The sequence below is a fragment of the Drosophila albomicans genome, chromosome 2R (assembly GCF_009650485.2).
Source record: "Drosophila albomicans strain 15112-1751.03 chromosome 2R, ASM965048v2, whole genome shotgun sequence".
Taxonomy (NCBI): Eukaryota; Metazoa; Arthropoda; class Insecta; order Diptera; family Drosophilidae; genus Drosophila; species Drosophila albomicans.
Window position 1 is genome coordinate 3,548,500 of NC_047631.2, and position 72,089 is coordinate 3,620,588.

Here is a 72,089-nt window from a genome sequence, read left to right on the forward strand (position 1 = left end):
GAAAAAAGTAGTTAATGTAATATATTTATTAAAGTTATGTTTATATATGTTAAAAATCCAATTTTTGTTAGTTAAATGTTAGATGTATAATAATTGTTTAGTGTTAGTATAAACTTGGAGGATATATGTATGTATTTTGTTAGGAATGTGGCAACTCTGTCATCCACCTATTGCCCATATGCTGGCAACACCAATCGATTAGTGGGACAATCGATAATCGAATAGTTCGCAGCCAACTTCATGGCGAACTCACTTGAATTTGCACTTCCAATTTGACTAGACACATTTAGAGAATCAATAAAGTTAAGTTAAATACATCGGCGTCTTCATTCAATCAACCACTCCAATGAAGACACCAAAGGAAAAATTAATTAGCGCCATCTGTGTGTGTGGCTTAGCAACATTGCAGAAAGATTTTAGCGATAGATGCATCTTAAGGCAGTGAATGTCAAAGAATGGGAAGATAAGAATACATAAAAGTTTAATGTCCGTTTGACAAAGCTTAGATTTTTGATTCGTGCTGGTCATTCCTTCTCGCAAGTCACCTGGTCATGTTGTCGTGGCAATTCTCCCAAAGTAGAGAAAAAAGGAATATATGGTATATATCGCCAACTCCAACACAAAAGTGACATAAGTAAATAAATATTGAATAGTGCGAGAAAAGAAATTGTGTGTAATCAATTATTATTACCACGGATTTTGTATACATATGTGCTAGTGACCGTACGACCACCTGCAAAAGTGTCTTCGTACCACCCAGAGAGTTGGCGCAGCTGATGTCAGCGCCTATAGATGTTTTTTTTTTGTTATTTAATGTTATTTCTTTTGGGCCTTCTGCCATTTAATTGTTGCTTTTTTTAATTCTAAATTGTCCCATTATTGTATTGTTAGCGTACAGATATATGTTGAATGAAAAACTGTGTTGCGAATTGACATATGATTACGTGGTATATTATACTATGTAACCGTTGTAAATAAACTTCATTAGTTAATATAAAAGCATCCTACATATATCTTGTCCGTCAATACTTATGTTTTCTGTCAAGATTTTCAATTTTAAAATTTAATTTATATTTGTTTCCAAAACAATGGAACATCTGGCATAAAAGCTCAGATCACCATTTGAACAGAAAGCTTTTGGTCAGGGCTTTAAACTTTTGCTCCACAGCTCAAAAACAACACACACACACATATCACCGGCTGAGAAAGATCTTTAGTCGCTGGAGAATGATGTAAGTGAGCTTTTTTTTATACATATCTTATTCTTATTCTCATACGCAACAGAGCTTTTTTGCATTGAATCTGTTGAATGTCAAACTTTATAGTCCGAAAGAAGTTTTTTTTTGTTTTGCTGGTAGCGTAATTTCGTTGTACCTGAGAAACCTTATGTTTCTTAGCGCTGAGCATTGTGTCAAAGTCTCCATTGCCATACTATGAAATGGATTCTTAATTAAATAGTTTTATATCGTAGAAAAAAATTATCAGAAAATTAGCGATCCACCTATCAAAATTGCAAGATGAAATATTGGCTATTTATTCCTATTATTCATATTTATTCTATTTATCTATTTATTTAGTTTTTAAGTATTTACGAAATAGTTATAATTTAGCTATAATATTTCCACATATGTATTTCTGTTGTTTTTCCGTTAATGTTTTCTTTGATTGATTTATTTGCCGTTTTTTTATGTATTTTATTTTAATTAAATTGTTTATAATGTTTATTATGTGCTAGTTGCGTTTTCTAATTTGGAACCATGCAGCGTTTGTATGAGGAGAGTTGAGTGATGAGGAGCTTCTCTGAGGGATCCTGTTATTTAAATTGATTTTTACGATGCCTTTGCAGGATCATGGTAGGGTGGGCGTCTGTGCCAATGAGTGCACCGTTAAGGCGAAATGCTCCAAGTCGAAGGTAGATCCCTAACTTGTCTTTTCTCTAGTTTTCTTCCTACTCTTTTGTTGACTGTCCTTGTATGTCCTTTTTTTTCCCCCCCTCCTACTTAACTACGCGATTTTTTTAATAATATAGTTAATCCATGGAAGCACGTAGCGGAAAGGATAAATTTTTTTGCCCACACCCATCCGACCAGACAACAGCCGTAGCGATCGCGTACGCCTTTCATGGCGCTACATTTACACCAGCTTCCTTCAGCGCTACACGTCTTTGTTGTCTCTATTACCGACACCGACTCAAGACGATGTCTAAAAATAGAATATTGTTTGTGTAAATCACAACTTGAACACTGATTAGATCGAACTTTTGACGAGCGCGACACAACCATCAGCTTTGAAAGCATGTACAACACTCATAATTGGTTTTCAAAAAGCAATCGGATTACAATTCGCCTCAAAAGAGTCATTCGACTGACAAAGACTCACACACGTTGAGGTCAAGGGAGGTAGAGCCAGATTTCGGTCTAGAGAGTATGACCGACGCCACCCCATGCAGACGGGCCCTCCCGCGAGTTTGCAATCCTCTAATGAGTGTGCTGCAGTTCAACCTCCACAAATCTAAAACGGCTTCGGCGGAGCTTCACCTCGCACTAGAGGAATGGTCCGCCTACACGGCTTTGGTCCAGGAACCGTGGATAGCGTCGGGCAACTTGGTCGCAGGGCTGAAGTCGCCAAACTACAATCTTTACGTCCCAACAGTGGTAAGTAGATCGAGAACTGCCATCCTGGATCAAATGCTCATCTACTACCTAATTTTAGCACTGACGATCTAACCGTGGACATGGTCTGCTCCTCCAACAAGCAACTCAGGACCTAGAAACATCTGTTAATGTTCTCTCAGAAGTGCTACTGTCTGCGCTCCGCAAATCCTGTAGGCTCTCCATACCGACGAGGAGATCGAAGCCACCCTGGTGGAATCCAGATCTCTCATCGCTTCGTGGTGAGCTTACTAGCATGTTTCAACTTGCTAAGAAGGCGGACAACGTCTATGTCTGGGACGAGTACAAGTCTATCCTGAAGTCCTACAAAAAGATAATCCGCTCATCTAAAAAGTCCTCATGGAGAGTAGTGTTGTGTGCTCTTTTAGGTGAACATGTTTACTTGTTCTATTTTTTCAAAAGAGTCAACTCACTTATACTCGTATTGCTCACTTGCTCACTTGCTCACTGTTCATTGCTCAGTTGCTCATTGCTTGGATGTTCAGTTGCTCACTGGTGTTCAGTGCATTACCCAGCCAATGAGCACTGCATCTCAACGACTTTTCAAAAATAGATTATATGTTACACATTTAATTTTCAAACTTACCGATATCTCTGCATTTTAATTTGTGGCAACACTTTTGCTCCCTTCATTGGGCATTTAAAAATAGTTAAATAAAATCCTTCATGGATGATTGAATTTTCAAAAAATATATAATATGCTACAAGCAATAAAATCATTATTATTATTAAAATTTAACATGTTTAATTTTCAACCTTACCGATATCTTGAGCTTCCGAGGGACATTTACCAGGCTTCAATATCATTGAGATGCCAGCGTGTTTACATTTGTTTGGAAAATGGCTGATTAGCAAAATGGAATTGAAGATGAGTATTATGTATAATACTCCTTTTTGCGGCAGCAATTTAATTAGCTTGTTGTCTATTCTGTCCTCCCCAGGTGATTTGCGCAAATCAAGTCCGTCAATTTCCAGTTTGAGTTCATTTAACGTAATTAGTCGTATAGAATGCTGTTCAGTATTTGTGAGTTGGAGCTGCTACTGCAATAATTGTTTCCACCCGACCCGTATGTCAGTTCTTTCGCTGTCCGAGGTGTGCAGAGTAGTCTGGAATCTGTCTTCGAGATGTTTGGCAAGAAATTCCGCCTTCTCAAGAGTGGTTTTTGACCAAGAGATTCTACTGGCGCCGCTGTCAGGAGCTGCATGATGTGTCTTAAGCGGACAATTTGCCTGCGGCTGAATTTTAAGTTTGTTTGTGTATTTCCATAGATTTCGCATCATGTATCGATCATGAGTGTCAATGCCTTCGAAATGTTTATTAATGTTTTCCTCTTTCAGTTTCAGATGTGCTTTTTTGAGAGAGTTTTGCGCGGCTCTACATTTTCGTTTTGCGTCCGGAGTGCGTGTTGTCACCAGTACTCGTTTACATTATTGTTTGTAAGCAAGTAGTCGTCTAGTGGGTTCATCCAGTTCAATGTCGTGATGAGAGTTGTTTCGCCTCCATGGATGTTGGCCGCTTGAGCGATTACAGGCCGCAGTAGCCGCTTCTTTAATGTTTCTCATGAGGATATCACGAGCGTCTTCAATGTTAAGGCTTGTGTTTATTTCCGTATTGAGGTGAATGTTCCGCTCAAGAGTGGATTTAAATGTTGTAATGGGGGCGCGAGTGAAGAGCATGGATTATTGTTCTGCCTCTCAAACATGTACGAGGGTTGCCCCACCAGGAATGTTTTGCGTTCCAGTCCTCACAGAGGAGAAAGTTGCAGATTGTTCTGTCAGATATGCAGTCAAAATGCTAAATACGGGCGGGCAATAAATAGGCGCAATTACAATGAAATCTTTTTTAATGTAGTTCGCAGGTAATAGGTCAATCGGAGCTGACTATAGAAACGTTTCGTTGATTGACTGGAGTGCTGAGTGTTTGACATCCGCACATAAAAGGATGGCAACGCCACCTTTTGAACTGATTCTGTTCGACTGGTGATGTTTGAATTTTTTGTACAATTTTATTGTCTTTGTGCATTGTGATGAAATTGAACATAACATTGAACAGATTATCTATTATTTTTTCCATGTTTCTGAAGATCATTGTATTTTGTTCAATGATTTTTGTAAGAGAGCTGTTTGTGAAATCCATTTTCTTCATTTCTGGCGGGTTGGCAACGGTGGCAGGTGCTGTTGGATGTGGTGTTGATGCACTGGAGATTGCTGTTGCTCGAGGCGCCACTTTTGTTGAAACTTTCTCAAGTGCCTTTGTGCAGGATTTCGTGCTTTTCCATAGCCAGACTTACGAGATGAGCGTCCGCGCGCAATTTTGTAAGTGACTGATGAAGCTTTTATAGTGCTGCCGTCTGTTGTGCTTTGGTGTTTTTGCTGCCTCGTGCTGTGGCCCGATGGATGTGCCTGCTGCTGGTGCTGTATTGAAGGTGATTTCTGCTACTGTTGAAGTTGTTGTTGCTTTTCTCTGAGTTGTTTATGGGCGTTTGGCGTAAGTGTATATCAGCTGTAATCTGAGTATGGAAATTGCTGCTGCTGCCACGTACTACTTCACTGAAAGTTTTATTTTTTTCCAGTGAAAATTTATTTGAATTGGTGTGTTGACTTGGCGCCTTGGAGGCAGTTTATGCTGGATTTGTGGGCGTGGTTGGACATCCTGCAAAATTGGATGCTGTTTCTGCTGTGTGTTGCCTCGATTGGCCGTCAATTTTTGCTGTGCTTCCTTTGTAGCTGCTGATGTGTGCTCCATCACAGTTGGCGCATTTTGGAGCTGTTTAGTGAGGCTGTGGTGGCGTGCACGCCTGCACATTTCATGCACTTAAAAGGGCGTCGGCAGTAGTACTTAGTGTGTCCATAGGCCTGGCAACGGTGGCACTGTACTTGGTCGCGGGGCTTAGCTTGCTTCTTGACGACTATTGCTTGGTTACCCAGTTCTTTCATATCTAGGATTTGCTCATGGCTGCCGTACGCAGCGGTGTCAATCTCCACCTCAAACATATTTAGTGGATTTTCCGAGATGCGGTGTTTAATTACTCGCATATATCGAGTATTGAAGCCAGCTTGGTTGTCAGCCAGTCACACGGATGGCTGTGGTGTAGTTTGGGACAACTGGAAAAGCGTTGAGCTCTTGTTGTTGTTGTTTCTCGTCACATTGTGTTTGTGCGTGTACAGCTCACTGTCATGTTGGTTGACTTGCTGCATGCTTGCTTGATGAATTCTTTTTACGAAATAGCTTTTAAAAATTGGTGTTTTGATTTGTGAGAAATCCATGTTATCGTCAGAGTCGTATTCCATGTCAGTGTTTTTTCTCTTATAAAGAGATTGTTGTCCATTGGCTGGGTTATTTCCAGTTTTGACTGGGACTGGCATTTCGTGGGGGAGCAGAGGGGGGACGCTGGAGAGCCAATTCTTTACAATACTCGTATTGTGGGGGTTGCTTTTCGCAGGTGACGGAGTCAGCTTAAAGGTTGCAATCGAAAAGGGGCGGGGCATTGCATTATTTTCCAGAGCTGCAGTGGCTCAGCAGAACTGATTGTCATTGCTTCGTTACTGCTGTCTTGCTGATTTGTGCGTTGCTGCTTAGCAGCATTGCATTCGTCAAAGTCGTCTGCGCATATGTTGGTGTGTTTAGAATTTCTCTTTGCTATTGCCATTTTCTCTATGCGCGCTGTAGCGAGAGACAGAGACAGCGAGCGCTTTCTGTCCTTGCTGTCGTTCGGCAATTCAGTTATTGTATTGGCTGCTTCGTTAACGGTGGAAAGGAAAATTTTTCTTTGTGTGTGTTCGTGAGTGTTTGTGTTTGTCGGCTGTTGGTAAGTTCGCAGTAGTGTGAGTGTGATCAGTTTGTCAGTGTTTGTTTTTGCTTTTATTGCTGCTGCAGCCTTGCTGCGAAGGAGTGGCGGGGAAATATGCACTGTTAAGTTCTCTTTTCTTGCATATTCCCTGATTTTTGGTGCCTGATGGTGTGCGTAGGTGCCGTTTTTTTTAATCAGCGTCAAGATTTTCAGAAGTTGGTGCTGCTGTTGCTATGCCAGAAAAGTGCGCCCTTTTTGTGCTGGCGATCCTTTTATGGGCATGCGCTGAGGAAAGCGGCAGCGCATGCTTGCCACTTTTTGGAGAAGATGTCGTAATTGGTATATGTGGGTTTACCTTATTGACCGTCGTCAGTGTCTTATCTGGTTTGGAGTTTGCTTGGAGGGGGGGGACGTCTTTTGCGTTAATCTTTGGTTTTGGAGGCTCATCATCCCTCGGCATGGTTGTGTCTTCTTTAAATATAGTCATCTTGTTGTTGGCGGGGCGTGGTTTAGGTGGCAGAAGATGCTTGTTGACTTCGTTGTCTGTGGGGCCCGATTCGCCAGATATAGCACAGGTTATGGCTGTATTCGGATCCGGTTGAGGGGGGAGATCCATTGAAGGTGTTGGCGCATTTGAGTAATATTAGTTAAGAGCATGAAGTACCATGAAGTTGTTAGAATTAGGGCGAAGCGAGAGCGCAATAAAGCTTTCGTTTGTTGCTCTCTGAGCGAATTCGCCTCGCTTCGCCACTCTAGTTAAGTTAGGCTTAATGTAACTTAGCATAGAATCGTAAAAGCAGTTGAAGTCAAGAACTTATCAGCGCGTCATCACTCGTTATCTTTTCGTTTTCGTTGTACCAACAACAATTAGGCCTACTCTTTGTGTTCGCGAATAAAGCGGAATATTAATAATCATAAAAACTCTTGTGATTTTTCATGGCGCCCCCGGGTGGACTCTAATTGTTGTTGAACGCGAGTGATTGATTGAAAAATAGAAAACAAAAACAAAACAAATTCGCGCCAGTCGTTTATAAAATATAAATAAACTATTGACTGTGCCAGTGCTGTGATTCTACTTGTGTTGTGTTGTCATCGCTGGATTCTTCGCATCATCGCTCAGCGCGCTGGAAGATACCCTCAACTGCAGAAAACACACAGAGGAAAGTGGCTGGGATCATTACAGATCGCCAATTCCAGGTACTGTGCGAAAAATTGAAAGTAAACACCTGAATTGGTTGCCAAGTTGCAAAATTCTAGTGACGCTTTCAATTCTTGGCACATACGTAATAGTAAAGCATTTGCTTTTAAATTTTATATTTTTAAATTAAAAAAGTGAACCGCTTAGGCAGAACATTTGTTTTTGTTTTCTAAGTGAAAGTGAATAGGGGATATTTTTTTTCCATTGCATCTTCTTCTCCTAGTTCGTTGCAATTTTCGCTTTCGTCGCCCACTTTGTCACCAGATTCGTAGCCGCTGTAAGTTGTGTGCTGTTGCTAAGCGCACATACGTATATACATATGTACATACATATACATATACCAGCAAGCCAACACTGCACCGGTGCATTTCGGCTCCGTGTTGTTGTTGCTTGCATTTTCGTTTTCGTTTCGCGCGCTTAGAAACAGCGCACATACACACATACATACGTTAGCAAGCCAGCATCTGCACAGTGCATTGCGCTCTGTAGTTTGTGTTGTTGCTTGCACTTTTCGTTGTCGCGCGCAATTCAAAAATAATAATAATATAAAAAAAAAAAATTAATAATTCAAAATAATAATTCAAAAAAAAAAAAATAATAATAATAAACTTTTTTTAATTTTCTTTTTCGTTGTTGTTGTTGGAAGCAACAAGATTTATTTTGTATTTTATTTTTTTTTTTTTTGTCGTCTCCTCTATAACCTATATAAAAAATGAATTCGAAAGAAACTCTTGAAGGCTCTAGAAAGAAACTTGATATTTGCGTGAAGAGCATTAGCAGAATTAATGATCAAATTCTCGATGACACTATCGGTCGAGATTTGACAGAGCTAGAGTGCAGATGTTGTCGTCGCATATTGAAAATGCTCTCAAATATCAAAGCAGAATTGAGACATTTGACGAATACCGGTGCGAGTTAGAAGAGATTTGCATTACTGCAAAGGCAAGGCTGAAGGCGATGGTGAAATCGTTGACCGATACTTCATCCGCCAATATATCGATTCAGCCGATTGCCGCTCCTCGTACCCGTCTGCCTAAACTCTCATTGCCAAAGTTCAGCGGAAAGTATTCCGAATTTAAAAATTTCATAAGTTTGTTTGAGACTCTTGTTGACAATGACCATTCAATTCCGCGCATTGAGAAATTCAATCATCTCATTTCTTGTCTCTCTGGTGAGGAACGGTGAGAGCGTTTCAAGTCACTGAGGACAACTATGAGAAAGCAATGGCGAGTTTGAAAAGAGTATATGACAATGATTGTCTGATATTTAATGAAAATATCACTGCTCTTTTCAATTTGCCAAAGATTTCGCAGCCCTCCGCTTCAGCGTTGCGAAACTTGATTGACACTGTCTCTGCGATATACGGATCTTTGTTGTCGATAGGTGATGATAAGAAGATTGCAAATGCAATCCTTATTCACCTGGTCATGAACAAAGTTGATGCAATGACAAAGAAGAAGTGGGATGAGCAGCTAGATTACACGAAAATTCCATTATGGAAAGAGAAAGAAAACTCCAAAAATGTCTCGAAAATACAAAAAAACAAAGAGAGAAAGAGAGAGAAAGTGAGAGAGAATAAGAGAGAGAGAGAGAGAGAGAGAGAGAAAGAGAGAGCGAGAATTGAGGTAGGTCATCACAGCTGTTAAGTGATGAAGTCCTCTCCCAACCTAAGATCACTGCATCAGAGCATGGCTCTGGTGATCCCTTCGACCCCTACGTCAGTGGAGTCAACGGCTTGTTTCGGCTAAATAAGGACAGAATTATTCCATGGTTAATACAATTTAATTAATAATAAAAGATAAGTAGTAATGCATTATAACAAGAAAATAAATTGTATACAATCAATAATAATATTATTTGAGGACAGTTGCAATATTATAATAATTTGTTTTTAAATCTATATATGTGTTTTAATTTCAGTGCTTCGTTTTATCTAATGTAAAGATTTGTTTTTCTTTTATAAATTCTATTTAAAATTTTTTTTTTTTTTTTAATACTTAATAATTTGATTTTTTCGTATGCTCTTTTAAATTATATTTCGTGGTGATACATAGCGAATGAAGGTGAAAGTGATAATATGTGTTTTCGAAATAAACAAACTCACCAACAGAACTCCTGCGGCAGCGATCGATCTCCGGCGAAGTTGTGCTGGAACCGAGCTAAATATAAATAAAAAAATAAAATTTTCACCAAAACACTTGTTGTACATTCGCGATATAATTGCATACGTTTTAATTTGTGTTTGTTGTTTTTTTTTTTTTTTTTTTTTAAATTGGCACTGATTTTAAATTCCTATCATTCATTGTTTTAACTTAATATAATGTAATTTATTGAACAACATTTCTTTTAATGTTTACTTGTAAACTTGTTCACGATTATGCTTTAACTCAACTATTTAAGTCATTTTAATTCTTGAAAACAGTATTATAAAATACTTTACTTTTAATTTTTAAATAATTCTAAAATTATACAATTTAGCTGCGCTTTGCTTTTTATCCTGTTGCAAATTTTAAACTGTTACCATTTACTTTTGCTTTTTTAATTTGTTGTTTTTGTTGTTTTTATTTGTTACGGACTGGTTGTCTTCCCTGGGGCCGCGCCGGCTGGCTCATCGGTACTCAGGTGGAGTTCCATCCCTGGCCCGCAGTCCGCACAATCGATAATTTCACCGATATTAACAGCTGTTTATAAGAGAAGAAACGCATCACTAACAAGAAAACAAAACAGCTGCCGCGCAATTGAAAATTGCGCAAAAACAAAAGGAAATCCAAAACAAACTATTGACGACGGTAAGTACGAAGAAAATAACAATAATATACAACTCACTGATCCATTTGTGTTTGAATAGGGCCACAGCTGGACCCCGGCGTACCCACCCTGCCTGAGATGGCCACATCGGCGCCATCTCCCTTGCGTTGGCCACCATCAGTGGCCGCTCCTCATCCGGCGTAGTGCTGTGGAATTCCCCTCCCCTCCATGCTGAGAAACTTACACAACCATGTTCATCGTAATTACTATTGTATAATTCATGAGTCTTTCTTAATAACTAACATTTAATTTATTTATTTTTATTTACAGATAACATACAAATATTTGGACTTTAAAACGGCAAAGGAACAAGATTCATAAACCACGCAGTACGACGAGCGAAACCAACATGTAGCCGCAACGGCGTAAAGGACAACTTTTATTATATGTAACACCTTCAGGAGATGGGTATGTTTGCATTTATCAATTTACATACACATGTTCGTATGCTTTAATATAAATATCTTTAATTACGTCGCTTAAACATCTACCTTGACCTACCTAAGAGCTCTTGGGATTGGTAAAGGGGGCGATATGAGTGATGATTGAAAAAAATATGTGTATATATATATATAAATTAGTAAACATTAACACATAATCCCGCAGCAAGTAGATTTTAAGAATGTATGTTTGTATGTATGAAGGTGTTTGTCGTCCCTACTCTGTGATTTATTACAAGAAAATAAATTGGAATTTACTTTAGTTTGTACTCTACTGTAATTTATGTTTTTATTTAATTGACTTTGGAATTTTAATTTACTTCATAAGATTTACGATTTAATGATTAATAAATGAGCATATCAGCAGAAAATTACAGGCAGCAAATCTCGAGAGAACAAATTGATTGCTGTTTCCGCTTACGTAGCGGGATGACGGTCGCGAGTATTGGGACACACCGCACTGGCGGTCGGAAATGGGGCTGGCTTGGAACTGACTCACCGTAGGCGGCGTCTTCTGACGCTCGCTGCCCCACGTCGTCGATGCTGCTCCGTCGTCGTTGAAGCGCCGTGTGCCTTCTCGCGGCGACGATCGCCCGCGCCTGTCCAGCGGTGATGTTCTGGTCGTGGCTGTCGTTGTCGTTGTTGTTGCAGTCGTGGTTGTTGTTGTTGCCGTAGCTTGTTGCAATTGCTTTGGATGTAGCTGCCGTCGCTCTCTGCTGGAGTTGACGTTGTTGTTGTTGCCGCCGCCTGTTGCAGTCGATGTTGCAGCTGCTTGTTGTTGTTGTGGTTGCTGCTGCTTTTGTCGTTGCAGTTGCTGCTGCTTTTGTTGTTGCAGTTGTTGTTGCTTTTTCACTGCTTGTTGGTGTCTTGCGCCTTTATACTCTCGGCGATTTAACCGGACTTGCGTATACTGTGATAAGCGATACACCTTCGTAATAAATTGCTATGGCGCAAACATTGACCAGCCAAAATAACACTCGAACAGTCTTTTTCTATAGGTGGAGCGTCTCCAACCTCCTTCAAAATTCCACTCCGCAAGGAAAAAAAAGTCAAGATCGTCAGCACGATCTTCCGGTCGACCGTCTCCAACCTCGATCAAAAATCAACTCCTCGACTCAGAAAAATCCACGTTGTAACCTCTTGTGAAAAAAGTTGACATTCCTTTTTGAACTCCTATTTAACAGGAGGAGCAATTTTCAAATTTCCCTCCCCTGGAGTTGCCATTTCCTATCTCCCGATACATCGCCTCGCGATAACCCCCCCCAACATTGCTGGCACAAACGATATCCAAAACGTAACAATACCCCCCCCTTAGATCGTTTGTGACCAGCCGGCATCTATTGCAGCGCCCAACGTAGGCTACACCCACGACACTAATTGAAACAGATATAGAGCAACGGATCACCAACACTACATCCGGCAGAAGGTAAGTCGAGCTCACTATAATCGTATATCCTTGCTGTGAAAGACTCCTAACGATCTTCCTTGCAGGTCCTCTAATTCATAGGCGTTGCTACCTACACCTCGAACGACACGACATTTTACAAACTTCTTTGCAAACTTCGCGTTGAATGCTTTGCCGAAGTTGCTAAGTACGAAGTTCCGCTTCCAGACTTCTTGTCCTGGTGTCAGGAGAAGTTGCCGTGCACGCTGATCATAGCGCTGACGACTGCGTTCATAGGCCTTCTGGAGATGCTCCTTCACTTGACTTCGGATGATGGCCAGTCTATCCCGGGCTTCTAGGTCGGTGATAGCATGATCCGACAGCGATCTCAGCTTCCTGGCCAACTTGTATTGGTGTCCGTTCAAATACATGTGTTGGCCGAACACAGCGAAAAACGGCGTCACTCCAGTAGCGCTATGGACTGCGTTGCGTATCGCTACTTCGATTTCCGGTAGGTAAGCATCCCATTTCCGGTGGTCGTTTTCCAAATACGCTCTTATGCCAGATATTACAGTCCGGTTTACGCGTTCAGCGGCATTACTTTGGGGCGAATACACCGGCGTGCGCATATGGGTGATTCCAAAGGCTTTGACCATCGTCTCAAAAGATTTGGAAATGAATTGCCGTCCGTTGTCAGAGTGTATCACCTCCGGTACTCCGAATTTGAAGAATACTTCGTGAACTAGGAAGTCCACGACATCCGCGGCCGAAGCGTCTCTCATCGCCTTCAAGAAGGTGAACTTGGAAAAATGATCCACGACTATGAAGATCCAAGCGTGCCCACGTTTGAATCGTGGATATTTCCCCAAAAAGTCTATATATAACTTCTGGAATGGGCGATCGGTGAGCATTTCCTTTCCAATGCCGGCCTGCGTTGAGTAATTCAGTGCTTTTGTCTCCTTACAGGTAGCACATCCTCGTACAAAATCCTGTACTTGTACCGCCATGCCAGGCCAGTAAAAATGCCTCTTCAGTGCATGCAGAGTTTTCGCCACCCCGCCGTGAGCTGAAGTCTCGTCCGAGTGCGCTTTCTGGATCAATCCCGCCGTTAGTGAATCGGGTATCCACAGCTTCCAGCTCGACTGGGTCGTTCCATCGTCAACCGACTCCTCCGTCACTCTCTTAAACAGCATGCCACTCTGTACTTTCACGTCTGGCAACCGATGTTGTTGGCTGGTGACCTCGTTGACCAGCTGTTTATAGTCGGTTGACTCGAACTCCGTCGTCTCCATCCCAAGAAGATCCTCCGGCGTCACATTTAACTCCTCTACGCTTCTCGACAAAGTGTCCGCGACGACATTCTCAGTCCCCTTTCGAAACTGCATCGTGAACGGAAAAGCCTGGAGTTCCAGTGACCATCTGGCCAGTCTCCCTGTCAAGTCCTTGAGACTCATGAGCCATTGGAGGCTTGCGTGGTCGGTGATCACGGTGAATGGCATCATTTCAACATACGGCCTAAATCGATGAATGGCCAACTTCGCGGCCAAGCACTCTTTTTCAGTCACGGTATAGTTGATTTGATGCCGGTTCAGTTTGGCCGAAAAGAACGCGATCGGCCTCTCCTGCTATTCCTCGTCCAGTTGAAACAAAACAGCTCCGACTCCGAAATTCGATGCGTCACACTGGATGTAGAATGGCTTCTTAAAATCGGCGTGCACCAACACAGGAGCCGTGGTAAGCGCCTTCTTCAATTTATCCACAGCGTTAATGGCTTCCTCACTCAGCTGAAACTTCCCACTCCTTTTCTTTAGAGAATTCGTCAGTGGTACTGAGATCTCTGTGAAGTTTTTAATGAATCTCCGATACCACCCAGCCGTACCCGAGAAGCTACGCAGCTCCTTGACCGTTCTTGGAGCAGGGATGTTATTGATGGCCTCCACTCTGCTCGGGTCCATCCGTAAAGTGCCTCCACCGATGATGAAACCTAAATAGTTGAGGTTCCTAAAGCAGAACTTGGTTTTGGCCATGCCAATGGTGAGATTCGCCTTCTTCAAACATTCCGCCACTAATTTTAAATATCTCAGGTGTGTGTCGAAATCCGCCGAGATGATTAACAAATCGTCCAAGTACACGAATACATTGGACCTCAGGGACGTTGGGATTACTTTATCCATGAGTCGGCAAAGTTGCTGTGCTGCATTGCATAATCCGAAGGGCATGTGGCGGAATTGGTACAGCAGTCGTCCCGGAACTGTGAAAGCTGTATAGGCTCTACTGCTTTCCTCCATCTCTATTTGCCAGAAAGCAAACTTCAAATCAACACTTGAGATGAAGTGCGTCTCGTCGATCCGCGAGAGAATGCCTTCGATGCATGGAAGAGGGTACGCATCCTTCACTGTCACGCTGTTCAGCTTCCGAGCGTCTAAACAAAATCGATTTTTGCCGGGCTTCATGACGACCGTCGTCCTATTGCTCCATGGACTGTTGCTCTCTTCGATGATGCCCAACTGAAGCATTTTATCAACCTCTTTCCACACGATCTCTTGTTTTGCTGGGGATAGAGGGAAATGTCGGTCCTTCACGGGTTCGGTTCCTTCAATTAGCTGTATCCGATGCTGCAACAGGTGAGTCTTACCCAATCCGTGAATTTCAAATTGAAGAAATTCACTTTTCACGGCTTCCAGCTGACTCCTCTGCATCTCTTCCAGGTCCCACATCTCCGGATCAGACTCGACAACATCCTCGCCTCGGTAATAATCCACTTCCACAGTGGCTACTTCCGACACATCTCGGGGTGACTCTCGGTGGTCCAATCCTCCAAACAAATTCGGAGCGATGTTGAACGCTCTCCAGAAATCGATGCCCAAATAAATCTCCTGTTTTAAATCGGGGCACATAAAGAAAGTTATTTGCTCCGACTTGTCGCCGTATGACACCGGCAGATTAACTAGGATCGGTCGGCTGGCTCCTGCAGCAGTGGTGACCATGGACGCGTACGGCTGAACATTCCAGTTCATCTTACTGGTCAGCTCTCGGCATCCTCGCCCCATAAGACTAACGGATGCGCCGGAGTCCAGAAGGCCTTTAAAAACTTGTCCACCGATGACGACATCTACAAAAACTCGGGGATCGGTGTTCTCCACTCTACGAACTGCTTCCACCACTTGCCTCCTCGTTATCCTTCGTCGACGAAAACGAGCGCGTGCCTTTATGACGCGTTTCGTGGCCAGTGTCATCCCTTCACACTGCCGCTCACCAAAAATTCTATTTCGGGCCGACATGTATGCCCGAACACGTCCTCCATTCTTCCTCTCACTAAGGTGTTCGTTTCTTCTTCATTCACCAAATTTCTCCTTAACCTACTTGTAACCATACTAAACTTATGTTCTCTATTCGCAGTCGCATCCTCTACTTGCTCCTGTTGGCACGCCACTCCGGCTTCTGGTCGGGTCTCGCCTCCGAACGCGTCTGCCCCGGCTTCGTCGCGTTCGCCCAGGTGTTTCCCGGACAATTTACGCATTGCGGGCTAAAAGTGTCAGGTTTGCCACACCTAAAGCAAAAAATGGTCCTCGTCCCGGACATACAATCCCGGAAACTATGACCAGGTTGCCGGCAGTTCCAGCAGATCCGCTTGCTCGTCTCGCGGGTCTTCGATGCCACCTCTTCCACTTCCGGGGATGGACTCTCGTCACGCTGAGGTGGGACTTCAACCTCATAAACGGCCTGTTTGACTCCCTGCGGATATCTGGTTTGTTGTCCCTGTGATGAGCGCCCTCGACGGCTCATGTATCGCTCCACTTCGATACATTCTTGGCGCAACTCGTCCACCGTAAGAATATCCATCGCATACACATATCGGGCCAAGCCTTCCTTTAACCCGCGCTTTATAATCTTCACTAGTTCACGGTCTCAGAGAGGTTTCTGGAATCGTGAAGCTAGCCGCCACATGTGGTGGATGTAGTCGTCTACACCTTCGCTAGACTGCTGTTCCCTCTGCAGTAGCTCCTGCATGAGGTCATGCTCGGTCTGGTAGCCCCGAAACCGGTCCAACATTGCTTGACGCAATTCAGCCCAGCTGTCTACTCTCGAGTGCCTCACGTGCATCCAGTACCATTCCCTGGCTCTGCCTTCCAATAGAACATGGAAGTCGCGTAGCACTTCCCTCCATGGGCTTTGGTATTGTCTCTGCAAAAATTCGATGCGGAAGACAAAATCCTCCACAGCGTGAGTGGAATCGGCACCATCGAATTGCACGTTCCAGCGTTCCAGCTTCAGGTTAGTGCGGCCCCTCGACGACTCAGCTACCATGTCTAATTCGGTCCTTCCGTCTCCAGCATCTGAACGCATGTTGCCGTGGGGATTCCGCCAGTTCCTAGCATGCGGATCGTACACCTCTTCAGGGCTCGTTAGATAATCTGGACGCGGCAACGGTCCTCTTATGGTCGGCACTGGCGGCTCCGGCTCACTTATGTGGACCTTCGGGATTGCTCCTGTCCCCGCCATCGCGAATCTCATCGCGTATCGATGCTGCAATACCCTACTGTAGGGTATTGCTGTAGGTCGCGTGGGCCTGCGCGAGGGCTGCATTCACGGTCGACTTGAGGACTGAGTCCGTCGACTCCGGAGGATAGATGTGTCGGCCTGTATCCGCCGAGTTGCTGGCAGTTGTGGTTCCCATGCCGGATGCTACTGCCGGTGGTTGAGTACCCGGTTGCAAAGCCTCTTGCTCCAATCCAACAAGTGCTTCAGCCGATGGAAACTGTACTTCCGGGAATCCACGAAAGTTCATCGGAGTCCTCGCCATACCTCCCACTAGATGCGGCAGGTTCCCCGGTGCTCCATCTGTTTCGCGACCCTCCGACATTACTATTTCCCTATTAATCTACTGCTATATAAGAAAACGATACCTATCAAAATAAACTCCTATAATAAATAAATAAACACCAAAAATAAACAAAATAAATAACTCAAACAACAACAAATTTTTCCTTTTATAACATTAACGAACGGAAGGGAGAGAAAAACTTCACACTACGACCTAACCAACGCTTTACTACGCACAATTCAAACAATGGACAAACACTTAAGCACTAATCAGATGCTCTATCCATCACTCTCGTGATGGATGGCATCCAAGGAGCGCTACCTGAGATCTATTTTGATTCCGTCTCGCTTTTGAGCACGTTTGGTGTCCGCTGTGTGGCAGGTGCGGCGCAGAATCGATCCTGTATCGACCTGGGTCACCTGTCGCCTATGCTGATAATGGAGCATCAGGCCAGCACACATCCAAGCGTCACTCAAAATGAGACAGAACAAATAGTAGACATAAACAACGAAGAGAAACTACAGAGAAACTAAGAGACCGCAGTCCGCACAATCGATAATTTCACCGATATTAAAAGCTGTTTATAAGAGAAGAAACGCATCACTAACAGAAAAACAAAACAGCTGCCGCGCAATTGAAAATTGCGCAAAAACAAAAGGAAATCCAAAACAAACTATTGACGACGGTAAGTACGAAGAAAATAACAATAATATACAACTCACTGATCCATTTGTGTTTGAATAGGGCCACAGCTGGACCCCGGCGTACCCACCCTGCCTGAGATGGCCACATCGGCGCCATCTCCCTTGCGTTGGCCACCATCAGTGCCGCTCCTCATCCGGCGTAGTGCTGTGGAATTCCCCTCCCCTCCATGCTGAGAAACTTACACAACCATGTTCATCGTAATTACTATTGTATAATTCATGAGTCTTTCTTAATAACTAACATTTAATTTATTTATTTTTATTTACAGATAACATACAAATATTTGGACTTTAAAACGGCAAAGGAACAAGATTCATAAAACACGCAGTACGACGAGCGAAACCAACATGTAGCCGCAACGGCGTAAAGGACAACTTTTATTATATGTAACACCTTCAGGAGATGGGTATGTTTGCATTTATCAATTTACATACACATGTTCGTATGCTTTAATATAAATATCTTTAATTACGTCGCTTAAACATCTACCTTGACCTACCTAAGAGCTCTTGGGATTGGTAAAGGGGGCGATATGAGTGATGATTGAAAAAAAAATGTGTGTATATATATATATATACATTAGTAAACATTAACACATAATCCCGCAGCAAGTAGATTTTAAGAATGTATGTATGTATGTATGAAGGTGTTTGTCGTCCCTACTCTGTGATTTATTACAAGAAAATAAATTGGAATTTACTTTAGTTTGTACTCTACTGTAATTTATGTTTTTATTTAATTGACTTTGGAATTTTAATTTACTTCATAAGATTTACGATTTAATGATTAATAAATGAGCATATCAGCAGAAAATTACAGGCAGCAAATCTCGAGAGAACAAATCCGCTTACGTAGCGTGATGACGGTCGCGAGTATTGGGACACACCGCACTGGCGGTCGGAAATGGGGCTGGCTTGGAACTGACTCACCGTAGGCGGCGTCTTCTGACGCTCGCTGCCCCACGTCGTCGATGCTGCTCCGTCGTCGTTGAAGCGCCGTGTGCCTTCTCGCGGCGACGATCGCCCGCGCCTGTCCAGCGGTGATGTTCTGGTCGTGGCTGTCGTTGTCGTTGTTGTTGCAGTCGTGGTTGTTGTTGTTGCCGTAGCTTGTTGCAATTGCTTTGGATGTAGCTGCCGTCGCTCTCTGCTGGAGTTGAAGTTGTTGTTGTTGCCGCCGCCTGTTGCAGTCGATGCTGCAGCTGCTTGTTGTTGTTGTGGTTGCTGCTGCTTTTGTCGTTGCAGTTGCTGCTGCTTTTGTTGTTGCAGTTGCTGCTGCTTTTGTTGTTGCAGTTGTTGTTGCTTTTTCACTGCTTGTTGGTGTCTTGCGCCTTTATACTCTCGGCGATTTAACCGGACTTGCGTATACTGTGATAAGCGATACACCTTCGTAATAAATTGCTATGGCGCAAACATTGACCAGCCAAAATAACACTCGAACAGTCTTTTTCTATAGGTGGAGCGTCTCCAACCTCCTTCAAAATTCCACTCCGCAAGGAAAAAAGTCAAGATCGTCAGCACGATCTTCCGGTCGACCGTCTCCAACCTCGATCAAAAATCAACTCCTCGACTCAGAAAAATCCACGTTGTAACCTCTTGTGAAAAAAGTTGACATTCCTTTTTGAACTCCTATTTAACAGGAGGAGCAATTTTCAAATTTCCCTCCCCTGGAGTTGCCATTTCCTATCTCCCGATACATCGCCTCGCGATATATTGCCTATCTTTCTCCTCACTCGTGCTTTAACAAAGGCAGGTCCAAACTTGGCGTTGTACCCGGTTTGAAAACAACTTTGCTTAAAGTTCCTTCTGAACACTTCTTGCCCTGTAGTAAATGACACTTCTCTTGATCTTTCGTTTTGCTCGTGTTTAAAAGCATGAGTTTAGAGGCTTCATCGCGAATCAAATCAAACGAATCCTGCCGACTAAACGCTAAAGAGCGATCATCCAACAAGCTTAGCTTCCTTAGCAATCCGTAAGTCGACCCAGACGTGACCATATGCTGACCAAAAGCCATGTAATAGGGCGAGATTCCTATGCTAGAATGAATAGAGGACCTTAATGCGCAACTAATTTTGCTCAACACTTCGTCCCAATCTTTCTGATCAGGGCGCAAATAAGCTCTGATTCCAGCTATCACCGACCTATTAACTCGTTCGGAAGCGTTCGCTTGAGGCGAGTGAACTGCAGTCAGCACATGATTTACCTCGTACTGACGCAACAACTTTTGAAAAGCCTCTGACCGAAACTGCGATCTATTATCTGAAACAATGGTCTCCGGAACGCCAAATGTCATGAATAATTCACTTTCTAGATATTTTACAACGAGTGCTGCGTTTATCTTCTTAACGGCTCAGCTCAGCCTTACGATACACGTATCCACCGTCGATCTTCAAATCTGGGAAATTCTCTGCATTTGCCGGGACATGCTGAAGCAAATCTAAATATTCTGCAGATTTAAAATATTCTGATTTTAAATCGATAAACGATCCATCTCACAGGTCTATGGCTGCTATCGTATCTTCGTTAACTCGCGACAACGAATCTGGCACTACATGTAAGGAGCCTTTGCGATGCTCAATTTGGAACCGATAACGTTGTAGAGCCAAAGCCCAACGAGCTAAGCGTGAACTCAAGTCGTGATTTGACATGAGCCACTTTAGCGAAGCGTGATCCGTCACTATCTTGAACTCATGACCTTCTACATAAGCCCGAAAATGTTTAAGAGCTACGACTGCAGCTAAGCACTCTTGTTCGGCCACTGTATAATTACGCTGAGCCTTATTTAATTTTTTTGAAATGAATGCGACTGGACGCTCATCTCCATTTTCAGTTACCTGCACCAACACAGCGCCAATGCCTGTTTTGCTTGCGTCACAATGTATTGCAAACGGCTTTGCAAAATCTGGGGCTTCACTAAGTCGAACCTTCAACTCCTCAAATGCTCTCAATGCTTCGGGCGTCAGACTAAAGCGTCGCTTAGTCGTCATCAAATCCGTTAATGGAGAAGCAAGTGTCGCAAAATTTGGAACAAACTTGCGATACCAGCCACATAACACCATAAAACTTCTTAAACCTCTTAAGGTTTTCGGCGCAGGGAAATTTAAGATGGCTTTCACCTTTTCAGAGTCTGTTGTAATGCCACCGTCACCTATTATGTGACCCAAATAGCGCACACACCGCATGCAGAAATGACTTTTGCCAATATTTATCGTCAGACCTGCACGCTTAATATGTAAAGCTATTTCCCTTAGCACCTCCAGATGCCTTTCCAAACTAGATGAGACCACTAAGAGATCATCCAAGTACACAAATACCTCGTTCCTAAGATGAGCTGGAACCACTTTATCCATCAACCGAGACATTGTACTTGTGGCGTTGCACAAGCCAAATGACTTTAAATTGGTAGAGGGGTCTACCAGGGACTGTAAACGCTGTTTTGTCTCGAGATTGAGGCTCTAAAGGCACTTGCCAATATGCATCCTTCAAGTCCAAGCTGGTTATGTATTCGGCCTTTGGCAAGCGGCTCAAGATGCCTTGAATTTGTTGCAGAGGATAAGCGTCTTTTTCAGTGAAACTATTCACTTTCCGACAATCAAGACAAATTCTGACTTTGCCGGGCTTAGTGACCATAACTATGGGAGATGACCATGCACTCTCCGACTCCTCTATAACGCCTAGCTGCAACATCCTGTCAATTTCTGTGTACATATCCTTCTCCACCGCAGGCGAGACAGGAAAATGCCGTTGCTTCACAGGCTTAGCATTGCCCACATCTATGACATGCGATATCAAGTTGGTCTTTCCGAGACCTTCTTGAGCAAAAGAAGGAAAGCACTGTATGACATTGGCCAACTTTGTCGCCGCTAGACAATACATGTTGGTCAACATCGTCACTCTCACTGTTTGGCTCCGCCGTAACCTCTAGGCTTGCAAATTCTAAGTTTTTTGGGAGAAGATTATACAGCTTCCAAAAATCTATGCCCAAGTACAAATCTTGTTTTAAGGATGGAACTATATATAAATTCAACGACTTTATCGCGTTGCCGTATTCGATGTCCACTTTCATTCGACCTACTACTTGCTGTGGGCTCCCATCCGCAGTGGTAGCGCTTCTCTGCATGGTCTTGAACCCAACCTTTTCTTCTAACAATTCTTTGGCCCAACTACCTCCGCAACAACTTATGGATGCACCAGAGTCAAGCAATCCAAAGACTGTGCGGTTTAAGTTTCGAATTGGCAGGACTGGCCTAGGATCAAATGATCCTGGAGAGTTCGAGCAAACGTATTCTAATCCGATTACAGCCTTTTTAACGTGCTGCCAAAAGGACTTAATACGCTTGGAGTTTCGTGCGTTCGTTCTCTGAATCTCTGGTAAACAGTCGCGTTCAGGGTTTATTGTTAAGCTGGTAATTTTGTGATGTAGCAATGAGCTTCCATCTTGTTTTTGTAAATCTGGTAATGTGGGTAGTGAAAGACTCTGTGCTTTTACTATTGATCCGTCATGGTAGCCTGACTCTTTGCGGCACTCGGAGTCTTCGGTCTGAATGCCGACTTCGATGTGCCGAACTTGGAGTTTTTTGAACACTTTAAGCAACTTGGCTTGTATGTGTTTGCTGCTCCACATCCATAGCAAAAGATCCTTCTTTCGGACAGACAGTCCTGTTATCGGTGCCCCTCTTTTCGGCAATTCCAGCATATCAGGGATATAGCCTCCACCTCTAAATCTTCTGCCAGTTCCGTCTCACTAATCTCGTCTGTTTCTTCAACCAACTCCAACTAGTCTAGCGTATCCATGAGACCTCTTTACGTCGTCTAAAAACGTTTCACGACGTCTACATATTTCCCTAAGAGCTGGAACTGTTCTTATATTAACATTGAGCAACTCATGTTGAATTTCTGGTCTCAAATTATTTCTCAGAATTCGAACGATCTTGGTATCTGACCACGGAACTTCCAACTGGTCGAATAGAATCGATATACCCTCATAAAAGCTATCGAAAGTCTCGCTGGTCTTTTGCTTCCTGTTTCGGATCAACTCTTCGATATCACAATCGTCTCTAGCGATGCGAAAATGCGACCGCAATGCCGAGCACTAGCTATCCCATCGAACTTCGCCAGTCGACTTATGGTATCGCCAATAAAACTCTAAGGCTTTGCCTTCAAAAAGCACACTGGCATTTCTGCAAAGAACAGCGAAGTTTCCTCTCAGAGTTTGATGAGTCAGCGCTTCTGCTCTGTAGATGATATTTTCTACGGACACTCCAGTTCCTGAAAATTTAATTTTCCACCCATTCAGAATTTGAACCACTTTGTCGGGCCTGTTAAAAAGATCGGACATATGGGAGATGGGTGTGGCTGATTGGTGCGACATGAAATCTGGGTTACTCTCAATTCTCCCATCGTGAACTGGTCGGCTTTCAACTCTTGGAGCGGCTTGCGTAGGAGTGAACCTATTTTCACTCTGGACGGAGCCGCTATCAGTCTTTGCATGCTATAGACTACGGAACTTTGTATCAGTTCAGCCATTCTCTCCGTCAGAGTTGTGAGCAATCTTTGCTCCATCGAGAGCAAAGGAAATGGATCGGCCGCTTCAGCATTTCCCGAATCTCGGGTCTGCGACATTGCAACCCCTTGTGATGTGCTAGGGCCATCATTTGCTGTCGATTGGCTACCCTGCTCTTCCATTGTGCGACTTTTGGAGTGAGAGCGAGTTTGTAAGCCTTGGCTGTTTGTCGGCTTATTTGATGCTGGCCTACACACTTCTTGACAGACTGGACACTTCTCATTTGTCTTTAAATAAGCTTCTATGCACTTTTTGAGAAAGTCATGGTCACAAGGTGTTTTACATACATCTGCGTCAGATCTGAACTCACTTTTGCAAAGCAGACAAGAGCTGGGCTTTCCTAAAGCGTCTTTATTAGGCGAGCGAGAGACACTCATTTTAAGGAAAAAAAATCAAAACAAACGGGCCAACTATGAAGAACTGAACAGAGACAACGATCCCACCTAATATAACAACTCCAAAAAAATATAAAAATATAAATATATGAATAAATAAAAAAATATATAATTAAATAAATAAATGAAATAAATAGATAAATGACCAAAAAAACCACAACTCAAAAATCGTATTGTCACAAAGACAAAAAAAAAGAAATTCAAAAATAATATGTAATCAGAGATATCATAAATATTTTTAGCCGATAACAACGCCTGACAACCACATATCGTAGGGTAATTTCATTCACTACCAAAATTCTCACAAAAAGAAAGAAATAGAAATAGTGTATAAAATGTATTTTCCATCAAAATTAGGCCTGATTTACGGACAACAAAGCAGTTTACAATACTTTTGTTGTATTCCAGCAAATCAGAGAATCCTAATTCTAAGAAGAAGAATTTCAAATTTAGGTATTCCTCAGTCATTCGGGGTTGTAGCATTTTCTAATTAAAATGTCTACATATTCCAAGCCGTCTGACATAAAGAACATCAATTTAAATAGATTCACCAATAATGAAGAATAAATTATACCGGCCAAATAACCAACCGTAGTTGAATTTATTTGTATTTCCTCATACAAATAAATTCCGCATTATTGGCAATTAAAGAAAAAAAATTAGAAGCGAAAATTCGAAAGAAGAAGAATTCAAATTTGGGTATTCTTCAGTCATTCGAGGTTGCAAAATTTTTTAACCAAAATGTTTACACATTCCATCCGACTGACTTGAAGAACATCAAAATTTGTGCTGTTTCACCAATACTGAAAATTAATTTAAATGGGCCAAAATAATCTACCGTAGTTGAATTATTTTGTATTTCCTCATAAAAATAAATACTCCATTATTGGCAAGTACAAGAATTACAAGGGAAAATTCCAACACAACTTTTTCTTTTTGGCCTGCTTCACCAATGATGAAAAATAATTTAAATGGGCCAAAAAAATCTACCGTAGTTGAATTTATTTTGTATTCCTCATAAAAATATATACCCCATCATTGGCAAATACAAAAATTACAGGGGAAAATTCCAATCCAACTTTTCCTTTTTGGCCAAAAAGGAACTGATTGTGTATTCTTTCTTGTAATCCATAACAAATTTGAGATAAAGTCGAATTTTTTGAAAAGAAAATGAATGAAAAGAAGTTGAAAAGTTATTGAATACGATATTTGAATTTATCCGAGAGTCTTAATGAGTATTTACTGTACTCACTAAGGCCCCACGTTGGGCGCCACTTTTCTTATTTAATAATAATTAATTATAACTGTAACGTGCATCGAGAAGAAGCACAAGGCGACAGGGCTATCGGTATTTGCGGGGCACGCTTTAGAGTCCGGCTCTAGCTCGTCGGCTTTGGGGGTGGTGGTCTTGCTTATACCGATAGCCCTTTCTTCGCTGCTCATTATTATTAATTTAAGATCCGAAATTGAGCGTGCTGCGACGAAGAAGGGATTGCTAGAAAACTGCTAGAAAGAGAAAGAAAAATCCAAAAATGTCTCGAAAATACAAAAAAAATAAAGAGAGAAAGTGAGAGAGAATAAGAGAGAGAGAGAGAGAAAGAGAGAGCGAGAATTGAGGTAGGTCATCACAGCTGTTAAGTGATGAAGTCCCCTCCCAACCTAAGATCACTGCATCAGAGCATGGCTCTGGTGATCCCTTCGACCCCTACGTCAGTGGAGTCAACGGCTTGTTTCGGCTAAATAAGGACAGAATTATTCTATGGTTAATACAATTTAATTAATAATAAAAGATAAGTAGTAATGCATTATTATAACAAGAAAATAAATTGTATAAAATCAATAATAATATTATATGAGGACAGTTGCTATATTATAATAATTTGTTTTTAAATCTATATATGTGTTTTAATTTCAGTGCTTCGTTTTATCTAATGTAAAGATTTGTTTTTCTTTTATAAATTCTATTTAAACATTTTATTTTTTTTTTAATACTTAATAATTTGATTTTTTCGTATGCTCCTTTAAATTATATTTCGTGGTGATACATAGCGAATGAAGGTGAAAGTGATAATATGTGTTTTCGAAATAAACAAACTCACCAACAGAACTCCTGCGGCAGCGATCGATCTCCGGCGAAGTTGTGCTGGAACCGAGCTAAATATAAATAAAAAAATAAAATTTTCACCAAAACACTTGTTGTACATTCGCGATATAATTGCATACGTTTTAATTTGTGTTTGTTTTTTTTTTTTTTTTTTTTTTTTTTTTTAAATTGGCACTGATTTTAAATTCCTATCATTCATTGTTTTAACTTAATATAATGTAATTTATTGAAAACATTTCTTTTAATGTATACTTGTAAACTTGTTCACGATTATGCTTTAACTCAACTATTTAACTATTAACTTCTTTGTCTTCGTGTGCATTTTTCTTTCAAAATTCACTTTTCAATTTTTTGCAATATTTGCAACTCAGCACCACTAAATTCCAATAACATTTTTTTTTTTTTTTTTTGTAATTTGTGCTGATCGGCGCTACACTGTTAAATTTTAATCTTTTACATTTTTTCTATTTAATCTCAAACAGTGTAGCACATCATTTTCTTTCAAACTTTTCGAATTCTTTTTCATTTAATTCTTCTTTTAATTTATCACGCATTCAGTTTCACTTTTATCACACACAATGTTTTATATACGCGAACTAGTCGCTGATGAGAAGATGAGTAAAGATGAAATGAGCTGTAGATGCTAAAGATGCTGGTGATGAGATGTGGTTACAGGTGCAAATCCTGGACAAGAAAACGAGGCGCAGGGGTGCTGCGCTGGCGGCTCGAGAAAGATGCGCTCGCTGGTGCTTTGCTGGCCGCTAGCGCGGTAACCAAGATGGCGCTCGAAGGCGCACCGCTGGCCGCTGACGCGGTAACCAAGAAGACGCGCCTGGCGCTCCGCTGGCCGCAAGTGCGGCAGCCAAGATGGCGCTCCGCTGGCCGCTGACGCGGTAGCCAAGAAGACGCGCACTGGCGCTCCGCTGGCCGCTATTGCGGCGGCAAAGATGGCGCTAAGGCGCTCCGCTGGCCGCTATGCGCGCAAAGGTGGCGCTAAGGGCGCTCCGCTGGCCGCTATGCGCGCAAAGGTGGCGCTAAGGGCGCTCCGCTGGCCGCTAGTGCGGCAGCAAAGATGGCGCTAAGGCGCTCCGCTGGCCGCTATGGCGGCAGCAAAGGTGACTCAGTGTCGCTAAGGGAGGCACGGTTGCGCTCAAAAGAGCCAAATCACAAAGCCAAGAAAACGACAACGTCCTGCGAAAGCAACAATAATAAGACCAATACGTCTACCAGAATCTATCACAGTTCTTACCAAGTCTTGTTGCACTAAAAAATGTTCTACACAATTTCGACTATGCGTCTATGCGCGCTGCCGGTCACCAGAAAAGTGATTTGACCGGAACCGGCTCAGCTTAAGTTGGCTGCGCATGCGCGTGGTGACGCAAAACGTCAAAGCTGAGCTTTCCAGTGCAACTCGCTAAACGTCAAATGTGAGCTTTTCAGTGTAGCTGATGCACAAGTTTAAGCTTAGCTTTCCAGCGCAGCTGATGCACTTAAAGCTGCGCTCTTAGTTGAAATTAAACTAGCATACTTTTAGGACGCATTTAAATCATATCGGCTTCAGGCGCCGTTACAGGAGTGAGTGTGAAACTGTGCTTAATCGTCGATATCAGCACTTGTCACCTGAGAATTCGACAAAGTCCGATAGTCAAGCCGTTTCCGCTAAACAGCTTAATAAAAGCTCGTTTTCGTGTACGACGCTCAAAGATAAGATTGATCAAAAGACCCAAATATGCGTATATTGCAATTCCGAAGATCATTCCATCGTGAGTTGCTCGATGTTTGCTGCCTTGGCAGTTAAACAGAGATTCGACTACGCGAAAACAACTGCATTATGCACAAAGTGTCTTCGGAAGGGTCACACTGTCGCCAAATGTAAGGCAAAAAAGTGTTGTGTGTGCAGCCGTTCACATCATACGTTGCTGCACATATATTCTGCGACTACAAATTGTAGAGCGTTACCACCCCCGAGTCTCTCCGCTGTTGAGCCTGATCGGATAAAGTGATCCTGACCACAGCAGTCATCAAAATAAAGACGAATTTAGGCGATTTCGTCTTAGCCCGAGTTTTGCTGGACTCTGGGTCACAAATTAATTTTGTGACTGAGGAACTAGCTCAGCGGCTGCATTTGCGTAGAGAAGACTCGTGCATCAGCTTGCTTGGCATTGGTGAATCCAATTCTCAAGTTAAGAAAAAGATACACACTGTGGTGAAGTCGCGAGTTGGCTGCAATGAATACGCGATCGATTTATGGATCCTCAAATCGATCTCAGGTTATCAGCCAGATCACACTGTAAATGTCAGTGGCTGGAAGATACCTGACAATATTCAGCTAGCGGATCCCTATTTCTTTAAACCACAGAAAATTGATCTTATCGGCGCTGAAACATTTTTTGACCTATTGTCCGTTGGCCAAATAAAGCAAGGTCCAGAGTGTCCAATCCTCCAAAAGACAAGCCTTGGGTGGATTGTCTCGGGGCGGTACACTCCTGGTGAAAAATCTCACCTGAAGATGACTGTCAATCTGAGCTATCAGGAAAAAAGTTTGAGCTCGATTGACAAGACCTTGCTGAAGTTTTGGACTGTCGAAGATGTGCGCTCTCCCTCCAAAGTCCTTTCCGCTGAACAACAAAGTTGTGAAGATCATTTCACAAATAATGTGAGAAGATTGCCGTCTGGTCGTTTTGAAGTAAGACTGCCGTTCAAATCAGATTCGCACCAGCTTGGGTGCTCATTTGAAGTTGCTAAACGGCGGTTTTTGTCGCTTGAAAATCGCTTAACTCGAGATCCCGAGTTAAAGCGAATGTACTTGGAATTTATGAAAGAATATGTAGAGATGGGCCACATGTCCGAAGTGAGTCACATCCTTCCAAGTACACCACACTATGTTATTCCGCACCAATGTGTACTACGGCCCCAAAGCACTTCGACAAAGCTGAGGGGTCGTATTTGATGCTTTCGTGTCGCACTTCGACACATAAGGCGTTGAATGACATTCTTATGGTCGGGCCGACCATTCAAGAAGAGCTGTTTTCGACTCTGCTTCGTTTTCGATTGCATAAATACGCAGTAACGGCCGACATCAAAAAGATGTACCGCCAAGTTATGGTGCACGAGGCAGATCGAAACTATCAGCTCATAGTGTGGAGAAAAGATCCATCAGACTCGTTGAGATTATTCAGATTAAATACTGTAACATATGGCACTGCGCCAGCGCCATTCTTGGCCATACGGTGTTTGATCCAGCTGAGCGAGATTGCGAAATCCTCGCACCCCATGGCAGCTGAAGTTATCAGGCAAGACTTCTACGTTGACGATATGTTGACTGGTGCCGCATGCGTCGAGGACCTGAAGACAATTAAGTCTGAAGTGTCGCAGATACTGCTAGGAGCAGGTTTTGAACTTGCGAAGTGGTTCTCGAATGCTCCTGGGTTCTCCGCATCAAACAGTACACCAAAGCCGATAACGATCTCCGAGACTGACGCAACCAAGACTCTAGGTGTGATTTGGTTGCCAAATGAAGACGTGTTCCAATTCCGGATCGACGATTCATTCATGGGTCGTAAGGCGACAAAACGGAACATTCTGTCGGTGACAACGCGGTTATTCAATCCGCTTGGCCTATTGAGCTTCAAGAGCTCTGGCTTCAAAAGTTGGAGTGGGACGAATCCATACCATTGAGTTTGGATACATCGTGGCAGCAATTGAAGTTAAATTTGACACAATTGCAAAACGTAAAATTGCCACGATATTTGTTCATAGAGCCTACGTCACCGATAGAGATACATGGCTTCGCCGACGCCTCAATAAGAGCGTATGGGGCGTGTATTTACGTTCGTACGCATACTGCAAAAGGTTGTAAAGTATCATTACTAACCTCAAAATCAAAAGTAGCTCCCCTCAAGACTAAGACTCTTCCTAACTTGAGTTGTGTGCAGCTCACCTTCTTGCAGAACTCTGCCACCGCATACGAAGGCTGATCCGATCACCAATTGAACGGACGGTTCTTTGGTCAGATTCGGAAGTCACTCTTCATTGGATCCGGTCACATCCTTCCACTCTCGCGACATTCGTGTCGAATCGAGTGGCTGAGATTCAAGAGTGGTCAAAGAGCGTAGAATGTCGTCATGTTCCAACTAAGCACAACCCCGCAGACATTGTATCGAGAGGTTGCGATGTGACTGAACTGTGCGCGTCAATGTGGTTTAGTGGTCCGTCATTCTTGATGGAACCACAAGACGCATGGCCAGTTAACCACCATTTCGTCTCTGAAGAGACGCGCAATTTGGAAGTGCGCAAAACAGCTGTTGGACTGACAGCTATAGTGGTAAAGTCAGATCTAGTGGACTCGATCGAAAGTTTTTCGTCGCACACAAGTCTGTTGAGAGTGTTCGCTTATGTGTTCCGCTTCATTCGAAGATGCAAAGACAAAACAGTTAAATTTGAACTGGTTCCAACGGCATCAGAACTAAAAGAAGCATTCAGCAAAATAGTAGAAGTAATGCAGGATTTCGAATTCAGAGGCGATATAGAAAGGGCTCGTAAGAGTACACGTGTGAGCTCGAGTCTACAACGACTCAATCCATTCATACATGAGTATGAAGGTGCTTGGTCTTCGTTTTCGTTGTTGCGAGTCGGGGGGCGACTGGTAAATGCTCCTATTTCGTATGATGCTAAGTTTCCACTCCTCTTGTCGAAGCGCTCACAATTTGCTCGCAGCTATGTGAGGTACCGGCTGGCAAAAATCCTCTGCTGAACCCTCCCCGAGGGTGCTGGCTGGGTAGGATCTGTATTACCTCAGTGTCAACGGGTAGCAGATCTCTACTATACGTCGATATTTCAGGAACTGCAGATCCTAGCTGAGGACTCTGTTCCTTATCTTTCGGGCATCTGCCTGAAGATAAGTAGCAGAATCCATGGTACGAGGTGTCTGGCGGTCAGACTGAAAACGCTATGGGGGGCTCCCAAGAACAAAATTAGCCAACTATGGTCTCGGAATGGACTCATTAAACTATTCAACTCGGGCTGGGATGTCAGCCCAAACGTCGGTGGAAGGCGTGACTGCTACCACCGGCGGGCACGGGGGGGAGAGATCCTCTCTGCGTGTCGCCAGCGGTCACACCTCTGAGGCGGCGGGAGCAGGCCGTATCAGTTGTAACAACACTGCCACCAAAAAATTCGAGGTTGGTGCGCGCGCGGTGCTGTGGTCTTAACCGACACGGACCAAAAGAGCGCTGCGCCAACTTCTACGGTGGAGGGGGAACGTCTTCCTCTTCAGTCACCCCTGCCTATCGCCAGCACCTCCAAGGTTGCGCAGCGGGGCACGGGGGGGCTGAAGGAGAAGGCCAAAAATAGGGCGGCGACCCGTATTCACGCAAGGCTTAGTGGCGTAGCTAACCTGTCCGTCAAGGACCAGGAGAGGCTTGCCTGGGCCAACACGTGGATGCGGGAAAACCAACTTAGCCCCCTTCCAAAAGACAATAAAGTGCAGACCGGTTCTACCGGCCCTGCCAACAACAAGGTGGAGTCCATGGCAAGCAAGCGCCAACGGTCCGCTGAGAGTCCCAAGCAAGGGGCTCCAGTGAGCAAGAAGCTGCGAGCACCTGGCTCCACCAACACGGACTCGAACAGGACGAAACAGAGAGCAACGGTTGCTGAAACTGCCAGGCGGCATCTCGCCGTTGCTCTCATAGACAGAGGGGACCCTAACGGGAAAATGTCTGCAGAGCGGTGGCGGTTGACCCATAGTAAGCTGGTCGACGCACTGTTTGTCAGGATGGAGAATGTCCCAGACACTCCAATGCCTACATTCGAAGGCACTGGCTGGCTGAATGGTGTCAAGATCCTGACATGCAAGGACGACCCAACATTGCAGTGGCTGCAAGCGACCGTACCCAAACTAGACGGGCTGTGGGAGGGGGCCAAGCTGGACGTGGTGGACAGGAATAATATTCCGTCCATGCCGAAGGCGAAAGTCCTTTTTCCAATAGTTGTCCAGGGAGAGCGGGCGCTTCAGCTGCTTAAAAAGCAGAACCCGGCCATACCGACGAGTGATTGGTCCGTGCTGAAGGTTGATGAACCTTTACCCAGTGGTGGGCAGCACGTGATCATTCAGATCAACAAGGAGGCCGAGGATCTGCTATATAAACGCAATGGGAAGATGGCGTGGGGCTTAGGGAGCGTGTACCTTCGCCTCAAGAAACGTCATCCGAACGACAAGGACACACACACGCTGAGGTCTGGGGAGGTTGAGGCAGATCTCGGTCTCGAGAGCGTGACCGACGCCACCCAGCACCTCAGCCTGACTGACAAGACGGAGGAGGTGGGGGAGGAACTGTCCATGGAGACGGGCCCCCCCGCGAGTTTGCTAACCTCTAATGAGTGTGCTGCAACTCAACCTCCATAAATCCAAAACGGCTTCGGCGGAGCTACTCCTTGCCCTGGAGGAAGTGTCCGCCTACGCGGCTTTGGTCCAAGAACCGTGGATAGCGTCGGGCAACACGGTGGCTGGACTGAAGTCGCCCAACTATGATTTATACGTCCCGACATTGGTAAGCAGATCGAGAACTGCCATCCTTGTAAAGAAGGGGCTAAAAGCTCATCTACTACCTAATTACAGCAACGACGATCTAACCGTGGTGGTGCTGGAGAGCCGTGAAGGATGTTTGCTGCTGGCATCCTGTTATATGGCCCACGACAAGCCGGCTCCACCTGACGAGCTGCGGAGGCTGGTGGACATGGTCTGCTCCTCCAATAAGCATATTATTATCGGAACGGACGCCAACGCCCACCATAGCGTCTGGGAAGTCCCGACATCAACGACAGGGGTGAGTCAGTTCTTGATTTTATCCTTAACCATAAGCTTAGACTAGCCAACAGGGGTGAGGTATCTACCTATGTAGGTCCCACCTCCAGTAATGTGCTGGACTTAACGATTTCAACTGAGTGTACCAATGTTGAAGAGTGGAGGGTCCTGGACAGACCCTCCTTCTCGGACCATAAGTACATTCAATTTACCATTCCTTTTAACAGGGTACCTGCGGCTCAGCCGTTCAGAAATCCCCGTAACACGAACTGGGCGAAATTCTCTAGCCTTGTTTCCAAGTCTCTTGGTTCGCCGGGTAACATCAACTCGGTGCAGGACCTAGAAACTAATGTCAATGTCCTTTCTGCAGGACTACTTTCAGCGTTTCGCCAATCTTGTAGACTCTCAAGACCGACGAGAAGATCGAAGCCACCCTGGTGGAACCCAGATCTCTCATCGCTACGTGGAGAGCTTACTAGCATGTTTCAACTTGCTAAGAAGGCGGACAACGAATATGTCTGGGACGAGTATAGGTCTCTCCTGAAGTCGTACAAGAAGATGATCCGATCATCCAAAAGGTCTTCATGGAGAACCTTCTGCTCGGACCTGGATAACATCAAAGACACCTCCAGACTGAGGAAGCTGCTGTCCAAGCAGGCTTCCAGTCCTAGTCTGCTCAAGTCGGGCGATGGAGCGTGGACGGAGAGCAGTGCTGAAACTCTTGAAGCACTGCTCTCAACTCATTTCCCGGGATGTATTGGAATAGAGAATAGTGACTGGCAGCTCTTTCCTAGTCTCCCAGTTATGAGACTCCCTGCCAGTCTAATTACAGATAACAAAATAATTTGGGCTATCGACTCCTTTGCGAAGGTCAGGTCGCCTGGTCTCGATGGACTTTCGCCAGCAATGCTGCAAGCCAGCAAGCCCACGATTGTTCCGTGGCTATCGGGTATCTATTCGGCGTGCCTCGCATGGGGTCATATCCCCACTCTTTGGAGGACCTCGAAAGTCATTTTCCTGCCCAAGGCGGGCAAATGCAGTCATGTGGTCCCAAATGACTTTCGGCCTATCAGCCTAACCTCTTTCCTGCTAAAAACATTGGAAAAGCTACTTGATTTGCACATCAGAAGCAACTCAATGCATCTGTTGTCCCCAAATCAGCATGCGTATACAAAGGGCAAGTCCATTGAGACTGCTCTCCATGCTCTAGTAGCCTCCATAGAAAAAGCATATGCCTTGGGTGCATTTCTTGACATTTCAGGCGCCTTCAATAACGTCACCACTGATGCTATTATGAAGGGCCTTACCTCAATTAACACGGCACCAGCGATCCACAGATGGGTCAACCGCCTTCTTTGTGACAGGCGGGTGGTGGCTACGTGGGGCGATGCGGCCATTACAAAGGTAGTGCGAGGTGGCACTCCCCAGGGTGGGGTTCTCTCGCCTCTCCTTTGGAATTTGGTCGTAAATAGCCTACTTCTAAAATTTACTAGACGGGCCCCCAAGTTAATTGCCTATGCTGACGACATAAGCATTTTGATAACTGGGAAATGCCCAACCACCCTTAGTTCCGTAATGGAACTTACTTTGCGGGAAGTTAAAGCATGGGCCGAATCAGCCGGGCTCAGCATTAACGCGGATAAAACGGACCTTATCCTCTTCACGAAGAGGTATAAGGTACCTGCGTGGTCCCCCCCAAAAATAGGCTGCACTATGCTAAAGCCGAGCCTAGCAGTAAAATACCTAGGTGTGGTCCTGGACAGCAAACTGACATGGAAGCTCAATGTGTTAGAAAGGGTGAAGAAGGCCACCGGAGCCTTGTACATGGCGAAAAAGATGCTTAGTTGCACTTGGGGCCTCTCTCCTAATCTAATGCGGTGGATATACATCTCAGTTGTTCGCCCTATCCTCACCTACGGTGTTCTAGTGTGGTGGCAGGCCACTGAAAAAAGGACGTACCTATCCATCATGGAAAGGACACAGCGTCAAGCGCTACTGTGTATCACAGGCGCTCTCAGGTCGACGCCAACTAAAGCCCTCGAGGTAATAGCTGGTGTGGAACCATTACACCTATACGCGCAATCCATAGCCGCAAAATCGTCCCTACGGATTGCCGCAACTGGCAATTTGGGTCTGCTAGGCTATGGTCACAGCGCCATTGGTAGGGAGACTAGTAGAGACTTGGACTATACTATCCCCCTTACCAGTACTGACCATATTAACACTATATTCTTGGAACCGGAGTGCTGGCGGGAAGGGTTATGCATTCCCGAAGCCCTCAACCTCTTCACCGACGGTTCGAAGATGGATGATGGTGTCGGAGCGGCCGTATACTGCCCGGACCCGGTCTCCAAACAATCCTATAAACTCCCAGACCATTGCAGCATCTTCCAGGCGGAAGTTTTTGCCATTGGCAAGGCTGCCGAATTGGCTCGGGGTTTACAGCGTGATCACACCTCTATTAACATCTTTGTTGACAGCCAGGCTGCAATAAGATCAATGCACTCTGATGTGGTCAAGTCCAAAGTTGTCCTGGACAGCAGAAGAGCAATAGAGTCGCTGAACGCATCTGCGGTCGTGCGAATCTATTGGATCCCAAGCCACCAGGGCATCGATGGCAACGAGATCGCAGACACTCTCGCCAAAGAGGGAGTGGGGCTCGATGTTGGCAACATGTGCAATGTTCCGATATCCCTGCGAACTCTAGGCAGTGAAATTGAGGTGCGCTCTAGACTTCAGTGGGACGCGAGCTGGCGTAATGCCAACTCGTGCAAAACTGCAAGGCTGATGTGTGCCTCTACTAACAAAAACTTAACCAAATTCGTCATGCAGCTTTCAAGGAAAGACTGCAGGCTAATGCTAGGCATTTTAACTGGCCACTGTATGTCAGCTGTCCATGCTGTAAAGATGGGCATCACGAACAGTGATCAGTGCAGGAAATGCAACGAACCCGGGGTTAAGGAAACACTTGAGCATCTTCTCTGTAGATGCCCAGCGTTATCCCGACTCCGGTTGAAATACCTTAATTCGCCGTGCCACAACGATCTTCGGGACGTCTCACGGCTATCTCCTAGGATGCTGCTGGCTTTTGCCAAAAATGCATCCATACTGCGCGATTTCTGAGACGTAGATAAGCTACCGGTTCAGCTACGGACCTCCACTGGTCTATGCTTTGCCCCGTACTGGGGCAGCCGGTCCTACCTAACCTAACCTATGTGAGGTACCTTCACTTGACCAACTGTCACGCTGGCCCAAGAGCGCTCGTGAGCATTCTCAGAGAACGACTTTGGTTAGTCAATGCTCAAGAGCTTTGTCGTCAGACAGTACGATCATGCATCCGTTGCTTTAAATGCAAACCTCGGCTGCTTACGCAAATAATGGGAAATTTGCCTGCTGATCGACTCCGAGCGCTCCGCCCATTTTCAATTTGTGGTGTAGATTTTTGTGGCCCAGTTGAAACTATCTATGGGATTCGCGTAAAGCCGCCGTACAAGTCGTACATAGCTTTGTTCGTCTGTTTTGCGTCAAAAGCGGTTCACTTAGAAATTGTATCCGATCTGTCATCTAATGCATTTCTAATGGCTTTCCAAAGGTTTGTTGGTCGAAGAGGATGCCCGAGCCGAGTCCATTGCGACAACGCGACGAACTTCGTCGGAGCAAGTCGCCATCTGGAGGAGCTAAGGAGGCGAGTCGAGGCCGAGGAGAACGCAGTTCGCGACTTCGCATCAAGAAGCGGATGCGAATTTGCGTTCATACCGCCGAGGGCTCCTCACTTCGGAGGACTATGGGAGGCAGGTGTGAAGTCTGCAAAGTACCTACTCCTACGCACGGTGGGCAACGCCCTGCTCACGGCCGAGGAGCTGCAGACAGTGGTCGTGGCGGTCGAGGCGGTGCTCAACTCCCGCCCGCTAGGAGCCGTGAGCCACGTCCCCAACGACGGCGAGGCGCTAACCCCAGGGCATCTACTGGTGGACGGTCCACTGGTGGCACCGGCAGCATCGCGGACCCCGGAACAGGAGGGTCTGAGTTGCTTAAGGCGATGGCGAGCTGTCTCGTCGCTCAAGCGAGCGTTCTGGCAGCGATGGTCCCGGGAGTATGTGCTGGGCCTGCAGGCACGGGCCAAGTGGGACCGGTTGCAGCCAAATCTGCAAATCGAAGAGCTCGTCGTCGTCGCAGAAGACAACCAGCCGCCGATGCAGTGGATGGTGGGTCGAGTCGAGGCGGTGTACCCAGGAGCAGACGGGGCGGTGCGCGTCGCAGACGTGCGAACCAGCGCAGGAGGGCTGTATAAACGGCCAATACACAAATTGGCGCCTCTGCCAATCGTATGGAGGCACAGCCGTTCATGGGGGCCGGTGTTGGCGCATTTGAGTAGTATTATTTAAAAGCATGAAGTACCAAATGAAGTTGTTAGAATTAGGGCGAAGCGAGAGCGCAATAAAGCTTTCGTTTGTTGCTCTCTGAGCGAATTCGCCTCGCTTCGCCACTCTAGTTAAGTTAGGCTTAATGTAACTTAGCATAGAATCATAAAAGTAGTTGAAATCAAGAACTTATCAGCGCGTGATCACTCGTTATCTTTTCGTTTTCGTTGTACCAACAACAATTAGGCCTACTCTTTGTGTTTGCGAATAAAGCGGAATATTAATAATCATAAAAACTCTTGTTATTTTTCAGAAGGAATCATGCTCTTCGCGTCCAGTCGACATTTTATTTCCCTTGCACTTTTTTTCTAAGTGATTTTTTTTTGTTTTTGCTATTTATTGACAGACACTTTTTTTTTTTAATATGAACACTTTCTCTTTAGCACGCAGACAATCATTCATTGATCAATTTTGCTCGGTCTTCACTTCCAATTTTTAATTAGACACCAACAACATTACCATCATTGAAAACAAATTTGTTTAAACAAATTACATAATTTAATATACATTGCTAAACAACAATGTATAAATAAATTAAACAATTAAAGACAATAGTTCAATAAAAATAACCAACAACCAACAAAGACAAAAAACATCAATAATGAACAACCATCATCAATGGGGAATATCGCATTTTCTGCCAACATTACCTTCATGTAGGTATGCACTGGCATTTCTACGCCCGCACCGAGTTGCATATATACAACCACTAACCATACAATACATAGATGCGTCACGTCATACAACCAAAAGGCATCATTAAAAACAGTATTATTGCCGCCCCAGTCGGGCCGTGCGCTGCGATTCGAACACCGAGCCTCTTCGGCTCATTCGAAAATTCGAAGTTCTAACGCAGCGCGCAGCGTTGAGTTCAGTCGCAGATCAAATGCGGAGCGATGAGGACGGGCGCATTTCGTTGCGCTCTGCTTTCGTTTCTTTGTATGCGTGTATGTATCTACATGCTCGCCTATATCAGTATGTGTATGCATGTGAAGTTTTGCAACGTGCGGTTGCCTCGCAAACGAGCAGCTAGCGCACGTCAATTTTGTTTTGCCGCGACGAAAGTCTCGAAGATGAAGTCGAGTGACTGTTCGTGCCTTCGACTCTTCGTGCCTATATACTGGCAATTTACCGCCGGCGAAATTCAAAGTGCGTTGGCTTTACTCGTAATGTGTCGGCGGGTGTGGAAAAGTGCTTGGGTTCAAAATCCCGTCTTTTTTTATTTATATTTTATTTTCATTTTTTATTTATATTTTCATTTTTTACAAATTAAAAAAATTAAATATTCATTTATAAATTCTTTATTTTTTTTTATCAAAACTTTTGATACAATTTTTTACTAACTAAAATATTACAAAATATAAAAATAAAAACAATATTTTTTCAGAAAATATATACAAAATTATACTTTTTTTAATTATTAGCCGATGAAAACAATTATTATTTATTTCAGAAATATTATCTAATTATAAATGCCAAACTGTCTAGAATTGGGGGTGGGTTGTATGCATGTGTGCTTTCCCGTGTGTATGTGTATACACATTGCAAGAGTTGTTGTTGCAACTACAAGTGATTGGCACGCGCTAGTTGTTATTATTGTTTTTCGCCGCTCGAATTAGTTACCAATTAAGTAAATTTACTTGATCGGTATCCAGGGAACACCACGAGGAGGCCATTGCAAGTGCAATGGGGTCATCAAATGACCTTCGAGTCGACTTGAGATTATTTGTAAATCTCCATGTTCCCCACCTAATCTAATTATTTGTGTTTGTTTACGTTACCCACACATATACGGACTGACAAACTTGGCTTTGACGATTCTGCGATTAATAAGGCTTCTTAGATTTTTTTATTTTTTAAGATTTTATAATTTCTAGTTTTCGGGTGCTTTTTAGCTTCTCGCCACATAGCTTCTCCGTTAGCCAAATACTGTTTTTTCGAAGCAGGACGAGTATGAAATAATTTAATATAAATAGTCGGTGCTCATTGCATGTATGCCATTTTGAATACCATTTTGAGTATTTTTCCACGCTTTCCACTTGCGCAATACATTCATTTACGATAGTTTCCTTTATTTTTCGGGCATATGGAACATTTTTAAAAAATTTGTGAAATACCATGTAGTGTAGTTTTAATACTTCGTAGATGTCGTCATGTGGGGCTTTTAATTTTAAATTATTATTAATAGTTTTAAAATTTTTATTAAACAGGCCACAATTGTGATAACGGGCGAGGAGTTGCGTCTGCCGCAGGTGATTGATTTGCGTGTCGATTACACGGATCGTACACCGCCGTATTTCCTGCTCCAACAGCCGGCCACACAGCTTGCCGCTCGTCCCGGCGAGACCGTTGTGCTCGAGTGTCCGGGCGTTGGTTCGCCGCGTCCCAGCGCCGTGTGGAGCAGCCCCAATGTGCCCAACATCTATCACAATCGATCGCGTGTGCTTGCCTATGGACTCCAAATCACCGATGTCCAGCCCCAAGATCAGGGCTCGTATGTGTGCCGCCTGGACAATGGCATTGCACCGGTGCTGGTTCACATGATCAAGCTGAGCGTGCTGGAGCGTCCGCGCATTCTGCGTGGCCCCAACTCGACGCTGACCAACGAGGGTGATGCTCTCACACTTGAGTGCGATGCCATCGGACATCCCCAGCCGCACATCTATTGGCTGTTCAACGGCGAGGATGCCAGCTTGGATAACGAGACGAACATCGAGCTCAATCGCCTTGTCATCCATCATGTGCAAAAGTGGCACGCGGGCGTCGTTCAATGTTTTGCCCGCAATCAGTTGGGCGAGGTGAGTGACAAGTTCCTTAATGATGTGGCTTAAGTCTAGGATACCTAGACTTTGGGTTTATCTTTATTGAGGTAGTGAATATCTAAAGTACAGTTAAGCTTTTGGTTTGGTATTTTAATCTGTAATCTGTATTTAGCTCGAAATAAAATATGAATATGCTAAATTTCATTTTATGTGCTGGGTTGTCCTTGCAAATTTTCCTCCTGCTCCTCTAGTATGCGTATCTTTAATCGTTGCTCCCTCAATCCGAGTATATGCTCCTGACGCATATTTTGATTAGCTAGCTTTATGTTCAACATCTCAAGCCTCTGCGGCCTCACGCATATTTTAATTAGCTTGCTTTATGTTCAAAATCTCAAGCCTCTTGGCCTCTGCGGCCTCACGCATATTTTGATTAGCTTGCTTTATGTTCAAAATCTCAAGCCTCCTGGCCTCTACGGCCAGCTCTTGCTCTTTACATTTTAATTCTGCCGTTTTCATCCGAAAGTAACTTCTGTGCTGATCATAATTTGAGTTCTGACCGCCGCCCGTCGTCCCACCTCCTCCCCCACCTTGAACATCCGTTGGCGTTGTGGCTGTGGCCTGCGGCACTTGCACACCCGAGATAGACGTCGTGAATGTCAATACCCCGTTTGGATGAGCCATCTTTAAATAATTTTTAGAATTATTATAATTGCCAGTCTAGGCACTTTAGAAATTGAGTTTACCTTTCAGTTCAGAATTCAGTCGACTTCTATCATAAATGAAAATATGCTGCTTGGGTGACTTGACAGCTTTTCCTATCTATCAAATTGACAGCTCAAATCTACCAAGTTGGCAGCTCCAATCTACCAAATTGGCAGCTCCAATCTGATTAGTTCATCAAATAAATGAACAACCTTCGGAATCTGTTCAATTCAATTGCGAATTTGTAACCAAATCTTTCTTTTTATTTTTTTCCTCGATCTCTAGACCAGCGAAGGAAATTTGTTGCGTGTGAATCCGTTGCAGATAAGCGGCGAAGACGATCAACCGCTGGGCAATGTTCCATTGCGCTTTGATCACGAACCCAGCCATGGATCCTCCTCATCCGGATCTTCGTCCTCTTCTGGCTCCTCGTCGATGACGTCATCGTCACGCAACAAAAACAAGCGCAAATATATGAGAGTTGGTAAGTACACAATTGTTATTTTTGTTGTTCTTTTTGTTGCTTTGTTCACTGTATTTCATTTCGATTTACAATTACAATTAGAGAGAATGGCTTATGGGGTAATTGATAATCGGTAACTCCCCAGCGCCCACCCCAAAAAAAAAAAACTAAAAGAATTCAAAGTACAATTAAATCCGTTTACAAAAAAAATAGTTGTACAGAAATAATAATAATTACGATTGTAATAATAATAATAATAGTAATGGTAATCATAATAATTAGCAGAATTAGCAGAAGCTGCTGGACACGCATCAACATCCGCCACGCCCGCCATTGTGCCGCTATCGAAGGCAACTGGGGAGGATGAGCAGCATTCCATGTATCCGGTAATTGCAGGCGTCGCTGGCGGTGGCCTTCTGCTGCTCATTGCCACAGTGGTTGCATGTTTGTGCCTGCGACGACGCAGCAACGCGCCACTTGAGGGTAAGTGAATGAATTTCATCTTGATGTAAAGCAAATCTCTAATCTCTCTTGGATCACATTCAAGCGGATTTTGTTAGCTCCGCCGTGCTGGGCGTGGCACCGCATCACAATCACAAGGCTGGCCTCTGTTGAACTTTTCTACACTTTTAGTTCCTCTTTATGTAATTTACTTATTTCTTTAAATTCAATTACACAATTTAGTTTTATATCTCGCTTAGCGGCCAAACATGAAAAAGAAATTATAGGCAGCTATGTAAAGAGATGTTAACGGAAGTTTTTTGTTGTACTTTTTCATTATTTCATTTTCTATATTATTTGTTATTTGATTGTGAGCTAAAAATATGCTGTTAGTATTAAATATAGAGTGGCCGTTAAGTGAGATATGTGTTTAAACCAAATTAAGCATAAATTTAATAGCAAGAACTCAGTTCAGAATCAAAATCATTGCAAAATTGCAGATATATTTGTAGTGCATATTGAAGTATCTTGTGTTTTTCCTTGATATTATTTCTTGTGTATACGAATTATACATATGTAACTAAAAGATGTCTTTTTTAAGCTTCCTTGCCTTTTTCTACATCTATATCAGTTAATTATTCCTTAACTAGTCAGTTTTGTACTTTCGTTATCCCATTCTTTATATTTATTCTTAGATTCTTCTATAATTTCCAGATCTAGTCCAGTTCTTGTATTGCTATCTCTGTCTTAAGCAAAATACTTATGTTTTTCTGTTGCTATCTCTTTCTAGAACGAAATATTTATTTTCTTTGTTTGTCGATAGCAATTTCTTCTCCATATATTCATATTTTTCAAACTCGATTTCGATTAGTCTTTGAAATTAATTTTCCTTCTTTGTTGTCGTATTTGCTGTGTCCGCACTTTCGCTCTCGCTCTGGTTCGTGGTCTTCTTCTATCTCCCGCTCTCTCTCTGTCGCTGTTGGTGTTGCTCTGTCTTCCGTTATTCGTCTTCGTTTGCCCAGCCAAACTGAAAGAGAGAGAAATCCCGTCCATACGTGTGTGTTGCAGAATCGTAATGTGATGGAGCTGCGCTTCCTCCCCCCGCCCAATGGCATCGCCAGCCACGCCTCCAATCCGGATCAATCGAGTCTCGCGGCCGCTGTTGCAGTTGCAGCTGCGGCTGTTGTCGTTGATATCGTCGACAATGATATCGATGCGGATGCCGAAGCCGAAGCGGATGCGGACAGTGAGCATGTGGAACAGACGGGCGCTTCATCCTCTTGCGAGACCTTGGAGGCTTGCGACTCGGCCACGCCCATCGCCAACGCCATCACAACGAAGGCGCCCAGCAAGCCGCTGCCACCGCTGCCGCTGCCCAAGAAAACGGCGGCAGCCAAGGCACAACAGCAGCAAGTAAACGTAAATACAACAACAACAACCACAAAACAATTAAAAGCCAGTCGAAATTTGTTTTTGATGCCCACACTTCATCATTCATCTACAGCAACTACATTTGATTATTTTATTATTGATTAATACAATGATTTCTTCAATTTGCTTGCAGAACAATGCTTTGGCTGTTGCGGCAGCTGCTGCGTTGCATCAACCAGGACTGCATCATGCGCAGCCGTATCATGCCCCAGGCACGCCCACCATGCTGCAGAAGCGTCTGCAGCCAGCGTCGCAGATGCAAGCGCCTCCTGTGCCGCCGCATGCCACATACTACTCGCAAAAGGCGGCAGTGGCAACAAGTGGCGCCTCGCCTATGCTGGATCAACAGCGACGCACGCTGGAACGCAGTGTGCGCAACTTGCAACAGCAGCAACATCATCATCAACAGCAGCAGCAGCAACAGGCGGCTATGGACTCGAGGAGGCGTTGGGTACGCCCACGCGCATACCATCGCTGCGACGGCAGCGACGTGCGTCGGGCAGTCAGCACAACAGTCACACCAATCTCAACAATCATCACCACAACAACAACAACAGCAGCAACAACAATAATAATAATAATACCAACAGTAGCAAACAACAATTTGCCACAGCATCTGCTGCATCACCAGCAGCAGCAGCAGCAGATGATGCAGCCGCATCATCATCATCAGCACCATCAGAATTACAACCATCATCACAATCATCACCATCATCAGAATGGTGGCGTTGGCATTCCCATTCAACTATTAACGTTATCTCGCTGCTTAGTTATAGACAACTAATTTAATCAGTAATTTTATTTTTTAAACCACACACACGTGTACGTATTTTAAGATTTTACACAATCTCCCAAATTGACAACAAAAAGCAAAAACTGTATTAATAAAAAAATATAATGTAAAGTCGCATAAGCTACGTAATATGAAGATATTGCATATAAAAGTGTGGCAACTCTGTCATCCACCTATTGCCCACATGCTGGAAACACCAATCGATTAGTTGGTTAATCGTTAATCGTTCGCAGCCAACTTCACTTAATTTTGTGCTTTCAATTTCATCAGACTTATACGTATATATTAATCAATAAAGTTGAGTTAAATACAACGGCGTTTTCATCAAATCTCTCACACCTATGAAGACGCCAAAAAAGATACTTTGTGGCGCCATCTATGGCTCGTGGACAGAGTGACGATTTTAAATTGTCCACCATAAAAGTATGCTACAAAAAATTAATTTCTCTTAATGCTCATATTCAAATTGAAAAATGATCCTAGCTCAGCTATATCCTTTCGTATTTTGACCGGACTTGTTGCATTCGATTCGTGAGGACAAAATCTATCGATCGGTATCAAAAAAATATGGGGTTATCTAAGGATCCAACATTTCAATTTATTCAGCCCAAGAGCCAAGGGAATCATGCGAAAAGTACAAATTGCAGGATAACTCGAGAACCACAAGGACAATGTCCTTTGGCAGGATGATAGCTATCATCAAAGGATTTCGATTGACACAGGACCCGCAAGGATCAGGCAGGATATGGCCGAGATATAAACAATTTTCTTTTTACAATAAAGTCGGTTTATTTCGAGTCCTGTAAGGACTTTCGTCATTTTAAGTACATCATTCAGTTTGTTTTCATAAGAGCAATCCTTGTGCCAAATGACATCGCGATCGTCCTTCAAATGGCTGAGATAAAGTAGATTTTTGAAAATTTTGACTATTTTGAATTTGAAGGATAATTTTAAAGAAATATCCCTAAAGTCATTGAATGGCAATCGAAAGAATAATTTATGCTGATTATAAAAAGGTAAGTATTGTTAAGATCTTTTGAGGTTTGATTAAGATATGGCAGAAAAATGATAATTATGAAGTATAATTTTGTTTGAATTTTAACGGATTCGTTTTTTGTCGGTGACTTTCATATTTAAAATTGGTGCCCAAATAGATGGTGCCAGTAATTTAGTAGGTGAGTTGCTGTATATCTGCTTGCTGCTGATTTATGTTCTCTATGGAGTTTCTATCGCAACGGCGAGAAGTTGCCGCAGTCCGAGCTGCTCTCAGGCGCTGCTGGCGCTTTGGTGCTCAACTCTGTGAGCGCCAAGGATGCGGGCAATTATACGTGCGCGGCCACAAATGTGATTACGGGCGAGGAGTTGCGTCTGCCGCAGGTGATTGATTTGCGTGTCGATTACACGGATCGTACACCGCCGTATTTCCTGCTCCAACAGCCGGCCACACAGCTTGCCGCTCGTCCCGGCGAGACCGTTGTGCTCGAGTGTCCGGGCGTTGGTTCGCCGCGTCCCAGCGCCGTGTGGAGCAGCCCCAATGTGCCCAACATCTATCACAATCGATCGCGTGTGCTTGCCTATGGACTCCAAATCACCGATGTCCAGCCCCAAGATCAGGGCTCGTATGTGTGCCGCCTGGACAATGGCATTGCACCGGTGCTGGTTCACATGATCAAGCTGAGCGTGCTGGAGCGTCCGCGCATTCTGCGTGGCCCCAACTCGACGCTGACCAACGAGGGTGATGCTCTCACACTTGAGTGCGATGCCATCGGACATCCCCAGCCGCACATCTATTCAGTGCTGCCAATTTGGATTTTTTTCCCGTCAAAACTGGCTTTTTTTGAAGGCTAAATGCGGGAAAAATTTGTGAATTGCGGGAATTGCGAAAAGCGGGAATTCTAGCTTTTTTAGAAATTCTGTTGGCTTTTTCCCAACTTTTTTTGTGTTGTTAACACAAAAGTACAAAAAGTACAAAATATGGAAAAGTGGCAGATTTACGATAGTCACTTATAAACAATCCAGAAAATGTGTTGGCGTATCGATTGTTTTCTCGAAATACGCTAATTTCAACACTCGCTTAGTGTTTCCATTTCAATTTGATCAAGTGGGTTCTGGTGAAAACCGGAGATTTTTTGGGTTGGCAACTGTGGCCATCCAAATATTGTGTTTGCCCTGGTCATACGCGATTTCTGGCTATTTGCCAGGTTAACATAATTAAATCCAATTTAAGGAATGCATTCTAAGCATAAGTTAAAGTATTAATTTCAAGCAAAAGATATACTCTATTCATTTTTATTGTAATATGGAGAATCGGATTGTGACGGATGGGAAAATTCTGCGTCGACTATGAAGTGCCTATAAAATATCTGCAGATGATAGGCACTAATATGTCATACGCAAATGAGACAGACTAAGGAGATAACGATAAAATAATGCAAATCTTTATCTTTTAAACAAAAATGAACTTAATAAATTGTTATTTTTGAAGACATTTTTTCTCTTTTTTTTTATACATTTGTTTTTAGCTTTTTTTTGGATTTTTTAATAAATTTTTTTCAGCTTTTTTCTCCATTTATTCCGTCAAAAACAGCTTTTTTTGCTGGTCAAAAGTTGGCAGCACTGCATCTATTGGCTGTTCAACGGCGAGGATGCCAGCTTGGATAACGAGACGAACATCGAGCTCAATCGCCTTGTCATCCATCATGTGCAAAAGTGGCACGCGGGCGTCGTTCAATGTTTTGCCCGCAATCAGTTGGGCGAGGTGAGTGACAAGTTCCTTAATGATGTGGCTTAAGTCTAGGATACCTAGACTTTGGGTTTATCTTTATTGAGGTAGTGAATATCTAAAGTACAGTTAAGCTTTTGGTTTGGTATTTTAATCTGTAATCTGTATTTAGCTCGAAATAAAATATGAATATGCTAAATTTCATTTTATGTGCTGGGTTGTCCTTGCAAATTTTCCTCCTGCTCCTCTAGGAGCCTTATCTTTAATCGTAGCTCCCTCATTCTGAGTATATGCTCCTGACGCATATTTTGATTAGCTAGCTTTGTGTTCAAAGCCTCAAGCCTCTTGGCCTCTGCGGCCTCACGCATATTTTGATTAGCTAGCTTTATGTTCAAAAATCTCAAGCCTCTTGGCCTCTGCGGCCAGCTCTTGCTTTTTACATTTGAATTCTGCCGTTTTCATCCGAAAGTAACTTCTGCGCTCATCATAATGTGAGTTCTGACCGCCGCCCGTCGTCCCACCTCCTCCCTCACCTTGAACATCTCTTGGCATTGTGGCTGTGGCCTGCGGCACTTGCACACCCGAGATAGACGTCGTGAATGTCAATACCCCGTTTGGATGAGCCATCTTTAAATAATTTTTAGAATTATTATAATTGCCAGTCTAGGAACTTTAGAAATTGAGTTTACCTTTCAGTTCAGAATTCAGTCGACTTAGTCGAGAGTGTTGGGGCCTATATGGGGGCCAAAATAAGAAAGCGAAAGCCCAAAACTATGGAGGAGCTAAAACAAATTATAGAAAAAGTATGGATACACGATATAACGAAGGAATATTTGGATTCCATTTACGATTCTATGCCCAATAGGGTAAAATCAGTAATTAAGGCCCAAAGGCGGCATTTCTAATTATTAAGCTAAATTAAAAAAATATGTCTAATGTTAAATTGCCTAGATTTAATTTTTTTTATAGTTAGTAAGGTGTTCAATTGGAAAAAAATAGTTTTTGTTGAATTTTTTCATTATTATTACTTTTATGATTTTTTTGAAACCAAAAACAACATTTTTTTTAATATTAAAAGCAAATTTAAAATAAAAATTGGTATGCACATTTATTAACATACCATCAATTAACTTGTTAAAAAAAAAATTGGGCGAATCCGAAATCATATAATGAAACCACAGGCCCTGAAAGTTACAAATTCGTAACCCTTAAAAGTGCGGCTTTTTTTGTGGCGCTGACTGTACATATGTACATATTTGCATATACACATACATATGCATGTTACACGAGCTTATGGTAAATTAATAAGAAGAAGAAAAGCGCGGTCAAAATGATAGAAAAGAAAATTTGTCAAATCAAAACAAAACAGATTAAACTGTCGACAAACAATAATAAGAACTGGCGCGTGCCAATCACTTGTAGTTGCAACAACAACTCTTGCAATGTGTATACACATACACACGGGAAAGCACACATGCATACAACCCACCCCAATTCTAGACAGTTTGGCATTTATAATTAGATAATATTTCTGAAATAAATAATAATTGTTTTTATCGGCTAATAATTAAAAAAAGTATAATTTTGTATATATTTTCTGAAAAAATATTGTTTTTTTTTTATATTTTGTAATATTTTAGTTAGTAAAAAATTGTATCAAAAAGTTTGATAAAAAAAAATAAAGAATTTTATATATGAATATTTAATTTTTTTAATTTGTAAAAAATGAAAATATAAATAAAAAATGAAAATAAAATATAAATAAAAAAAGACGGGATTTGAACCCAAGCACTTTTCCACACCCGCCAACACATTACGAGTAAAGCCAACGCACTTTGAATTTCGCCGGCGGTAAATTGCCAGTATATAGGCACGAAGAGTCGAAGGCACGAACAGTCACTCGACTTCATCTTCGAGACTTTCGTCGCGGCAAAACAAAATTGACGTGCGCTAGCTGCTCGTTTGCGAGGCAACCGCACGTTGCAAAACTTCACATGCATACACATACTGATATAGGCGAGCATGTAGATACATACACGCATACATAGAAACGAAAGCAGAGCGCAACGAAATGCGCCCGTCCTCATCGCTCCGCATTTGATCTGCGACTGAACTCAACGCTGCGCGCTGCGTTAGAACTTCGAATTTTCGAATGAGCCGAAGAGGCTCGGTGTTCGAATCGCAGCGCACGGCCCGACTGGGGCGGCAATAATACTGTTTTTAAGGAGACGTTTTTGTTGTATGACGTGACGCATCTATGTATTGTATGGTTAGTGATACAACTCTATCTAACTGGTGGACGGAAGAATCAATCAGATTGTTAATTGTTGGAATACCCTTATTGAAATAGTCAAAAATACCATTTATTATATTATATAAGTATATTGAATGTTGGGCATGTTGGTCACATTGATGTGTTCTCTCTCACTTCGTCCGTAATCTTTGAAGAGTTTACATGTGGTCTGGTGTCGAGCAAAATAAAGAAATAAACAATAATTAAGTAATTAAAAGGACTATAACCAAAAACTCGTGTGTCTCTTTAATATAATTGGGTGTAATAATATTAATGGAGACAAGCGACGTATTCTCTAATATATGTTTGACAATGTCGGAGGAATATTAGGATTCCCGTTGAATTCCTAAATGAGGCTGGTTTAGCACTGATCCCTCATTTGGAAAGGGTGATGACTTCCCACCTATCATCAAAATGCAAATGTAAGTTGTTTGCATGATACTCAAGTAGAAATAAAATGAACAATGACACGGATCATCAGGTTGGAGCTCAATATTTATAAATGTGATCTGACGAAAGACTCTAAACATTTTGAGCTTCCTCGTAAATTAAAAATAGAAAGACAGTTGTTAATGTACACAACAATGATGCGTTCTGTTTTAAGTGGGTAGTAATTTTGGCCCTCAAACCAATAAATAGATCATACCATTGCAATAGCTATGGTGTTGGGATCACATCATCAATGAGATGAACAACGTAAAGGATGACTTAAGTGCATTAACATTCCCCATGGAAACAAGGAAAATAAAAGAGTTCACTCAACGAAACCCCCACTTCAGCTTAAACGTTTTCGGGTAAAATGGGGAAACCGATAAAGTAATTGGACCGCTTTACTACGATGGAGTGGAAAAGGGTAAAAATATTTCATCGTAAGTACATTCAATAAATTTGTATATATTACAATCACCTTACAATTACAATTTTCACACACATTCTACTTGCCTCACAACTGGGTAAGCAGCGAGTTAAACGTTGGTTATACAATCAATGCTTACAATACTCAACGAGTGAGGAGAGGGCAACTCAACATTCATCGAGATGCAGTCGGGTGGTTACCGAGGGACCTAGGAAGGATAAGAAGATTTCCTTTAAAAACCGTCACTTCCAACCCGAGGTCCATTCGTCGTGTATGCAGACTTTGAATGCATATTGGAACCAGTAACTTTAGATGTAAGTGAAAACACAAAAATTATTAAAAAGCATGTGCCAGACAGGTGATGTCGTTCGCACTTTTGTTCAAAATATAACGTCAGACTTGTCCGATTTATGTGAGAACCACATGAAGAGAGTGGTTCCAATGCGCATAAGTCATAACGACTTAGTTGATTTTACGAAAGCGACCAATTGTCATATGTGTAAGGGTACTTTAGATGATAGAATAAAGGATCACTGTCATTTTACAGGTAGATATAGAGGTGCAGCCCATAATTCTTGCAACCTCAAATACAAGACAGGTGATTTTATACCCATATTCTTTCAAAATTTCTCAAAATACGATTATCACTTATTTGAGCTCTGTCTGTAAACACAAGACAAAATTTGGTTTGCTGCAAACAATGTCAACAACTTTGTCACATCAGGACACTATGAATGACGACGAAGCGGATCCACGCAATTGTCGAACCTGCAATGTATTAACCACCCGCTACTTATCGCTATACGAGCCCTACACCCATGCCGGCGAACTGACAACGGTAGCAGCGCTGCTGAGCAACTGCGCCAACTTGGAGATTTTACAATCGGAGCGCTTTCTGCCCAGGCACATGTGCGATCAATGTGTGGAGCTACTACTGCAGTTCTGCGACTTCCAACGCATGGTATTGCGCACAGATTTCAAGCTACGCAAACGTCATGCCCATACCCAGAGAAAAGTGAATGCGCCGCAGTTGTCCAAGTGTTTGACAGAGCAGCAAATAGAGGAGGATGCGGCTGCCACTGCGGATGAATATGTGTATGTGCTGGAGGAGACCGTCGACAGCATAGTGTCCGAACAGCGTCTCGATAGCGCGTCGCCCAAAGTGGAACTGTTTGAGGTTGACTTTGAGCCCGAAGAGAAGTATGTAGAGAAACAGCACGAACAAGAGGAGGAAGAAACTTCAATAGCAACAGTGAAGACAGAGGAAAGCAATGTCAAACAACGTTCCCAGCATCGACGCAAATCCTATAATCCCGCTCTACAATGCCCGATGTGCAGCATGCAGCTGAGCACGAGTAACTCCTTTAAATATCACATGCAATTGCATGGCGAGGATCGTCCCTATGTGTGCAACATTTGCGGCGATTCATTCAAGACACGCAACGCATACGATGGCCATGCAAGGCTCCACAATCCCAACAATCCCAACAAATGTCGCACGTGCGGTAAAACGTATCGTCAGGCCTCTTCGCTGCGTTCCCATCTCTTGAGCTACACCGATGTCAAGCCCTTCACCTGCGACATATGCGGAAAGGGTTTAACACAGAAGTCCGGCTACAAGAAGCACATGCTGGCGCACACGGGCGAAAATCCGCACACCTGCGACAGCTGTGGACGCAGCTTCCGCTACTCCAGCAATTTGATTGCCCACAAACGTTCGCATTCCCGCAAAGTTGGTGCCGTCGATCAACAAAAGGAGCAGCTCGAATAATGCTATATATACGATTATATATATATATATATATATATATATATATATATATATATATGTATATATGCTATATATACGACTATATATATATATATATATATATGTATATATATATATAGTCGTATATATAACATTATTCGAGCTGCTCCTTTTGTTGATCGACGGCACCAACTGTTTTGTTTGTTGATTCTTGTACATAAGGTTTTCATAAGGTGGAAGTGTTTTGGCTTCGTGGTGGCTTCTTCTACTATATATATGTACAAGAATCAACAAACATCAATCGGCAAATTGCTGTTAAGTTTAGTTCTAAGTGATTAAGATTAGAATTCGGCTGGCACCGCATTTTCCATTTTGGATATTCATGCCCTGCGGCAAACTTAATATTCACATAGAATAAGTAAGGTACATTTTAATATATTTTAAATTTAGAAATTCGAAAGATTTGACAGCGAAAGTTTTCCTTGTAATTTCACTTATTATTGTTGAAATTATTTTATCTTTTAATTTTGGAAGAGTTGTACTCTAATTGACATTTGCTACTAATATAAATCTTCTTAATTATTCTATTATTCTATTTGTGAAAGAACTATTTTAAGTAAGGAATTATATATTTCAATTTCGAAATATCTCCCTCTTCGGAAAAATACGTTAAAAATCAGGTTTTGGAAATTCATGCCCTCTAGTCTAGACTCACTCGTCGGTGAATTTGAGTGAGGACAATTTCAATGTGCTGAAATCACAGTACACAAACAATTCCGATTTTGAACTACTTCGCAGGAAAGGTGTTTTCCTCTACGAATATTTAGATTGTGTTGAAAAACTAGAAGAAACTTCTCTCCCACCAAGGTCTAAGTTCTATAATAATTTAACAGAGTCAGAATATTCAGAAGAGGATTACGCTCATGCCATCCAAGTATGGCATCATTTCAATTGTCGATCATTGAAGGAATACTTAGAATTGTATTTGAAAACTGATGTTTTATTGTTAACAGACGTTTTTTAAAATTTTACAGCAATTTGTAGTTCAATTTACAATCTTAACCCCGCCCATTATTACACTACACCAGGATTGTTGTGGGATGCTATGCTAAAAACCACAGAGATCGAACTCGAGTTACTCACTGACATTGATATGATTATATATTTTAAGAGTGGAATTCGGGGTGGGTTGGTGCAATGTAGTCATAGGCATACAAAAGCAAACCACAAATACTCAAAAGATTTCGATCCTACTAAAGAATCGGAATTTTTAATGTATGTGGATGCAAACAATTTATACGGTGAGTGGCTAGACACGAAACAGGTTAATAGATTTAATCCAGAAAATATTCCTGAAAATAGTGAGTATGGGTATACTCTAGAGGTTAATCTAGAATACCCTTACTCAATCCACGATTAACATATTAATCTACCATTCTGTCCGGCTAACAAGCTACCATCAAGCACTATATCATTTACTATAAGACATTAAAACAGTGTATGAGAATTGGCTTGAAATTAAAAAAAAAATCACTCCATCCTTCAATTTAGGCAGAAAGCCTGGCTCAAGAAATATATTGATATAAACACTGAGCATAGGACCAAAGCCAAAAATAATTTTGAAAAAAATATTTTCAAATTATTGAACAATGCTGTTTATGGTAAAACCATGGAAAACAGTGAAAAAAGGGTGGATGTGCGAATAATAACGGAACGGGAGTATCCTATTGAAAATAGTAATAATATCAAAATCTAATTTTCATAGTGCATCAAAGTTCATTGAAACTATGTATGCAATTCAAATTTGTAGTGTTGGAGTTGTCCAAATACAAAATGCATGACTTCCATTATGACTACTTGAAACCTAAGTTTGGGAAAGCACTAAAATTAAATTATATGGATACGGATTCATTTATTTACAGTATAAAAACAAAAGATTTTTATGAAGATATTCAGAATGATGTGGAGTTAAAGTTTGACACGTCCGAATACTCAGATGAATTGGCCGAGTTGTATAATTTTAGGAAATGTAATAAGAAACGATTGGGTTTCTTTAAGGATGAGTTGCATAGTAAACCAATGACTGAGTTTGTTTTTCTACGCTCAAAAATGTATGTATACATGTGCAAATTTTGCATAATAATAATAATAATAAATATGCATAAAAAAAATAAGGGGGGCATGTTGTTTGAGGGACATTACATTTTTGAACTATTCAAATACTTTGTATACAGATATTTAGGTCTAGAGGGCATGAAAAAGGTACAGTGGAAATGACAAAAACTACATTAAAAAGCAAGGATAATAAGCGGATAATAAAAAAGATAGGATTTCAACTCTAGCGAGAGCACATTATTTAATAATTCCCTTTGAAATTGAGAGTTCCATATCAATTCTAAAAGCACAGTCAAGAGTTTGGCGCAGTCAAATGAATGAGCTAGAGAACTCACACGGTACTCAAACTAGTGTGAATAAAATAAATAAGCTTAAAAGAAAGTTGGAGAATAATGAAAGTGCGATCGACATTTATGAAAGAGAAATAATATTGCATTTCATGTTAATGGATGGGATGAAAAAAAGCAAACTAGATGATTAGAATAATAAAACAATACTTTATTAAAAATAAAAATGAATAAATAAAATAAAGAAATGCTTAAAATTAAGTGTACATATTAGTAATTTAAGAAAAAACAAATAAATAAAAATAAAAAATATTAAATAACTTGAAATAAATTAAAAAAAAATAAAAAACACAAAATTGTTTTCAATCTTATGTTATATTATTACAAAATTTCATTCTTATGAATCCAGCTGTCTTCGGTTTTGGGGAAACCCAACCAGCGCGAGCTCTCGTGCGCTATTGCCTTTCTTTTTTAACACTTTTTCAACCAGATAAGTGTTAGGAAAACTTGTTTTTTTCAGTTCCTCTTTGTAGAAACCACCTTGAATTAGATTCCCATTGAAGTCTTGTAGTAAGTATGTTGTTGGGTAACTATTTTGTACTTTGCTTATTTTAAAAATTTCAGTTGTCCAATTAGGAGTATAGTCTTTTTCAAATACGTGTTTGTACTTGCTGATGCGTACATAATCACCCATTTTCAATTTGCTACCCGTAAACATTTTAATATTGTTGTAGACAGTTTTCAAAATATGTTTCTCATTATTAGTGTTTACATTAACGGGTGGCATTCGTATAGTTCTATGATGTCTATTATTGTAACCGGAAATTAGCGTTTTAAATATATCTACCCACTTGTATGTCCCATTGAAACTGAATTCACGCCACATTAGGTCTTTTAATGACCTATTAAATCGTTCAACAAATGACGCCTTTAGACTACTAAATGTTGAATAGTGGTTGATTCCATATCGTTTCATTAATAACTTAAATTGAGTGTTAAAAAACTCTTTACCATCGTCTGTTTGAAGATTTTTGGGGAATCCTCTTCCTGATTGAAATAGTTTCTCCATGGCCTCATTGTCTCGTGGAACCTGAGCCCCACTGTGGCATTGGAATATCTGTTAGCGTACCAGATACACGTGGCATTCCACATCACCAAAAACGGGATCTAGACGAATCGAAATTGGCAACGAGTTGATGTTCAAAAAAGTTGCATTATGGAGAAAGGAAGCCACAAAGGAAATAAAGGAAAACGACCCGGTTCCAAAGTTGCCGATGTTGAGAAAGCTACGTGAATTGCTCGCTCTCGCAGTCGCAGTCGGACGTGTTTTTTTTTCTTCTTTTTTGTTTGTTGCTGGTTATGCGACAACGTTGCTCATGAAGTATGTGCTGGATTTAACGGCCGTATTGTGGATTTGATTTTGGCCAATTCAGGATTGAGATGGACTTGTGAACACTGTAGGGACTCTGAACGCGATATTGCTGGGTTTATACGGCAGACGCGAACTGTAGTTTTAAAGATATATTGGCGGGTTTTAAAAAAACTCTCCGACAGCTTTTCTGCCTTGGATTCTGGGTTTAAGAGTATGAAGCTCTTGACCGAGTCTCCGAAGCGTAAAAAGGCCAATACGCGTCTGTCGATTACCCCAATCGAGCTTTCTGTCCCAGTTGATGTTCAAAAGTTTATCTGTACCACCTGCTGGGGAATTAATGTCATTTAGTTCTCCGTCCCCTCAACCTTCGGTAGCTCTGGATGTTCCACATCATGACATTACGTCATTAAGATTGGAGTCTCCTGCTCCGGCTTCGATTTCGTTGTCGACTGAGATGGAGACAGTTGAAGAAATTCAACCATCACCATCCTCTGTTGAGATCGTTAGTGCTGTAACGATAGAAGAATCGCCTACAGCTCCTACCTCAGTTGTCCCTGATACGACATCTGATGATGTTCGGGCTTATATTAAGTCCAAATCTCAAGCCAGGGTTAAAGTGGATAAATTTAATTTCTCGTACGAACGGGAGATTTCGTCTTTTAAAATAAGTGTTCCCGCTGAACAATTTAGCATGATGTGCAGTAAAGAGTTTTGGCCGGAACACCTATTAGTCAAAGAATTTGTTGCTAAAAAGAAAAATCGGTCTCCGGTTGGTGGCAAGAATTCTATTTCAAAGCCTTCTTCTATGTCTGTCAGTTCAAAAAACTAGCATCCTCTTTACTTCTTGGCTATCAGAATGTAAGAGGTATTTGTAGTAAACTTACTGACTTATATTTAAATATATATATATATATCTTTATATATCTTTTCCTTTTAATGTCATTGCCTTTACTGAAACATGGTTAAAAAATGACATCCTTGATACGGAAATCTTTTCTGGTAGATTTTCCGTATACAGACGTGACTGCAAGGTACGTCGCGGTGGTGCGGTTTTAATTGCAGTAGATGCTCAATTAAATTCAGAGTTGATTGAGCACACTTCTGATATTGAGCTAGTGGCTGTTAGATTATCCTTTGGTAGTTTAAACATTTTTAGTTCTTGCTCATATATCCCCCCTGCTTCAGATGATGCTTTATATTTAGCACATTTTTCCATTATTAATAACATTTCTAATATGCTATCTGGTCGTGATAACTTTATAGCCCTTGGTGATTTTAATATTGCTGGGGTGTCATGGCATTCCGCCAAGAATCTCAATGGACTTTGCCCCTCTGTATCCCATGTTTTTATTGATAGTCTCTTCGGGGTATCATTGTCTCAGATTAACGGTACTCCAAATTGCTTAAACAGGTCTCTAGACCTTATTTTTGTTTTAGACCCAGATTCATGTTCTCTATCGAGAATATCTCCTATATCTTCCCCTGAAGACCCTTACCATCCCACTTTAGAAATAATGTTGGAGCTCCCATTTATTGCGTCAGAGTCGAGTGTACGTTGTGGTGAGCTTTCTCGTTGTTTTCGGAAAACCGATTTTGAGAAACTTGCTCTGCTTATATCTCAAACTGACTGGTCCCAACTTTCTTTGTCTTCAAACTTGGATATAGCGGTTGAATTTTTCTATTCTACTTTAAACTCGCTATTTGATGCTTGTGTTCCATCAAGTATTCCACATTTGGCTGATAAACCCTTATGGTTTACTAAGAAATTATCGAATTTAAAAAATCGTAAGTCGAGATTTTACAAAAAATTCAAGGGAACTGGCTCTTCTTTAGATTTTCTCCGCTATTCTCTTGCTCAAGCTGCTTTTCGCACTCATAACAATGTGTTATAAGAATTATTTGAGTAGGTGCAGAATAAGATTTCAGCGTGATCCAAAGTGATTTTATGACTTCGTTAACTCGAAGCGTAGATCCGCGTCATCACCAGCATATATGTCTTTGGAGAATATGACAGTATCTAATGGTCATGATGTTGCCGATTTATTTGCGGACTTTTTCCAAACGACATATTCTGTCCCAAGTTCTCAAAATTCCTTTTCTTATCCTTATCAGTTAAATTTATCTAATTGTATTTTAGGTCCTTTAATTACTGAAAGCTCTATTTTAACGGAACTATCGGCTATAAAACCTGTTTTTTCGGCTGGTCCGGATGGAGTACCTAGTTGTGTGCTAAGGTATTGTGCTGGTAGTATCTGTAAACCGCTTTTTAAATTGTTTGAATTATCCGTTAACTCACGTTCTTTTCCTAAAATCTGGAAAAAACCATACATTATACCTATCCTAAAACAAGAGAGCAAATCTAAAGTTCAAAATTATCGCGGTATATCTAAATTGTCTGCGATTCCGAAAGCATTTGAAAAAATTATAACTTCTCAACTGCAACATCTGTGTAAATCTATAATTTCACCTTACCAACATGGGTTTGTGAAAGTCTAGATCCACTTTCTACTAACTTATTGGAGTTCTCTTCTATTGTAATTAAAGGATTCGAGAATAAAATGCAAACGGATGTCATTTACACCGATTTTAGTAAGGCTTTTGACTCTGTTAATCATCACCTTTTACTGTATAAGCTTAAGGCTTTAGGGTTTCCTCATAGCCTAATTGAGTGGATATCCTCATACCTTTCCAACAGAATTCAGAATGTTTATTATAATAGTTTTGTATCTAAATGTGTCCAAGTCACTTCTGGTGTGCCCCAGGGCAGTCATTTGGGTCCTCTATTGTTCACTTTGTTCATAAATGATCTTCCTTCTGTTATTGAGCATTCCCGTGTACTTATGTACGCCGATGACGTTAAGCTTTGCCTGACATTTAATGATAGTCTTGCGAGCTCACTGTTACAATGTGACCTTAATCGTCCAGAATCTTGGTGCAGAGTAAATATGTTACATCTCAACTGCAATAAGTGTAAGCTTATGACCTTTTGTAGGGGTTCTTCTCAGTTAAATAACTATATGTTAGACCTAGACTTTAGTATAGACGTCGAGTGCGCATCAGCAAATGAACAGATTTACAATGCCTAATCGCATAGGTGATGCTGCAGCTTATCCAAATCTGGACTCTGGCCCAGGCTCAATTCCAAGAGTGCTGCCAGATCCAGATAGCCATGACACCCTCAAGATCGCCTTCTGGAATGCCTGTGGAGTTAAGAATAAAATAAACGAATTAGAAATATACATCAGACGAAACTCCATAGACATAATGATACTAACAGAAACACGAGCGCCAATCAACGACAGTGTGTTCGAATTGCCGGGATTTGCCAGATACTTTGCCGTCAATCCGAACACACACCGCAAAGGAGGTGCTGCCCTCATGGTACGTTCTGGCATCAGTCATTCGGCACTGCAGCCAATTAATGAAGATTTGATCCAATGCGCACCCATTTTGCTAAAAGCTGCAAACAAAAAAGAGTCAATTATAATAGCAGCAGCATATTGCCCGGCGTTTAAATGGAGTAAAGAACATTTCACGAAACTGTTTAAACATATTGACAACTTACCTGGCGATACAGCGGCCCGCTTCCTCTTATGCGGTAACTGGAATGCTAAGCATTCATGGTGGGGAAATCCACGTGCGTGCCAGAGGGGTAGGGCATTGTACGAGGCTATCCATGCAAGCCGCAGGTACAATGTCCTGGCCACCGGTGGTGCCACTCACTACCCGCATGATCGCAGGAAGCGTCCGTCGGCCATTGACTTTGCCATCACCAGTGGCATTGATGGCAACGTCATAAACATTTCATCCAGCACTGAACTGAGCTCTGACCATTTGCCGCTTAAGATTGAACTCTGTGACAGTGTAAATGCAAATTTGCGCTGTTGCCGAGTAAATTCCAGGCTGCTGGCCAGAGGCGCTGATGTCAGATGCTTTCAGTCGTCTCTCGAAAACTCCATTCACCTGGCAACACAGATTAACGTGGCCACTGACATCGATGATGCTGTAAGCATATTACTCAGCAATATCCAAATAGCTGCAGCGCCGCGTTTACGCGAGCAAGACAGCAAAACCGCCAGAGACAGCAGCATAACCTAGTATTAGATGACGAAACTAGAGAACTATGGAACGACAAAAAACGATGCAAACGCTACTTACTCTTGACGCACACGCCGGAGGCTAGACAATGCTATCGAGCTGCACAAAATCGTCTGAAAAAAACGCAGAAAAAGAGGAACAACAATAACATTAACAAACTATTTGAGGGTATAAACACTCAGGATCCATATACAATTCCAAAATTGTGGAAACTGACAAACAAGATAAAAAAGCAGCCGCAAACAAATCACCCTTTAAAGTACTCAAAAATCTCTATTGACACGGCCGGCAATGTTACTGACAAAATCACGTGGACGAAAACTACAGATGAGAAGCTGAAGTATTTGTCTCCCAGCTGGAAGACAGATTTACTCTAGCTCTCTTAAACACGGAGGAAGACCGCGCAGATATTAAAGAGGATTGGTGTAAGCGACACCAGCAGTTGCAACAAGGCCATTTTGCGTATAGGTTATTTCCCTAAATGTTGGAAATATGCCGAGATCATCATGTGTCTCAAACCAGGTAAATCTCCAGAAGATGTGGCATCTTACAGACCAATCAGCCTGATATCTGGCCTCGCAAAACTCCTTGAGAAACTCCTGCCCAAGCGCCTATTTGAGCACAAGGATTTTGCCACTGCAGTGCCTAACCACCAATTTGGCATCCGTCGCGAGCACGGCACGGAGCATCAGCTGGCCAGAGTGACTCAGCACATACTTGCTGTTCTTCGTATGCCGGCAATACTGCTCGGCCATCTACATTGACATATCGGAAGCGTTCGATAGAGTATGGCATGAGGGTCTGTTGAGTAAAATTATTAAAATCCTGCCACTAAATTTATATAAAATCATTGAAAGTTACCTGTCTTATCGCACTTTTGCAGTTAAATGCAACGATGGAGTAACATCCAGAGTCGGCTGCATACCAGCTGGTGTCCCACAGGGCAGCGTCTTGGGCACAATTTTATATACAATTTACTCCTCTGACATGCCGCTACCACTACTCACGCAAAATCGTCGCCATCTCGAGCCGAACGAAAGGTCGATGCTGTTGTCAGCATATGCGGATGACACAGTCATCATGTGCTCCGCTGATCATCCGGCCAATGCGATAAACGAGACCCAACAGTACCTGCACCACTTTGTAAAATGGTCTAAGAAATGGTGCTTCAAGATCAACGCGACAAAGACAGCGCATGTCATATACATGCTGCGTGACCTGAATGAACGAGAAAGGACAAGAATGATTACTATAAACGGACATGAAATTAAAATGAAATCTAAACACACGTACCTGAGAGTGACACTTGACCGCAAATTAACGCTGGCCACACACGGGACAAGATTATGCGTCAAATCCAGAGCAAGAACTAATAAATTGGGCTGGCTTATTGGGCGTAACAGCAAATTGGCAAAAGACTGCAAAATGATGATTGTTAAGCAGCTCATCATGCCAATATGGAAGTATGCTCTGTCCATCTGGGGCGCGCTCACCTCAAATTTCCAAATCAATCGCTTGCAGCGGCTGCAAAATAAAATCATTAGAAAATCGCTAAAAGTATCTTGGACACTCAGAAATGAATGCATCAGAAATACTTACCAGCTGTGTACAATTGATGGCGCGTTCCATGTGGCCAGCGAACGATTTGCAAATTCTCTGGCTGCACATCCAAACCCAGAAGCGACAAAGCTGGTTAGAGAACCACTTGTCGTGCAACGCCTACAAAGGCCCAGATATACGGAGCAGCTAGACAAATTCATAAGGCCGTTGAGTGCAGCGCTAAATGCAAATACAACAAATGCAACACACTTGCGGCAGATGCAAGGCGAGCACCTGCGTGCTGAATCAAACCAGAGAAACAATCAGCAAATTTTGAGAAAACAGATTCGGCCTTTATTACCAACACTGATTCGCATACAAGAGGAGTATAATGAAGCTAAAGCGAACGAGGAACGAGAACGCGATCTTGCACAGCGGCGGCGACAAACTGATATACAGACAGCTGCGAGATTTAATGAAATTAAAATCAATCAACTGAGACGTAAATATACACAAGGTCTACTCACCAGATTATGGATCACATACGTGGCCAGCCAGTGCAAATACAAAAACTGGTACTGCCGGACATCACAGCGGAGGAGCAGCAAATTCTGCGCAGAAAGCTGCCAGAACGTTTCTGCGAATCGACCATAAATACGCTTCGAAAACGCTTGAGAGATGGCCTCCTCGCCAGATGTGATGCTTTGGATATCATCAGAGGGCAGCCACCTGAAATTAAAAAGATTATAGTACCTGACATAACCATGGACGAGCATATGGCGCATCTTGAATGCACAATGCTAGCAGAGGATGAACTGCAGACGGAGCAGCAGCAAACACAAATCATCACCATTGAAGATTCGCCACCATTGCGACATGCAAATTCACAGCTGCAATATCCACTTACCCATCACAAGGTGTCACGTCCACTTTTGGTGCCGGCAACTGCAAACGAGACGCTTGAAAACGGCCTGGAGCTGGTGAGCAGGCGCTTGGAGTGGCTGCTGGACGATGAAGATCCGCCTGCTGAGGCATGGCATACAGCGCACATAGCCGAGAAAAAGTCCAGATGCAAGCAGAGACGCCAGCGAAATACACAAAGCCCAGCAGTGGCGGCAGCAAACCTCCTAATCTTAGGATGGGCCGCCATTGCCAGCATTGTAAGTCGCCTCATTGCGAGATTCCATTTTTCAGACTCGGCGACGGCTGCGTACTCCAGTAGTCAGATGCTCCATCCGCTGCCCAAACCACTGCTCGCACCCAAGACGATGGCCAAGCAGACTCCATGCTGGCCGGCAATTCACGGCGAGGCCATTTTGGGAGCCTCGAAGCATCCAGGGCGACTACCACTGGGCCACTGCCAGCGTCCAAACGCTAAACGATGACCCGTCAGCAATTCGACCGTGGCAAATAAATCATATACATAATTATTTTATTTTTATAGGTAAACTTGGTTTCCGATGACGAGAACTTGCCGCCACCTCAAATGTTAAGAACATTTGATGTCAATCTCAGCTGGTAAGTCAAACCATTTTACTATTATAATCAATAAATCAATTATAATACATAATTACTTGCAGGCAGGGCGAATATGACAAATTTGCGGACTCGTTTAAAAAGCAGCAAACACCTCAATATGTCGGCCTCAAAGTTTTCCACATATTAAGTAGGAATAATTTCAAAGGTCGAGCTGAGCCAAACAAATTGCAATTGAAAGTCCAGGGAGATTCGTGAAATAGACCTATAATTTGTATGAATAAAACATTTAAACATTTAAAGAATTGTACATAAAGGTCGCTGTGGAAATGGATTGCTATGTTGACGATTTTGAACTATTGTAAGTTCTGAACACTTTTCAATTGTGCTATATAATATTTGTGAACAATGGACAAATTAGCCAGTGTTCATAAGCCCTGATTTATCGGTATCGATACTGCATGCAGTATTGGTATCGCGATATTAGCTAAAGTACTTAAGTATCGATAATCAATACGATTAGTTGTAAGCACGCACTCGAGCAAGAAGCAAGTTGCCGAAAAATATTATAATTTAACAATGTTAAAACACAACAACTCAATTATCCAAATAAACCTACAAATACACTCGAAGGCCTATTAATTCCTCTCAAACCCCCTCTCACAGTTCAGAAGTGGGATTCTTGAGGTTGGATGTGTGAAACGAAGGAGTGGTGCTGAAAATTCACAAAAAGCAAGAAGAATTGTCGGCGTGGAAAGTTTGTAATGGGATGTGTTCCCAAAGGTCTATGTGACAGCGTATATTGCAAATTACGGATGTGTTCCTTTTCCACGTGGCAGACGAATTCAAAATAGAGAGATCAGGAATCTTAGTGAACCTGTGGAAGCAAGAGACGGTTTCAAGAATCTGTGTGAACTTGAAGATATATGTATGTACATACAAAAGGCTTGTGTGTATACGAAAAGTTGTGGTGAAATTCGCAAACAGACGCCAACGTTGTGAAATACTTAGCAGTTGTCTCGCTTGCACACATGCAACGGGAATTGCGCAAATAGTAAAAGCAAAGTCAGAGAGACGATCGAATTTGGAAAAATGACGAAAATAGATGGACTCAAAGTAGACGAGTTAAGGTACCTGCTACGAGCTAGAAATTTGTCAAGCTCAGGCACCCGAGCTGAATTAATTCTAAGATTAATTGAATTTGAGCAATCGGAAGAAGTAGAGATGCCAGTAACGGCTGGGCTTTCTACGCAGCAAGAAGAAGCGATGACGTCACAATCAGCGGCAATTTCACAATTGCAAAATGAAATGAAAGCATTGACGAATATGATGGGTCAGCTAGTCGCAATGCAAAGGCAAAATGCAGAAGCATCAATGGCAAACAATCAACAGCAGCAAATCATTGAAGTGGAACCCGAAAATATCAACAATGAAAACAGACATATTGGACAGGTCATGAGACAAGCATCGGTGAAAGAAATTGCAAACACATTGCCGGAGTTTGATCCAAGTGATGAGAACGCCATTTCCGTAAACCAGTTCATTGATCGAGTCAACAAAGTGGTTGATGCTTATCAATAGGACGAGAAATTTGTATTACTCGCAATATACACACGACTAAAGGGACCAGCCAAGATGTGGCTCGATTCCTCACCTATTCTCCACACGACATGGAATAGTTTTGCGGAAGCTATACAGGATGAGTTCGGAGCAAACCCAGACGAAGCAGAAGTGCATTTTACTATGGCAAATGCAACCAGACGATCAAAGGAGACGGTCAAGGAGTACTGTTTCAGGATGTCCGCCCTTGGGGTGCGGTACCAGCTAAGCGAAGCAGCTATTATAAGATATGTAAGATCAGGACTACAGCACCGAGAACTGCAAAACAGTATTGCAGCGATTCACTTCTCGTCAATGAAGCAACTTCGTGATGCAGCTGAATCTTATTTTGTAAACAGAGGTCGACCGAGCACAACAAAAAAAGAATTCTTACCAAAAGGCAGCAACTTCGAGCAAAAGCAGGACAGCGATGTAAAGTCATCAAAATCAAGGGAAACCCTGAAGTGTTACAACTGCGGAGAGTTGGGACACTTTGCTAATTCGTGCACAAAGGAAAAGAAAAAGCTGCGCTGTAATAAATGCAACAAATTTCATGAGCCAAACGGAGCTTGTCATTCCGCGAATACAATGCGTTTGGGAGCCACCAATCATGACAAACTTTTCATGAGAAAAATCTTGATAAATTCACACGAGTATAGCGCCTTCATTGATACAGGTAGCCAGGCTAATATCATGCGCCAATCTGTTGCCAAGAAAATCAACGCTGAACGCCACAAATGTTCTATGTAAATAAGAGGCATTTGCGGGGGTTCATGTATCCTCACAGAAGCGATCATTGTGGACATGGACATCGAAGGAAAAGTGGTCACAGCAAAAGTATATGTAGCAGACGACGACCTGTTACAAGAGGATTTCCTATTGGGACAAGATGTTATCATTAGCGCTCATCTCACGCTAAGCTTTGAGCCACATGTCACAGAAGTTAAGCGAGCAGTTCATCAGCAGTTAATTCCAATCGGCAATGCAATAGACAAACTTTTGATCAATTTTCAGAATGATCAGGAAAGAGGCAAAATACGTAATTTGCTGGAAAGATTCCCCAACGTTTTCTCTACAGGATTGCAAGACATAGGCAAAACAAATTTAGTCCAAGCCCATATAATTGTTGAGAGCGGTCAGACAGTTTCTCAAGCGCCTTATCGAGTTTCCGAGCCAAAGAAGGAAGTTGTTCGCAAAATGGTCGACGAGTTGTTGGAGCAGGATATTATAACGTTATCCACATCAGAGTACGCCAGCCCGATAGTGCTCATCAAAAAGCCGAATGGTAGTGATCGAATGTGTGTCGATTACAGACGTCTGAACAAGTTGATCAAGAAGGAAAATTTCCCAGTACCGAACATTGAAGAGCGCCTGCAGGAGGCAAAACGATATAAGTACTTTTCATCCCTGGACCTTAACAGTGGCTATTACCAGATTGAAATAGCACCAGAGAGCAGGAAATTCACAGCATTTATCACCACCGATGGATTATATGAATTCAAGCGACTTCCATTTGGATTGAAGAACGCACCTGCTGTTTTTAATCGACTAATGGCAGAATTACAGAGGAGAGTGTACAAAGGCGATATGATACACTATATGGATGACATCCTTATTGGTAGCCATACTTTTAGCGAAATGTATGAGAAGCTAGAGCGAGTCCTTAAAGTTTTGCATGAGTGTGGATTGACTTTAAACATGGATAAATGTGAACTATACAAGCAGTCAATCACATTCCTTGGTCACCAAATACATGCAGACGGCATTAGTCCTGGGGATATTAAGACGAATGCCATTAGAATGTTTCCGAAGCCCACCAATGTAACCGATGTGAGAAAGTTCCTGGGTCTCACTGGTTATTTTCGCAAATTCGTAGCTGGATATGCTATCATCTCAGAGCCATTGCGTTTCCTATTGCGCAAGGAACAGAAATTCATGTGGAAGCCAGCCCAACAAGATGCATTTGACGAGTTGAAGAGATGCCTAATATCAAACCCAGTAATCACTAGTTACCGTTTAGATGCTGATCATGAACTTCATACAGATGCCAGTGCCATTGGTTTGACCGGAGTTTTGCTACAACATGAAGAGAACCAGTTAAAGCCAATTGCCTATTTTAGCAGAGCTACTTCCAAACCGGAGAAGAACTTCCACAGTTACGAGCTTGAAGCTTTAGCTGTTGTGGAATCGTTGGTGCGATTTAAATACTACGTGTATGGTAAAAAGCTGAAAGTTGTTACAGATTGTAATGCACTGAAAACGTCAATGGAGAAACGAGAGCTTATACCCCGGATTGCTAGATGGTGGTTGCGTATTCAAGAATTTGACATAGACATTGTCCATCGCGCTGGAACACAGATGAGTCATGTGGATGCACTAAGTCGAGCACCATTCGAAGATCATCATGAGATGGATACAGCATGCTTAAAGATCTCAAAAGCCATAATTGACGAAGCTGATTGGTTATTTTCTATACAATTGCAGGACGAGAAAATCAGAAAAATTGTTGCTGACATGAAATCAAAGAAGAAATCAGAGACCGACGAATATCTTATAGAGCATGACCGCCTCTTCCGAAAGTACAAAGATAAGTTGTTGTGGGTTGTGCCAAAGCTGTTAAGATTTCATATTTTACACGAATGTCATGATAAGGCCGGACATATGAGCACAGACAAGACGATGGCTCGAATTCTGAATTTGTTTTGGTTCCCGCGAATGCGTAACTTTGTTAAGAGCTATATAAAAGCATGCGTAGGCTGCGCACTTTACAAAATACCAGGTGGAAGACAGGAAGGTCAGTACCACTACAATCCCATCAATCCGATTCCCTTTTCCACCATACACATGGATCACCTACATAGGACCTTTTCCTAAAAGTTCTAAACGAAATGAGCATATTCTTGTAATCGTCGATGCCTTCACAAAATTCACCATAGTACGAGCGGTGAAGAGTACCGCAACTAAACACGTCCTGGATATACTGCAAGATGTAACAAGCTATTTGGGAATGCCAGAGCGAATCGTAACAGATCGTGGAACAGCCTTTACATCGAAAGATTTTGAAAAGTACTGCAAGTCAAACAACGTAAAGCACATACTTAATGCTGTTAGGACACCACGAGCCAATGGTCATGCAGAGCGAGCAAACCGAATTATATTGTTGTTATTGCCTTCAAATGAAAATGAGAAGCGATGGGATGAGAACATGCGAACAATTCAGTGGAGCATTAATACAATGGTAAATAGTACAACTAAATGTTCCCCATTTCAGCTCCTTTATGGTTATGAGCCTCGAGATATTCTCAAAAATACATTGACGAACGTAATCCAAGGTCATGACCAAACGATGTTATCAGATGCAGAGTTAAACAAACTCAGAAGAGATGCTGCGACTACAGTCAACGATCATCGAGCTGCTGCGAAGAAGCGCTACGATGCCAGACATTCCACACCAACAGTATACAACCTAGATGATCTTATTTTGGTCGAGAATGAGCCGTTTAGCACGGGCACCTCCCGCAAATTGGAGCCTCGATATAAAGGTCCTTTTATTATCACCAAAGTGCTACCAAATGACAGATATCTAGTCGAAGATCTGCCACATGCTCAACGAAAGCAGAAACATTACAAATCTGTCTATTCGTCTGACAAGATGAAACGCTGGTGCGAGTTGCCACCGGATGAATCAGATGACGATGAGGATTTGGAGTATGAACCACCCCCCGAATCTTGCGAGGACGCGTCGATGTGTCAGGAGAGACCGACTGTGAACAATGGACAAATTAGCCAGTGTTCATAAGCCCTGATTTATCGGTATCGATACTGCATGCAGTATTGGTATCGCGATATTAGCTAAAGTACTTAAGTATCGATAATCAATACGATTAGTTGTAAGCACGCACTCGAGCAAGAAGCAAGTTGCCGAAAAATATTATAATTTAACAATGTTAAAACACAACAACTCAATTATCCAAATAAACCTACAAATACACTCGAAGGCCTATTAATTCCTCTCAAACCCCCTCTCACATATTATTAACATTTATTATAGTTTTGATGGGGTATTATTAGATCGGGATGATACGCCAATAAATCAGAAAACGGAAGGCGATGAGATGATTGATTTCCGTAAAAACTAACAGATAAATAATAAATAATATAATTGCAAACTAAATTGTGATTGTCTGTGCCTTGCGATGTCAAGATCTTATTGAATGCGAAAATGCTCACTTAAAATAAGAGCGTATAGCGTTATATTTTAGTAGTTGCGCACACAACGAGAGGAAACAAATCCAAATCTTTGTTGTTATATTATTCGCGTACAGTTTTTAAATTGTGCGCCAACTTTTGTTTACATTTGAACAGCTGACATTTCAGAGCGGCCATATTGAGAATTTTACCGTTGTCCATATTTCTCGGTTCGTGCCAATGGAAACCCCGAAACGGGACTTCAAAAAACGTAAAAAAAACTGAGTGAAGTGGAAATAGGCTATTAGTCTCTCTATATACCCGAAACATTGTATTTCTATAAAAGGAAGAAACAATAAAAATTTCCTCCAGCCCTCTCCCGGCTGAATGATGAGTCCTTATCAACATCATACTAGAACCGCTTGAGAATTGCTACAGACGAATAAGTAAAATTTACTATTTACGTTTTTAATTTATGTAAACAAACCTGGAATTATGCCATACAAATTTGTAATTAGAGAACGAAATATTGCATTCTTTGAAGCTGATCATGCCAATAACATAAACAAGTTAGAAAGCTACAGTCGAGTGTGCTCGACTGTGAGATACCCGCTACCCATTTTGAATAAAAGCAAAATATTGCGGTATTATTTTCAAAATATACCGAAAATACTACAAAAATACTAAAAATATACCCAATGGTATATTTGGGATATCGATATAGTACCACATTCAAAATATACCATACACGGCACAATGTACAAAATTGTAGAAAAATACAAAAGTATTTCTTTAATACCTTCCACAATTTTTATCTGATCGCAATCAAATTTTCAGGACTCACAAAAACTATAGTTATTATTGTATACACCAGCTCTAGCTTTAAAATTACGCTTGTTATTAGATTTTTTTGATTTTCGAGGGCGAGAAGGGGCATGGTAAAAATTTGAAACAAACTTGATCTGAAAATTATAGCTCTATCTACTATTGTCTCTGAGATCTAGGTGTTCATACGGACGAACGGACAGACAACCAAACGGACATGGCTAGATCGTCTCGGCTGTTGACGCTGATCAAAAATATATGTACTTCATATGGTCGCAGATGCCTCCCTCTACCTGTTACATACATTTCCTGTCGGCACAAAATGATAATACCCTTCTACTACTAACCATACAATACATAGATGCGTCACGTCATACAACAAAAACGTCTCCTTAAAAATAGTATTATTGCCGCCCCAGTCGGGCCGTGCGCTGCGATTCGAACACCGAGCCTCTTCGTCTCATTCGAAAATTCGAAGTTCTAACGCAGCGCGCAGCGTTGAGTTCAGTCGCAGATCAAATGCGGAGCGATGAGCACGGGCGCATTTCATTGCGCTCTGCTTTCGTTTCTATATATGCGTGTATGTATCTACATGCTCGCCTATATTAGTATGTGTATGCATATGAAGTTTTGCAACGTTCAGTTGCCTCACTGACAAGCAGATAGCGCACGTCAATTTTGTTTTGCCGCGACGAAAGTATCGAAGATGAAGTCGAGTGACTGTTCGTGCCTTCGACTCTTCGTGCCTATATACTGGCAATTTACCGTCAGCGAAAATCAAAGTGCGTTGGCTTTACTCGTAATGTGTTGGCGGGTGTGGAAAAGTGCTTGGGCTCAAACCCGTCTTTTTTATTTATATTTTATTTTCATTTTTTATTTATATTTTTATTTTTTACAAATTAAAAAATTTAAGTATTCATTTATAAATTCTTTATTTTTTTATCAAAACTTTTGATTCAATTTTTTACTAACTAAAATATTACAAAATATAAAAATAAAAACAATATTTTTTCAGAAAATATATACAAAATTATACTTTTTTTTAATTATTAGGCGATGAAAAACAATTATTATTTATTTCAGAAATATTATCTAATTCTAAATGCCAAACTGTCTAGAATTGGGGTGGGTTGTATGCGTGTGTAGCTTGCCCGTGTGTATGTGTGTACACATTGCAAGAGTTGTTGTTGCAACTACAAGTGATTGGCACGCGCCAATTATTATTTTTGTTTGTCGCCGCTTGAATTAGTTACCAATTAAGTAAATTTACTTGATCGGTATCCAGGGAACACCACGAGGAGGCCATTGCAAGTGCAATGGGGTAATCAAATGGCCTTCGAGTCGACTTGAGATTATTTGTAAATCTCCATGTTCCCCACCTAATCTAATTATTTGTGTTTGTTTACGTTACCCCACATATACGGACTGACAAACTTGGCTTTGACGATTCTGCGATTAATAAGGCTTCTTAGATTTTTATTTTTAAGATTTTATAATTTCTAGTTTTCGGGTGCTTTTCAGCTTCTCGCCACATAGCTTCTCCGTTAGCCAAATACTGTTTTTTCGAAGCAGGACGAGTATGAAATAATTTACTATAAATAGTCGGTGCTCATTGCATGTATGCCATTTTGAGTATTTTTTCACGCTTTCCACTTGCGCAATACATTCATTTACAATAGTTTCCATTACTTTTCGGGCATATGGAACATTTTTAAAAAATTTGTGAAATACCATGTAGTGTAGTTTTAATACTTCGTAGATGTCGTCTTGTGGGGCTTTTAATTTTAAATTATTATTAATAGTTTTAAAATTTTTATTAAACAGGAAATGTTCGCTCTGTTCAAAATCCGCAAGTTGGTCCTTTAATAAAATTATTTGGCAAATATCACATTTAAATTTCAATTGTGATATATATATCAAAAATCCAATAAAATATCTTAGTGCATTCTCACTAGCGTAACTGAGAGCTGGTTGTGCATATTCCATTTCGATTTCATTATCCATATCAAATATATAAGTTTCAATGCTTAGCTCTAAATCTTTGCTATCCATCTGATCTTGGTCATTTGCTTTGTCTACCAGTTCTTTCCTTGTTTCTTCTATAACATTTAATAACATATCATCATCTGGCTCACAATTTCCAGTTGTTTTTCTTGACGTGATGATTTTCATTGACAAACATCTTGGAAATTATTGCATTGAATTCAAACAGCATTGGATTATTATTAGTAGCGCCTCTACTTCTTATTAAATAAAATAAATGTTCCAGTGGATCCTGATTTAGTCTTGACAATATTAAAAAGTATGCATCACGTTCACTCCATACATCTTCTGCCAGCATTAAAATTGAATTTATTGATAGTATCAGTCCATCTATGCAATAAACTTTGTTGGAGTATTGACATTTCATTAAATAGTCTTTCATTTCCATCACATAATTTTCCGTGTCACTATTTTGTTGAACAGCAAACCTATTTGGATTTTTATCATATAAATTGTTGCTATTAAGGCAATCAAACAGCTTATTAATTCTTTCAATAAACTTGGCTGTGGAGAGTGCTACATCTTCGCAATCAATGAATGTTCCATTTTTAATTAAAGTATAAATGGCTGATGCTACTGTGTGGCTAAATACCTGTGTGGCATATTTAACTTTCATTTTTTCAAAGGAATTAGGATATACATGCTTCCTTGATAGCTTAGGGCATAATCGAGCTGAACTGTTGTTTGTGTCAATCTCAAACAATTTAACAACAATTTGCCATGAGACCTGGCCATCTGGGGTCTTAATCGAATTACGCATTAAAATATTCCGAAGGGATTGAATAAATGGGGACATCATAAATTGTGTGAATTTTCTGCTCATTAACAAAAAAGTATGGTGTTTCGTCATTCACCCCATATTTGGTTAAGGCTCCTCTGTTATTCGGGCCTTGATCACATACCACTGCTCTGATAGTTAGGCCTATGTTTTGTGCGACAATTATATTTTTGTTAATGAGTTATTTTAATTTGATGGCTGACAGTCCAGTGGATGTAGCAAAATAGCTTAAAACAAATTTCCAATTGGCATAAAGGCCTCGCACCATAAAAACGCAAATCTGCTTGCATAGTTCTCTTGATTTTTCATAGCCATCGTCCACAGAACCTTCCACTTCGTCATGGTGGGAAATTATATTGTAGCCCTTTCCGTATTGACATCTCATCAAATAATAATACGGCATTCTTACTTTTGTCATCCATTTTTGAAAATATTTCTTTCAATGCATTTAT

The 72,089-nt window shown here is 42.0% G+C and overlaps 3 protein-coding genes and 1 long non-coding RNA gene across 5 annotated transcripts; 3 read left to right on the top strand and 1 right to left on the bottom strand.

The window, feature by feature from the left end:
* Positions 1–10,283: 10,283 nt before the first annotated feature.
* LOC117574726 (uncharacterized) lies at positions 10,284–11,083 on the top strand. Its single transcript, XR_004572809.2, has 4 exons — positions 10,284–10,450; positions 10,510–10,668; positions 10,740–10,877; positions 10,976–11,083. It is a non-coding gene; the product is annotated as an uncharacterized LOC117574726 (long non-coding RNA).
* Positions 11,084–36,261: 25,178 nt separating this feature from the next.
* Positions 36,262–46,487, top strand: LOC117576793 (uncharacterized). The gene is given in 11 exon segments (XM_052006399.1): positions 36,262–36,888; positions 39,315–39,902; positions 40,854–41,052; positions 41,314–41,514; positions 41,546–41,641; positions 41,733–41,767; positions 42,193–42,891; positions 43,037–43,292; positions 43,325–43,463; positions 44,920–45,450; positions 46,304–46,487. Coding segments are annotated over 11 exon segments (3,555 nt in total).
* Positions 46,488–49,718: 3,231 nt separating this feature from the next.
* Positions 49,719–51,343, top strand: LOC117576787 (zinc finger protein 675-like). The gene is made up of 2 exons (XM_034261838.2): positions 49,719–49,881; positions 50,292–51,343. The coding sequence occupies exon 2, from the start codon at positions 50,298–50,300 to the stop codon at positions 51,336–51,338; it is 1,041 nt and encodes a 346-aa protein (XP_034117729.1). The 5' UTR covers positions 49,719–49,881; positions 50,292–50,297; the 3' UTR covers positions 51,339–51,343.
* A 9,711-nt stretch (positions 51,344–61,054) lies between these two features.
* Positions 61,055–62,519, bottom strand: LOC127565832 (uncharacterized). 2 transcript variants are annotated; one of them, XM_052006480.1, is made up of 4 exons: positions 62,303–62,519; positions 61,636–62,243; positions 61,256–61,457; positions 61,055–61,191 (listed from the first exon to the last, which is right to left on the bottom strand). In XM_052006480.1, exons 2-4 carry the CDS (start codon positions 61,761–61,763, stop codon positions 61,126–61,128), a joined length of 396 nt encoding a protein of 131 aa, XP_051862440.1. In that variant the 5' UTR covers positions 61,764–62,243; positions 62,303–62,519; the 3' UTR covers positions 61,055–61,125. The 2 variants fall into 2 exon arrangements, with proteins under 2 accessions (XP_051862440.1, XP_051862438.1); XM_052006478.1 differs by having other exon boundaries at positions 61,636–62,519.
* Positions 62,520–72,089: the final 9,570 nt, after the last annotated feature.

Excerpts from the sequence above, each read along its gene's own strand:
- LOC117576787 (XM_034261838.2), top strand. The coding sequence starts at position 50,298 with ATGAATGACGACGAAGCGGATCCACGCAATTGTCGAACCTGCAATGTA.
- LOC127565832 (XM_052006480.1), bottom strand. The coding sequence starts at position 61,763 with ATGCCTCAGCAGGCGGATCTTCATCGTCCAGCAGCCACTCCAAGCGCC. Across the intron at positions 61,458-61,635 it reads GACGTGACACCTTGTGATGG|GTGGCTGCCCTCTGATGATA; the intron begins GTAAGTGGATAT and ends TTTTAATTTCAG. Across the intron at positions 61,192-61,255 it reads CGTATGTGATCCATAATCTG|CTGTCTGTATATCAGTTTGT; the intron begins GTGAGTAGACCT and ends TAAATCTCGCAG.